Consider the following 70,503-nt stretch of genomic DNA (forward strand, 5'->3'; position numbering starts at 1 on the left):
TCCCCTGTAACCTACCAATGATCAAACTGGGGAGCAAGCACCTCAGATAAAGTGTAGGAAACAGTTCATGTGGGAATACTGCTCAGCCTTTGTAGGTCCTGCTACTGAATGCCCGCTTCCTGTCCAGGCTATAGGACTCCAGAGGTGGGAACAAAGCACTGTCAACTGAGTTAGCAACTCTAGTGGGAAGAAGAACATGTAAAGGAAAAGGCAAATGTACTTTGAAATCAAAGGTAGGATGGGTGCACGGAAAGAACAACAACCTACAGGGAACATTTGCTGACTAGCAGGAAAGCAGTGCCAAATGCAAGCAGAAGAAACACTGATAGTGCTGCCAAAGTTCACACCAGTGTTCACACAACACTCAGACAGACCACATTTCCCAAAAGCAGTTTACACAGCCTGTTTTTGGCCCTCCAGGTGAGTGTGGGAGCACAGCAAGTGCCAGCTGTGCTGGAACATGAGAATGGGAGAAGTTGACTTACCATCACAATCTTATGTTGCTCTTCATTGCATCTGTGAGGCAAAATGGGAACAATTGAAGGAGGGATGAAGATGCCATCCAAAGTATGAATAATACCATTTGAAGCCACAATGTCTCGCATATTTAAGGGGATCCCTGATTCATCCATCAGAATTCTTCCCTGATGCAGAAACACAATTTTAGCCCGTTAGACAGGATCAACTACATAAAGCCGGTGTGGAAACAGATGGCTCACAACATCAAGGGCAACCACACTAAGCCTCTTAGTGGAGTCACAGATTGGATAAGAAGCAAACTAATTAAATGGTCTCATTTAAGTCTAGTTTTTTAAGCAGAGGAGGAAGCAGAGACTGGCTGAAATCACATTGTCCAGAACTACATGCAGACCTTCTACCACAGAAGGGTTTGCCCTAAAGGGTTTTGATTCACACTTACGTCTGCACTAATGTTGATGGTAAGCATCTGGTTAGCCATTGTAACGATGTGTGGCATCATTATCAGTTTCTCTACAGTCACCTGAAATAAAACACAAGGTGGTGGTACCATGAAAAAGCAGGGTCATTTCAGTGCAGCCTACAGAATCCTTCCTGACTCCTGCCGCTTGAAAAACTTCTCAAGAGGACTTAACATTTACATTTCATGAAATACCTTAAAAACAAACAATGGGTCAGAGGGTAATCCAGGACTTTGTGTGAACTGTTTGCAGAAGCACAAACACAGCAGTGCTGGTGGCAGCTGCCTTGGTTTTCATTCCTTGTTTAGGTAACTATCCAGCACAGCTGAAATCAAGTCTCTCTAAGTGTCTCTTACTAACACAGCTGCAAGTAGGGTCAGACTAATAATGGTTTTTTCTAGGACATAGTCAATAAACAATGAAAGTTCAGCCAGAAGCAAAATAGAGAACATATTTTGACTAAAAAAATAAGCTTAAAGGCAGAAAAAAAAATTGTAAACTGCAGCTACTGTACTCAGAAACGTAATGATTTGAATAGACAGTTCTGAGAACCAGGACAAGTGTGATTTTTGTGTCCTGCAGCAAATTCTGCTGGACAATATTTTCATTGTAAAGGCCATCCAACTAGGGAGCACCAACACTCCAGAAAACTCAGAGTTTCTTGATGGAGAGCACAGCTGTCCCTTTTGGCAACTCCTTTCATGGCAAACATTTTGCCTCATCAGATCCCGAGTCTCATCTCTGCTTCTCCAGGGGAAATCCAAGAAGCAGCAACTGAAGTCATCAACACTGGGACCTCTATGCCAGACAAAAGAGTTGCTAAGGTGTTGGTCTGAAGGAGGTCTGGGGTTAGAGCTGCCTGCCTTACCGCTGCTGAAGTGTAGATGTGATGTTTCACCAGTTCCTGAAGCTTATTTATGCCCTAAGAAGAGAACAGGAGAATTAGATACCCCTTCAATGCTCAGCAGTAAGAGGAGGCAATTACATTTTCTTCTAATCAGTGGTTGATAATGCCAAAGCCTATATCAGTGAATTCACTTGGTGAATAAGTTCCTTCATTTTCCCCTGCCCAAAGCTGGGGTGAGGAATGAAAGCCAAAAACCAGATTTAAGCAATCTGGCTGACCATATTTCTCACTGAAAGTTCCCACTCTCAGCACCCACTTCTCTCCTAGAGCCTTACAGAAACAAAGACATGGTTTAGCCAGCCCCAGGAAGAACAACTTTCAGCAGTGACCAGATCCATTACACAAAGTCATTCCAGCCCAGCCCTGTGCAACTCAGCCAGCTCAGGATGTCTTACAGTACAATGGGCTCCCACCTCTGTGAAAAGATAAATGAGCCTTCCATCTCTCAGCTTATCCACACCATCATTGCTGGGTACAAAGACAGTGAAGGGGCCTGGTCCATCCAGTATTGCAGGCAGGCCACAGTTCTGCAAAAACAACAGAAGATTTCATCATGGATCTAACATGGGTTACTGAGGGGGCTCCACCAGGAAGTGAGAGGAAATATTAAACAACTCACTAAAGGCAGAGCTGTTGTAAAGCAAAATGTGCAAGAGGCAACTGGACACCAGGGGCAGGTGTGTGATATAACAGAAGTGAAACTGCCACAAAACCACAGCTGGGACAATGGAGCCACTGGTGGGAATGCAGCAAATATGAATAAGGGAGCCCTGGGCTAATGCTCCCTGCATGCTTTAAACACACAGAGACTAAACTGTGGTCAAGAACTAAACATGCTTTGGGGAACAACTCTCCAGGGACAAAGGGGAAGGGGACATGGGGAGGAAGATGGGAAAGAAGCATGTACCCTTGTTGCTTGTGCCAGATCCCCTAAAGATGTGAAAACTCCATTCTTTTCCATTGCATTTGCTTAGGTAAAGTAAGAAAATAAAAAGAAAAAATGACACAGAATAAAACATCCAGAAAGAAAGCCAAACCACTGAGATGTATTTAAATGCTATTCAAAATTGCACCCACATCAGCAGCAGGTTTTGTACAGCAGCAATTCCACAGCCTTCTGGGAAGACACAAACTTGCTTACCTCAAGTATAGTTTCAAACCTACTGAAGATCTCCATCGAAGCAAGGATCTCACCAATGGTTTTCTGCAAGAAGATACAAAAAGGAAAAGCATGGCTGGGGCTGAAGACATGCTTGAATGCCCAGCTTTGCATATAAAGATCTGCAGGAGACCATCATCCTCAAAGAGAGGGGCACAATCTAATGATTATTTATTCTCATTTAACATACAGACAATGTTTTGATTATAATTTCAAAATCCACTACAGATGGATTAAAGAAAATCTTCATCTGAATATTATGTGAAAAATGCTTTTCAATACTTGTCCTGTAACGTACATATTCTGTAAGATACAGCTGAAGAAGAGCTCATTTGCTATGATTTTATTAATGAAAGTAGAATTCTTTTCTCATCCAAGCTGTAAAAAGCATAATTGCAAGATTTTTATCTGGCTAATGCAGTACTATTAGCTACTTTTAAAGGTATTTTAATAATACCTAATAGGCCTTATCAGGGCTGAAAACAAAATAAATAGACTTTTCCCTTTAAAAAAAGCCTCACTGATTTGGAAGATTAATGATGAAAATAGTGTTTTATAAAATGTTTATTCTGCTGTCCCATAAGAAATATGAATGCTTCTGTACCTGTGGGTTTCTGAGGTTGTCAGTGCTGGTTTTTTTCCTGAGGCTGTTGACAATATGCATGATGCCATTGGCTGCTGGGAGATTTGATTGCAAGATGTTGTACAGTTCCCCTGGCAGGTCTTGATACCGGAAAGATTTGATGTATGTCTGAGTAATAATAATTATAATAAAAGGTTATTTCCTTGTTGTACATCTCTGTAACCATGATACAGCTATAAATCAGTCCTACCAAGGGGTAGGCACAGCCAGAGTTAGTCTTGAAAAAGTAAATGTAAGGGAGGGTGTGGGTGTAAGACAAGCACCCCATCCTACTTGAGTTTGGGTGATATTTTGATCCTGAGTGGTGTTTTTAAGCCTAAATTTGGAAAAGAAAAAAAGACCTCACCTGGGACACCCTGCCCCAGAATTAAGTTTCCTTGATCACAGCCCTGGATCACAAAAGGATGCCCTGGCCACCACACAGCTGATTTGGAGGCAATCCTGGAAATACATCTCTGACTGCAGCTTTTATTGACTCACTGTGCCTACTAGGAGTCTTCACAACAAAGCCAGAGGAGTCAGGCTCACTGAATTTCAAGGCATGTGTCTGGTCCTTCCACTTTGTATGGACCCATGCACTGAAGCCTGGTGTGTGAGGGTGTCCCAGGGTTAACCTACAAACTAAGCATCCAAGTCTTCGTGCTGCAGTCATGACTCAAATTCAGGGAAGCACAGCTTTCCTGTACTTTTCATTTTACCATGTGCATTTTTAATTGCTCCTCCCTGCCCTAAACTTCAGTTCACATCACTCCAGACTCTGAAACAAAGGAAGGGGAGAGCAGACTTCCCAGATCAAAAGGGCCCTGAGTAAACAAACAGGAAAGAATTTTAAAAGGAGCATTGACACACTCAGTTCGGATTCCCCTGCTCCCAGTGGTGCTTTGTCCTTTTGATGTATTATGACCTAGACCTCAAGGCCAAGGCTGGATTCTCAGAGAGGAAACACAGGGCTCTCCCCCTTGGCCACCTGTGAGCTTACATGCAGGAAAGGTGCAAGATGGAGAGAGAGAGAGCAGTGGATACCAGGAAATGTGAGTCAATTGGAAAAAAAGAGCCTTCCATATCAGAACACAACAATGAAAAATTCTTTGCTAGGAAGACTAAGGAAAATAAAATAGAAAGAGGGGAAAAGAGAAACTAGAAGAGGAAATATTCAGTGTGTGGCTGTGTCTGACCACACAAATTCCAAGGGAGCATTCAGTTTGAAGGGAGACTGTTGCCTCTTCCATGTCAGCCACATGAATATTGTAGCTGCTGACCGTGTAGGGTAAAGGTCTCTTCTCCAGACCATAGTGCATATAGAGCGCATGGAAAGACCATTCACATGTCAGATTCTTCGTTGCCTGTGAGACAGGAGACGTGGTTGCTTGGGGTGTCTGGTCTTAAATCACCTTGCTATAGACTGCACAAAGGAGCTCCTTGTTTTGATCACAGAAAAAGGTTTTCTGGTGAAGAAAGCCCACCAAGGAAACCATGCCCAAGCTCCAGCCTGTTCCTGTGTGAAAACAGGCCCAGGCCTTCGGGAGATTCCTTACTTGGCTAGTGAATGTCAGCTGATGTCCTGACAAGGTCCACATAGTCTTGGCTTTTATCATGTCTTCTATCATGTGCAGACCAGGAACAATGTGCATTCTGCACAACTGCTCAGCAGTGGTGTCCTTTGGGGAGGAAAGCCCACACAAAAAAGAAAAATGACACGTTTTTTCAAAAACTTCATTTACCACAACACCACCTTTCTCTCAGCTAACACACACATAGAAATTCTTAGCATACAAGACTGAGCTTTCCTCTTCTTTTTGATTCACTGGAGTGGCGCTCTGGCATAACCCTTCTGTTTGTGTACACATCCAAGAGGGAGACTGATTAATCTGCAAGTAACTTTAGAGAAATCCCCTAGACAGAAACCTATTGGACTTGGACAAATTAAAAATCATCCTTGCATGCTCCATATTATAAAATTTGCTGAAGCTCCTTGAGTGCAATCTTTGTCTATGATGGACAACATAGGTGATCTAATCTACTGAAATTACATTTAGTTTCTTCTTTTCTTCTCTGGGCTTACCATCAACGGTATTTTTTAGAACAATCTTCTGTCAACACTGATTTAGGTGGAACTGATCCTTGTGGGAACAGGTAGACTAGGTAACTTAGGGGCCTCTCCTGATACATTTTCTATGGATCCTGAAGTTACTATTTTTGACCAAAGGTTGAAATTCCAACACTTTGTAATACTTGGCCCCTCTTAAAAATCACACCCTCAGGAGGTAAAAAGCCACTCAATGTTCTAAGAATAGTCATACATAAGAGGTTTGAGTTTTGCAAGAAGAATGGCCAGAAAGTCTTATACTTCCTGACATTAAAAACAAAAAATGACCAAACTCTGTCAGTATTGAAGAAAGAAATAGAGGTTTTTAAAATAATGTGAGGGATGTAGCATCCTCTATAAGACTGCAACTTAACCAGACAATGAAAAGTATTCCCAAGAGATGATTTCTATAAATAGTGCACACCAAAGTTCCTCTCTTGTGTCAATCAGGCTGCAGAGCTGAAGCGGGAAAGAACCTTAAGAAAAAATTTGCTAAAACCAAGAACACTTACGTTGAATTCCATTCTATCAAGAATGGGAAGAAGGGATGGTACAAAGACTGTGAAGGGCCCATATTTAGTCAGCAATGTTGAGCACCCAGATGCTGTAAGAAGAGGATTAGGCAGTGACTGTTTAACTGCAGCAATAAATATTCTTGTTTACAGCACAATTCAATCTACACATTATCAGCCTGGTACAAGCAACAAATATTTATTTACAAAGAAGGAGAGGGAATTTGGCTACCCTGTCCCCAGCTTGCTCCATCCCCCCAGCAAAATAAAAAAGCATTTACCAAACATTTTCTTGGCGACGTTTAGCTTCCTAGTAAACCTTCCTCGCAAATTGTGCTGATTTATCTCACCCAAGAGATCTTTATAGCAACTTCTCCCATCTCCAATCTCCCCTTCTTTACACACACAGCTATGAGACAAGGATGAAACATAACAAACCATTATAAATCACTTTGCAACATATTCAACAATTGCCAAGTAGAACAACATGTCAGTATCTACACTTGAAAGGCCAATCTCAGCTCTAAGATCTTAGAACCATAAAATGGTTTGGGCTGGAAGGAACCTTAAAGATCACTTAGTTCAAAGCCCCCCTGCCATAGGCAGCGACACCTTCCCGTAGACCAGGTTGCTCAGGGCCCCACCAACCTGGCCTTGAACTCTTCCAGGGATGCAGGTAAGGGCTGAGTAACTTCTACCTAAACTGAGTGACAGGAGAAAAGATGCACATTTCTGCCAGGCAAGCCAAATTTTATCTACCCAAAGAGAATGGAGATGCTTTCTCAGATACAAACAGCATAAGGATTGTCTGCTCTAGAGTTCAGGATACAGATTGCCACAATATAATTATCGACACCTTTCTAATTAGATATTTAGTCAGTTGTAGTAATTTCAGCATCTGAAAATCTGAGGTAATGCATAAAACCCACAGGCTAAGTGACGATCTAGCAAACAACTCCTATGTGACTCCTTGGCTTCAGTGAGAAGCCAGCCCAAGCACATCAGCTAGCTACAGTTTGTCTGGAGCTCACTGAGCGGCCCAGACAGGTTAATGACTTTTCCAGAAAAGCTTATCTACATGTGAAAATCTCTGTCCTGGTTCACACGGATTTGTAGTCATCACTCAGAGACTACCAAAGACGTTTTTTCCCGTTTGGGCTTTGTCCAAGTATCAACTCTGCTCTTTCTGTTTCAGCCATGCAAAGACATGTGACACAGGGAGGAATTTGACATCTCTCCAGCCTCAGAGGGCTCAGTGCCAGCTGCTGGGGAACAGATCTGTAAGGTAGGGACTGCACTGAACACTGTGTTCCTGCACTGTGCTAGCAGATCTTCAGAAAGGGAAGCCACAGTGTTTCAGTCTTGGCCTGGAGCACACAGTGAGCAAGTGGATGCTAATAGTTTTAGCAGCATTGAAGAAGGAAGGATCGAGGAGATGGGATTGCTCTTTCCCTCCTCAGCGGATCAGAGAAGCTCAGGCTTTTCTTGAAAACACATAAAATTCTCAGTGAAGCTTTCTCTGGTGTTTGAGAGGCCATTATGCAAAAATGATCTTCTATTCACCATATTTCTCATCTAAGGGGTACAAACTTGAAGGTGTTTTGCGTCAGAGGGCTACATGAGGTTTGGTGTTTCTTCACTCAACTTTCCCTTTCTCTGTCACTCTGCAACTCTATTTATTGCTTACAGGCCTGCCTGGGAGAAGTGACAAAGTCTTATTCCTCAGAAGCAAATGTGCACTAATGTGAACAAGCAAGTCACCCATCTCCCTCTAAAGGATTGATTATTAACTTCTTCCACCCCTATCTTGGGGTGCTACACCTCCAGCTCACAACACAGAAGACTCTGTCATCCCAGATTTAAAGCATATTGTGACCACGTGCAATAATTTACAATGACTGATGTAGAACTCTACTTTCAATAGGTTTGTTACAAACAGGTCCTTCTCAAAGGGCGACTCTGGCCCCTACCTCTGAGATCACTCTCAGTTTCTTCAAAATTCGGCTCATCCAAAATCAAATTTCCATTCTAGCTGCAGAATAGGCTTCCTTATTTGCAGTTTTCAAACTGACTTACCTCGGAGTCCCCTGAGAGTTAATTTCACACGTGGCAGTCACGTCGCAGAGATACTGCTGGCAGCTGCTGGGAAATGCCAAACACTCAGATGAAGGAGTTCTCCTACTCGTCCCAGGCTTGCAAACACAAGTTGCCTAAGGGAAGGCAACACATTGATCACAGAGCTGCATTCACCGTCTTTTACCCTGTGAGTTACCCCACAGAAGAGATGTCTGGTTTCCCTTCGCAAAATCTGAGGTAAGGAGAGCTGATTTGACCAACACATCCATCAGTTCACATGAAGAACTTCTCCCCTGGCCATTTTTCAGACCTTGGCTGTTATTGCCCTACCTCTCCTGGACGTCTGTAAACACAAACTGTAGAGTTTTCTGGGCAGCCTCCATTGCTGTCAACACAAGGGTTGATGGGCTGGCAAATCTTTCCATCTCCTTGATATCCTTCTTTGCAGGTACATTCATATGTACGTGATCCAAGAACTTTACATGCAGCAAAGGGGGAACATGGAGAAGGAGCACAAGGATCCTGAGCTGCAATTAAAGAGATTAGAGGTGAGCGGAACCAAACTTTTGTTTTCAAAACAGCACTAAATGCAGCACAGCACTCTGCAAGGCATGGAAAGAATGGAGCATAAGGAATTAGTACTATTAAACTTCTAAAATTTCACAGGGAAATGAAATCATTCCAGACAGCAGACATTCAGGGGTTTTTATTCTGAGGAATTTGGATGACACATTTTCCATGTTACTTCAGTTACAGAAGTGTGAGTGACAGAGGATGCTTGGATTGACTCTGAATTTGCATCATATCTGAGGATACATGAAACTGCAGTTTGGTCAGCAAAACCTGTAAAGAGCCAGTGAAAACAGCTAGCTGATCACATGCATCTTATCAACTTTCTTTTAAGGAAACAAATTCAAAAACTTAAATTTGAAATCAGTGAAGAACTCCTTGGGCTTCACACCTTATTATTTAAACTGGTTCATACTCACCAACATCCTGCTGTCACTATTTAGCACATAATTATAAGTGAGTCCCGGATGGAACCTGCAACTCTAATTCACTTCCTGCTTTCTTGACCAAGTGAGAGGAGAGCCAAAAGCTTAGCCCTTAATCTTATGGGTATTCCTGAAAAAATGGATTTTAAACCTCTACAATGAAGTAGACACTGTGTTCACAGTAATCAAACTCCTCTGCAGATACCAGTGTGACAGGATTTTTTCTAAACAGAGCCATTTAGGGTCACAGAGAAGTTTCTCACCTTGGCAAGTGCTGCCCTGTTTTCTGTAGCCCAGCTTGCAGTCACACACAGCTGTCCCGTCCCTCACCACACACTCGCTGTTGGCCTCGCAGGTGATGCCTTTGCAAAGGGGGAGCTCTGCAGTCACACAGCAAAGAGTTTCCCTTTGAGCATGTAGGGCACTGGTAGAAGACACAATTCACTGTCCTGGTTCACCTAGTCACCCTAGGACATTCACTTTACAGAATAACTGGAAATAAAGGCAAGTATGGTTTCTGAGGACCCCAAACTGGCACAAAAGCCAGAGGATGCGAGCAGTGCAGGCAGATCTAAGTTCCTGGCAGCCTAGGTAGTCGGGTCCCCCAAAGCTGAAAGAAGGGATCTGGCTGGTATCCAGAGAAAGAACAGAGGCATACAGAGATAGTTTCTTAATATCATCTTAATAACATTTTAACCCCAGTAGACACCAGCTCCTCCCTCTATCTCAATCTCCAATGCTCAGATCATCTTTCCTCTACATTCCCAACCCACTGAGTGCCTCCCTGCCCGTTTAGGGACACCCAAGCCCATATCATAGGTCTGCTCTCCCAGCCCCCCTGCAGCTACCAGTGTGTTTACCTTGGTCACACCTGGGGCCTGTGTAGCCTGCATAGCATGTGCAGCTCCCATTCCCAGCGACGCCACTGTTGCATTCCCCATGCACACAGTCACACTCTGCAAGGGAAGCCCAGACAAAGCTTCAGCCCTTCAGCAGCCAGGAAATGCACAGGGCTCCAGGAACACAGTGGCCAGCTGCCATGGGACTTGGCATCCTGATTTCCCACCAATAATCCTCTAGCTCCTTTTAAAATTCGACTGTGCCAGTCAGAGCTTTGAGAGGGTAAATTGCGTGTCCTGGGTTCAAGAAGATGAGGTAAGAGCAGCCCTGAATGCAAGACCTAGACCAGCTTTTCAGGTGTGTGTTTTAACACATGAGCACAACCACCAAGGTCATACCTATCTCACCTGTGCGGACACAAGGAAGTAGGAGATAGACAAAAAGGGCTCCTCCAGGCTGCACTGCCCATAATTCACTTCCCAAAATGCCATACATGAGAGGTAGCACAGTGTCTAATTGTGCAATCATTTTTTTATAGAGGGCAGCAAGGAAGAAGCTGGAAGACAAGTGGAGCTCTCATAGGAGCCTGAGAAACAGTTGGGAAGGGAGTGTGGGTTGTTTCAGGGATGTAGGTAATGGCCTGGCTAGAAAGAGAGAGGAAAGTGGGATAGCCCTGGTAAGGAGGGAGAGAGAGATTTACAGTAGGAAAAAAATGGACTGTTTGAGTGAGAGACTGAGAATCATTTATTTAATAGGAGAGTGCAGAAGGGCACAAAGACAAAATGTCCAGACACCTGCGATTGAACACTGCCAGCTCTCTGCCACTTTTGCCCTCTCCAGCACCTTCCTCACTCAACCTCTTTCTACTCCTTCCTTGTTTTCTGTTATTTTTGTGGAGGTTTCGCTTGAATGACTTTTTCTTACCTGACTGACAGTCTGGGCCATAACGGTTTTGATCCCGGCAATTCTGGCAGCCATACCCACTGTATTGTTCCTAGAAGGGTCCCAAAATGTGCCAGATATTATTTTTCTGTATCTCTCTGTTGTTTTACACATCATTATACTTTAAAGTCTCTCCCCGTTTTTGATTTTCTGTGACATCTGAAGCAACACAGTGAAGAAAACTTATCTGTTCAGTGCTCCAGTACTAACCAGCCCCAATGGCAAAGGAGATGCCAGTGTAAGCTGACACAGAGAGGGCATGCAAATGCCAGAAAACTCTAGTGGGCACTGAGGAAATAATATCCTAATTAGAGAGAGACAGGAATGTTCCAGCTGGTTCCTGATATCTCTCTGAAAAAGGAATCTGGAATTCATTAATACCTGTGGGACTCCTTACATTGATTTTACAGGGTTCAGGGACCTTCAACATACATTTTAGTTGATATAAGGTGTCTTTGAGTTAAATCCAAAATCAGCTTTTCTCAAAAACGAGTCTAAGAGGTAGGATTTGAACTGATAATTAAGGATGGCGTAAAAATATACATTTCATCAGGGGAAGTTTCAAGTCTGACACTGATTCATTACCTTATACATTTTAGAAACAACACACTGTTCTATTCAAATGTGCAGGAATTGTTTGGTTGTAATACGTCTGGAGTGGTAAAGAAAAATGAAAAAAATATCTGCCCTAAATTCTCTTTCTCATCTCTCCTGCTTTTCCTGAGAGAGGGAGCCTCTGTCTACCTGGGTACAGCTCATTAGTGGCCAAGTGTCTCCGGGCTTCTTGCAGCCACAGACAGACACAATTATTTCAACTGACCAGCGGTTGAATTAATGCAATTCTTTCCTTATTTCAACCTTGAGATTCTCCCCAACTCCACACCATCTACAACAGTGTTTTAGTGCTATTGCCAACAACACCAGTGGTGCAGGAAAACCACAGACACTGATGCTGGGATGAAAGGAGCTGCAAAAGGCCTTCCAGGCAGTAGGGCAGCCTCCACCCACCTGCACCCACAGGCACCACACAAACAACTCCCTCTGATAAAGCACATCACCCTTAGAGGAAATCAATCACTGACCTGACAGATGCAGGTCCCATTTTGCTGTATACCATCCAAGCATGTCCCATGGCCATTGCAGGGATTTTCAGAGCCACCTGGGCACTCTAGCAGGTAAGAGAAAGGACAGATAAGATTAAATTGAACAACCAGCACCTTTCCATCTCCTCCTGCCCCAGGTATTCCAGCAGTACAAAACAAAGGCCTCTTAACCAGCAAATTATCCAGCAGGACTAACACTGGCCCAGAGGTGAAAGGTCTAAGGAAAAGTCCCAACAAGCCGTAACTAAATTTCAACAAAGACACTGAAACATCATTTAAGGTTGGGCCACTGCTGCCAGCAGCACTGAGAGGTGAGGGCAGTTCTGGAACTGGGAACAGACAGGAACCCGCTTTGCAAAGACACAATTTTCAGCTCCCCTGGACTTCATGAAGAGCTGGAAGTGTGCCCAGAAAAACAGGGTCCCCACATATTTAGAGTGGGGTACCTCCAAATTCTGAGGACTATTTCTGATAATTCTGAAATCTGTGATTTCTCTGATGAAACTAGTTGCTTATTCAAAGCCAGTATGAGAACAAGGCTTAAGCACTCAGTCTCTCATTTTCTGCAGAACTGGAGGGGGTCTCTCCATATTCCGTCAGACAAAAATGTGAGAAATGTTTAGCTTAGTAGACCTTGCTTTAGGATTTTTGAGACAAGACAAAACAAATCCTCATTACTTGGCATAAATCTGAGTGTGAGTTTTAGGATGGTTATTTTCACCTTGGGTTGGGATTGCTAAGTACTTTCTGTGTCTGAACGGCTGACTAACTCCAGACTACAGAGTAGCACACGTGGCACACGCGCTTGCAGACAACAGGGATAGCGGAAAGATCTTCCTCTTCCTTTGGAAACTTTTGTAAAGAGGAACAAAAACATCCCTTTCCAAAAGTTTATTTTTATAGAAGAGACAAAAGGAAGTTCCACCACAGGAGGTTATGTTATGTGTTAAATGTAAGGGATTCAACTCATCTGGAGCAGAGATTATGCGCTGAACAGACAGATATGCTCCCTGACAGATAATGGAGACCTTGTGAGTGTTCAAGGAATAATGAAAATTAATCACCACAATATATATTTAATGCCTCCTATTAAAACTGGTTTGACCCGTTCAGCTGCTGGAGGTTGTTGTAAAACCCCCAAAACTTACCATAGCACTCTGTACCCCAGAATCCTGGACAGCATTTTCTCTCCTCAATTTCCTTCTTACACATGTGATGGCACCCTGGCAGGGAAAGGGTATTTTCTCCTAACTTGACAGAGTATCTTAAAAAGAATAATCCAAGATTATGATTATACCACGAATCCAGCACAGGCCTGCTGGCGGGTTTCTAGGCAATCACACTGCAGCACCCTGAGCTCTGAAGGGAAGGAATGGCCCTCATCCCCTCTTCCATGCACACACACAAGAGGTTTCACTCCAGTTATGTCTTCTCTAAAGAGTCCCATTGATTTGAGCCTCAAAGATTGGTTAGAAGAAACCTGTCAGGGACTGGGCATGAGACAAGATCTTGCATCAGGATGGAAACCTTGGGTCCTGAAGGGTTAAACAGCACAGAAACAAAGTTAGGATTTCCAGGGTGACTCAGCATTCGACTTCATATCTAAAATAAGTCTGAAAGAACAAAAGCTCCTTTCAGGACTCATCCCTTTCTGTCTTTTACTAAAGATTCCAGATCAAAATGCTGTAAATTTGGATTTAATAGCCATATTATTCACAGATTCTCTATTAAATCTTGGACAAATCCCTCAAAGAAGCATCCCTTCCTTGCCTTAAATCCCTCAACGAAGCATCTTCTTTTCAACCCATCATCCCTCCCCTCTACACACAGGACAGTGAGTCCTCGGTGGCAGTGCCTCTTGTTCTGCACGTACACACTACAAAACTATTCTTGGGTCTGTCCAACAACCACCACAAGAGTAGATAACACACAGAAAAGCTGCATAGACTCACATTATTCTTACACTTCATTTTATTTTTGGCACCACATCCTTCCCAAAAGGAACTTGGAAATTGTCTCAATAGCATTGCTGCTTGGGCTTCCATCTGACTCCTGTGTGTGTGTGCAAAAACTGCTATAAACTGCAAAACTGCCACCACTATTTTTGAAGTATTTTGAGGGAATCAGACAAAGAGCAGACAATGGAGCTGTATATTAGCAGTTAACATTCACTGTTGAATGCACACGCAAACAATAATCTATAGTGTTTCATTTTACAAAAGCCTCCTAGTAAATTCAGTTTTCTTTCATCCTTTTCCTACCAGCCAAGCTCAACAGAGTATGAGCAAGGAACACATGAACAGGCAATTGTCATAAAATGAACTAGGAAGGTTAAAAGTTCAGAGGATTATTGCTGGAAGCTGGGAGGATATACAAGGAGAACTATCATTAAATTATTTTCCTAATAAGCCACTAAGGAATTCTGGGTCTGAAACAGGTTCCTATGCTAGACAGACCTCTGTTAAATTGCTACAGCAGGATTAGCAAACTCGGGTTTTTTAGGGCAAGTTAAGAGGTTATTGTCTTTTAGTTTGCTCTGTGTATATAGAACCTGCCCAGAAAAAGTCCGTGGGATTTGCAAGGAGACAAAAGCAGCAATCGTAGGAGCCATAAACCCATCTGAAAACAAAACCCGGTGGACCTTTACAGCTTTATGTGTGTGTTCTCCTGAAGACACACACTACTCCCTGCACAGGAGGGCTGCGCCAAAAGCATAACAGAGTTAGGAAACAGGCCTTACCTGCAGTCCCTCACCCCTGATCTTTGGGAGGTCTTTAACCAGCCTCTTGGACACAACATTTTAGGCACTGCAGCACAAGAAGTACATGCTGTATTCAAGGTGAACATCGTCTTGACATTGCATCGCATGGATTTTAACTTAAAAAGAAAAAACAGAATGGAAATAGCCCCAGATTAAATTGCTCTCCCAGGCACTTATCTTGCCAATCTCATAATATCTTTATCAAGTTGCACCATTCATTAGATATCACTGGGGAGGGCAGTGGCCATTGCAGCTTCTGGGAGGTGCCACACACTCCCATGGACTAAACCCCCCCACCATGGTGCTGCATGCTTGGATCCACCTGGATCTCAGCTAGAAGCAACAGGGCAGATCACAGCTATCTTATCCTTCCCCTATGACCCACAGGAAATATTCTAACCATTTCTAAAATAATCACAGCTCTGCACTGCTAATTTCAGCTGATCTTTTACAAACACGTGATAGTGGTGTGTGAGGACCAGCCCTAAATTAAAAACCCTTGCCAGAAGACACTGAATTAAAAGGCAACACAGCATTTATCTTTTCCATGCCACTGATAAAATCCAGTTCATTTCTCTTCCACGGGTCTGCAGAGCTGACTGTGTTAGTTCAGTCTATTTCCCAGAGTCAGGAGCTGCTCACAGAAATATTTCTTATGGCAATTGTCTGTGAGGAGGCACAGGGAGGTGGATGAAAAGGAAAGGTGCTCTGCACCTGTCTGAACACCTTGATGCTTTGACCCCAGGTGAGAGGGACTCCATAAACATTGGCATGAAGATCACTTGGATAAATCACATGGCTGGTGAATGTCAGCTAAGTCCTTCCACCCAACCAGAACTACTTTAGGGGTTTGGTTTTCCTCACAGGGCTTTCCTGCACCCCTGAACAACCTTGCTTCTCCAAGTGAAACACAGATGACAAAGTACAGCCTCAGAGTGAATGATCATCATCACCTGCCAAACTGTCATTAAAACTCGTGACTTTGCTTCAGAAGTGTTTCCGTGAATTTCTAAACTTCTGGAAACAAGCAACTGCACGGAAACCTCATTGGTAATTTTGAAAAAAAAAAAGACAGTATTTGCCACTGCTGATGACAGAGAAAAGTTGTGAGGCATGAGCTGTGTATGCCTCAGAAGGTCACTGACTGGAAAAAACCCACAGAGCTTATCCCAGCTGTGCCTCTACAGGTATTGTATTTTCTAAAAATAAAAACATTATATCAAATTTTGGGAGGAGGCCTTGATCTGGAATTTTTAAGCCAATCCTGAACAATGCTGATAATGCAGCAGCCCTCCTGTCCCCAGAACTCCTCATTTTGGATTCCCATCAGCAGTCTCAGCTTTGCTTCCTCTGAACTTAAGCCAAATACATACATTTGCCTCAAGGCAAGGGAGGAAGTTCCTATCAGTTATCAAGAGCTCAGGAAGGCCCTCCCAGATGACTGGCAGCAGACTCTGTCAGCAAAACCTCCTGAGAGATAACCCTCATGTCTCAAGTCCACAGGGACATGTCCCTGGAATATTTCGCAACTCCTTCCCTCTGACTGGAGTCGTTGAGATTTTCTCATATTTATGGATCCACCTTCTGCAGCCATACATGCAAGAATGCTGCCTCATGAAGGAAATTATTTCTGTGTCTGTGGTTGCCCTTCCCATGCATATTAACTTCTGGTTGTGCTTCTGAGGGTTTCCTACCATACAGCAACCCCTAGTTCCCTGGCAGCAGAATCCCTAAGGAACCTCTTACTTCAAGGACACCCTTGCATTATAAAGAGCTCTAAACCAATCTGAGATCCACCAAATCCACCTCTCCTGTGAGCACCAGCTTTACTGATATCATCCAGTAGAACAGAGATCAGGTTTGCTGTTCCGTACGCTTCCACCCACACAGAGCAGGCAGAGATATCCCGTTTTTCATGGAGAAAAACAGAGAAGACAAACGATATGGATGAATAGACAAGGTGCTGCCTCCAGAGTACTGTGCCTCTAAAGATCAGCAGTGCCATTGATGGGGTATGGAAGGAGTCCATCCAGCCATCTGATTGGATCTTAAATTAGGACTCCGGATTAAAGGTGGGCTTTTGAAAGGAGCCAGTTGAAGCCAGGCACATGGGTCTCACAGAACAGCACAGCTCCACCTTTTAGTTCCATCAAATCCCAGCGTTAGCCTTTCCTGAGACAATGCCTCAGAAAAAGGAATGGGAAGATGCCTGAGCAAGAAATACAGATGTGGACTCCTTCCTGTGAGTTAAAATTATGCCACAAACCTTCACCAGGTATCTGAGCCACGCTATCTTATCAAAAAGACCAATAAACAGTAGAGCACAAAACACTACATTAAAATTCTCCAACCTTCTATTTCATCTGTACTTTCAGGCACCAGACACAGTTAGGCCATTAAATGTATTCTCTGTCATGGTGGTGGAGGAAGACACCATTATTCATACATTATTCTATTTTCCTTCTCTTTCCTTCATCAATGAGGCTCCATTTCTCAGTGGAAATGAAGAGTGGGAGAGGTGGATGTCTGTCATTCCTCCCTGTTGGCATGTTTAATTACTTGCAGACCTCTAAGACAAGACAGTTATTGTGGAATCCCCCTGTACCCTACTGGGACACTTGATAAGCTTTAGGCAGCTTTCCAGTAAGACCTTCCCCTTTTTCATAAGGAAATATGCTTGTGTCAGCAGCAACAGGCAGGAGGAAAGAGGAAGAAAACAGCTGAATGGAAAAGTATATATATATAAAAAATCCCTTCTAATTTGAGTGACAGAACTGATGAAGCAGTCATTTTCTGGAGAGTTGTGCTTCTTAAGAAAGCAGAAGAGTGAATCAAGGGACATAAATGCAAGAGTCTGGATACTCAAATTCTGGAGAGGATGAAAGACAGACAGAAGTTTGAGTCAGAAGTGGCTCCTGGGCCACAGCCTCATGGAAAACAATGATGCAGTGCTCTCTTGGACTCATCTTTGACTCCTGTTTCTAAGTGCAAAGCCACTGGAAAGGAAGCAGCAAGAGGGAATGTCTGTCCCTGTGATGCAGCAGTGCTGCCTGGTGACAGCCAGTGTTCTGAACAGGTGATGTTGTGAGCCTGGACTGGGTCACAGTTTGTGTACAAAGGAACAAGAAAGGAGGACTGATGCTCTCAAATATCTCCAAAATGAAAATTTTTTAAAGCAGAAGACAACCAGCTGTAGCCAGCAGAAGTTAAGAGCCAGGGTGCCTCTGTCTTCCAGGCTGCACTGTGCTCTCTCCCTGCACTCAAATGCTTGTGCAAGAGCAACCACTGCTCTCTGCACTCAGCTGAGACACATCAAAGCTTCTGGATGCTGCAGTGTTTCCTTCCCTCCTCTCTGAACAGATGTCCCTCACTTCTCAAGTGCTTGTTTCTCGTATTCCACCTCAAGAGAATAAGCTGGGAAGTATTTCGTAAGGGCTAGTTTCATTCTCCTCATTTTCACTCTTTATCTTTTCCTCCCAAACCATAACACAAATCCTTCTGCACGGTAAAAATCTCAAGGAAGAAAGGAAAACATATTTGGACGTCAGTGTTCGGCTCCAACAATCCTGGGAGCCAGTTCTGTAAACAGCCATTATCTAATGAATCACCAAGTTTCCAGTGCATTTGTCCTTTACAAAACAGAGCTGTAGACACATGCTTGAGTCATTATAGCCATGTACCTTCCCAAATAGTTCTCAATAACTCTTGAGCTGAAAAGAGAAGCAGCTCCTGGACACACAGACTCTTCACACTTGTTCAAGGAAGACACTTTGTAGCATGAGATCTGCTGTTGCCCTGTGTGTTTCCCAGCATCTCAGCTGCAGAGCACTGGAAACATGGGGATGCTGAGACCACTCTCCTCATTTCCCACCTGCCTCCATTCCTCCTACAGCACACTCTGGGACTGGCCTCCTCCCAGCAGGAAAACTTCCATGGTTCTCACATCTGCAGATCTTCCCCAGCCCTCAGCAAGAGGTATAAAAAACCAAATCAGACTAACAAAGTCGCTGTCATGTTTGAACCATTAAAGCTGAGCCCTGAGGTAACAGCACTGAAAAGCAGGTAGCACACAATCTCTCTTTTCTCTTAATGGTCCCTGTGAGCCAAGAAAACCCTCCTGTGGAATTACAGCACTTTTATTCCAATCAGATCCAATGGGTTTTCTAAACTGCCAGAGAAGGCTTCATTAAAACCTTACTTTTCCTTATCTCCCATTATAACCGTTCAAATCTTTCTTCTCTTTCTCCATAAAGAGGGAATTTTTGACGAAAAACTCTAAAAGGGAGTTATTCCTGCTTTAAATAAACTGCTCCAGTGGTGATTCAAAACATTTAACTTCTCTGTGAGTACTCAGTACCTGATAATGTAACTGTTCCATGCCAAGCCAGACTCCTCAGTACTTACAGAGATCAACAGTGTCTCCAAGTAGAGAGACCTGCATTTGCACTTCCATCAGCTGAAGACATGAGCCCATGTCTCTGAACACAATCTGAAGCTCATCTGCCTAGAACCCACATCTCCAGACAGATGAAATCCACCCCTAGAGACACTTCACGTTTGTGCTCAAGTCACTGTAATGATCCTACAAGCCTTCCTAGTATTCATTTATGGCCCTTTCATGCAAGAATCTATACAGAAGCTTCCATGCAAAGGTCTGACACTGAAGCATCTTTCCAGTCCTCTGGCTTTTTCTAAATCAAGTCCTTAAGACTCACAGGTCTGTTCACTCCCCACAAGGCCCTGCTGTGTCATTCAAGACAAGACAACCCTCCACAGGGTGTTTCCCTTCCCAAGGGAATTTCCAAATTCCCCCCACAACTCCAGGATTAGCAGACCAGTTCATTCTTCCAACAGCAGAACACAAGGAAGGGGATGGCGAAGACAATATAACATGAATTAGTGTGAATTCCAGCCCACAGGAACTGGGCTGCCTCACCATGGAGTCCAGATTACAGAGCTACAAAGGTATCACACATTCTCCTAGCTGCTGCTGCTGCTAAACACAAGAACAGGGATGAAGGAATCAAAAGAAAATCAACAAAACTGAAATAAAATGGAAAGTATTCAACAATCTTTACTGAGGAGCTTTTGGGAAATATACTTGAATCAAATTGTTGCAAAGGAACAAATTGATGAGACTTAAATTTTTTTTTTAGAGTAAAATTCTCCTGGGAAACTTATGGATCTGTCCTGACGAATACAAAGTTCCCATCCCACATACTGAAACTAGCAGAAGATGCTGAGTATTTCCCTCTGGTGTTGTTTCTTTCAAGTTCAATGCCAAACATAGACACAAATTTAATCTGATCTAAAACTCAAGCAGCTCCTTTCAACCTTATATTTAGTTCTTCAGTTTGGACTACAGAGAAGACACCTTACAGCCCTACAGTTCTTACTGATTTTATTCTGCACCTAACTAAATGTAGATGAAACAACGTGTTGTTTGCTACCATCCAAATACGAAGAACTGCTCAATGAACATTTAAACAAAGACCCGCAGACTTACCTTCTGACTCTGGCAGTCAGCTGTGGGAGTGAAGCATGCTGCTAAGAAGAAAAACAGCAATCCAGGAGGATGCATTTTCAGGCTTTTACAGGCAGGACCCTTTACACAAAAGGGGTGGCGAGGGAGGCTGCAATTTCTGTAAGATAACACCGCCTACTAAGAGTCAGATCCAAGACAAACCAGAGGTTAAAAGTAAACAGGGAGAAGGCATTTTTGCACTGTGCTTTTTGGCTGCAAAACCTTCAGAAATGGATCTGCTACTTCTAGCGTTATTCTGAATCAACATAACCTTTTTCTTTCCATTCTTTTTTTTAAATGCACAAGCAGAACTCCTTAGTAAAAGGTTTACCCAAAACAGGAACATCTACGGATTTCCTCTTACATATCAGTTCAAAACAGAAGGAAGGAAATCCTTAGTTTTCAACTAATTGGAATGAAAAGAGGTTAACTGTATGCTTAACAGAAGGCAAATCCAATGGGCAAACTTAAATACCATAAATTTGTGAAGGGTACGTTAATTTCCTTTTGCCACTGATGTGAATATGTCCATAATGTCTCAAAGTGAAGTTCGAGCTGAGCACTGCCTATCCCAAAGTATGCAAGAACAAAGCAATGCGAGTGACAGGCTGTGCTTCAGAGCAGGAATGGAGCACATTGCATCAATCAATCAAGCGAGAACTTTGGGCAGGCTTTGATATTTTTTAAAAATAGCTGACTTTCTCAGCAAGAAAAGCTGATGCTATGGCAGCAATAGCAAAATGTATAATTTTCCAAACACTCTGCTGACAGCTTGATGAATCCAAGGAGCACTTCCACAACACCCAGAACAGGAAAGTTCCGAAACAGGATCTAAAACAATATACACTAACCTGAGGTACAGTCTGCAATTCATATTTTCCTTTTGAACATTACAAAGAATTGATTATTGACAGATTTTCCATGGCCTTTGTCTCCCTGCACTCCCAAGAGAGCCCACTATCCTGAGCAGTCTAAGGACTGCTTCTGTTAGCAACAAATCTCACCAAGAAATGAGGCACCTTCATATGTTCAAGCCATTAATAGTATATGAAGGTGTCTAAATGAAACCAGGACAGGGAGCTATTCTTGTGTTTACATAAATTATGAGAGTATTAATACTTTTTTGTCCCTGCATCCCCACAAAGACACACATGCTGTAACATATGAGGTGTAATAGGAAGCGCTGTACTTACTGGTGCTGTTAGCCGTGCTTTACTTCTGCCTTCATCCTACAGGGAAAGGCAGCATGATGAACAGCCAGCCCGGCTATATATCCTGCACTAACAGGAAGCAGATAAGGCACACAACCATCCACTGCAACCCATGTGAGTAGCACCAGCCCACAGCTCAACCTGACAGCTCAGCCCACTTGTCCTGCCACAGGACAACTGCAGCCCTGGGACGGTCACTGCCCAGCTGGTGCCACAAGGTCAGAGGGCTCACACTGCTCTGGGAACCATTTGGTACCCTGAAGGTCTTCAAAATGAGGCAGAGGCATCATGGCTCAAGTCAGCTCTGGTGGGATTGGAAAGTGACAAATGGACAGTGGGAACACTCTTGTAGAGACTGGAAGCTGTATAGTGCTTTCTTGGCCTGCAGTCATGGCCCTGAGCTGGCCATGGAAACAAAAGAATGAGACTGCTCCTCTGCTCCATGCTGCCCCAGAAGGATGGTGAAGATTGTTGGTGGGTTTTTCAAGAGCTGGCTGTATGACACAGGGATTAAGTTGTCAGTGTCCACACATAACTGATAAGATTTTAAGGTGAAAATAGCTCACCCTGGGGCACTTGAAAATGCATTGGCTTCTAAATGGCTCAGCACTGAAAATGGCACAGGGCAAGAAAAGACACAAAAAGACTAATTCCAGGGCTTTTCACTGTGCTTATCATCACTGTATCTTACCTACAGCAGGGTAACCAGGAAAGGAGAGAAATTCTTGGTAAAATTCCTGTCTGAATTAAATAAATCAGATTCACAGCAACATCAAAAGGTTCACAGTCAGCTTCCTTATCTGACCTCACCTCAATTAAGGGCTAGCAATACAACAGCAATATACAGGATAAAAATGCAAACAGTGAGTACAGCAGCAGAGCATAAACTGAAAAATCAAAAGGTGTATCTGTCATTAGACACTGCTTTCCTGATCAAGCAGCATAAGCAGTGTGTGTTTCCGCCAGTGCCTACGACCTGCTCTGAGATAATGAAAATTTTGCTGACCACTGCTGCTGGATCTGGAACACCAAAATCTGCAACAACTTTGGATCTTCAGGGTTCTGGAAATTAGTAAGAAGGTGAAGCGCCAACCACCTTTAAATTAATAGGTGGCCAAGAGCCGTTAATAAAGTTCAGTGCACAGAAGCCAAGGTGCTCTCAGCAGCAGTTCAGTTGGCAGTGTCATCAAAGACAGCAATGCCAGCAGAGAAAACAGCCCAGGACGCCAAAATGAGCCAAACAAACCCAAATTACTGCTCCACTCACAGTTGCTGTTCTCTTCTGATGGATAGATTTCTCCTGGGCAGACAAATGTGTTTTCTCATGGATGACATCTATAAAGACTTTATGCCTTAGAGGCAAAATGCATTGGATCGATTTTTTGATTCCACTGTTTTGTCCAATACACTTCAAAACTGTCAACAAATACAAACGCCAGTTTCCTCGCTCATTTCAACATTAGACCTGCTCATGCACAGAGGCATCTCTACAAAGTATTTCAAACCCCCAAAATCTCACAAAGCAAGATCCTGAGATCGGCCAGAGAGCCTTGATCAAAAAGGAAAATCTAGGCAAGACTTGTAAAGATCTGATGACAGAACACACAAACAGCCCTGTGCAGGCAGGGTAGGAGGGGTTTCTTCACATTCTAGTTAACGTTTGTTTGAAATAGGACTGTGCAAATCTAGTTTTAAAACATACAGTAGGAGTTGTCAACGGTCTGCCCATGTGCTTATCTGTGAGGCTTCACACATGGACTTTTGTCCGTTTTGGAAATCATGGAGATTGACTTATCTGTCAAGTGTCTCTTGCCCACATAACAGAAGGTGGCTGGTTTAGCAGGAAAAAGTCACAGATGTGGGTCTCAGAAACATCTTCAAACTCTGACCCTGACTTCTTCGAGACAGCTTCTACAAAACACTTAAAAATTACTTTGCGGGCTCAGTCTTCCGCATCAACAGGAACACTCAGGACATCAGCAGCAGGCAGCAGGAACACTCAGGATTTTTCCCTCTTGGGAAATTCTCTCTTTTTCCTTGCATCAATGACAAGCTGTGTCCTCTAAAGCAACTTATCTAAGACCTGGCATTTTTATTGTGTACACATTAACATTTAAAGTTGAGAAGCTGCTGGCAAAATTACTCAACCTGTTTCACAGGAAAAGAAATCAAATCCCCACCTGGATAAAGGCAAAGGATAAGGCTATAAACCCTCCCAGAATCTCTGCCTGTGCCACACACTGTGGTTTAAAATGCTGGGTCACCAGCTCTGCTATGTGAAGTGTGTGCAGCTCTGACTAGATTGGGCAACTTCCTGCTACTGAAATCTTTAGTTTAGAAACTACAGAGCCAAAGCCAGTCATTTGCTATCCAGTCCACCCTGTGACAGCTTCTCTGGGAACTGCCCATTTGGTTATATCCACAGAGAGAAAAGGACTCTTGTTCTGCACTTCTGGCAAAGCTGGGAAAGGACATTAAGTCCTTTGCTCTGAATTGTAAGGGTGTAAGAAGGCTGTAAGTTTGGAAAGGATTAAGCAGCCAAGCCAATAGTGCTTGTGTGTAGGAGGAAGGGGGCCAGCTGAACCATACTTACCCAAATATTCTCAGGGTCCTGGTGAAGATGCAAGGGTATAGTCCTAATTTTCCTTTCCTCTTGGCAAGTTGGAAGAAACAGGAATTTTAAGGTTTGCTCAAAAGAGCAAAAGTACCTGGAAGGATTGCACAGAGAATAGGAGTCTGTTTATCCTTCCCTTTCTCAGACACAGTAGTCCAATTCCAAGCAGACAGGTATGACTGCCTGGGCACAAAGTTGTCACACAATTCAGAAAGAAATTGTCGTGGTTGCTCACATCCTGTTACTCCAAAACCTTTATGGGCAGCAGTGCCAACATCAGTGAATAAATGCTTTGTCTGGCCTATCATTTTCTCTTGACTCAGATTCTTTACATGTTCTGCTGCAGTGAAAACCAGAGACGTTTTCCTGTCTTTCGGTTTTAGTTTTGTACCTTTCCAATTAATTAAGCGGCACTCTGGGATTGTACTGGAAAGTCAGTCTCTAAATACCCCACAGATATCCAGTAGTAATTGGAATTCTGGGTAAAACTCTTCATTTCAATAGCTGAGCTATTGAAACTCAGTACCTGCTGACAGGAACATGATGGCAGAGGAGGTGAGCTCTCCCGTGAAGTGCTGCTGATTCTTCAGGTCTTGTTGTCTATTAAGGGATAGAAAGGGGCTACAATGTGCTTGACTCAAGCTGCAGCCAACAGTTTGCCAAGGATAGCACTGAATGTCTGCCTGAGAACAGATGGAGATGAGAGTCAGATTCCTGCTAGCGCTGCCTTTTCAGCAACTTCAGAGATGCTAAGAGTTCTTGTCAACCCCTCTCGGAGACCCTGAAGACTGAAGTGCAAGGGTTTGGTGCCCACCTTATCACCTCTGGTTACTGCTCTCCATGCACCTATTCAGGAAGTTTTTTCCAGTGTTGGCCAGTCTTTTTTTAGTGCTTTATGGATCTAATGAGTTTCACATCCTCCCTTTTTGCACATCAATTTTTAGCTTTCCAAGTTACTAAATGCCCTTAATTATCAGGTGGACATCAAGAAACAGAAGCTTGTAGTCTGTTCTGAGCCACAACTTCCCACTTTTCCTCATATTGCTGCTTTTCTGCCTCAGATTTGGTATTTTTGAAGATTAGTACTGCAGAAGTAAACTTTCTGATCAGAATGCAAGTAAGATGCGGCAGCACTTTGTGTTACATCAATTAAAAAAACCCCACTTCATTATCAAGGCTGATAAGAACAAGAAGGCAAACCAGAGGGGCTCATGGAATACATGACTGTGCAGTGCATCCACAGCCAGGCAGATCAGAGTTCTGTAAAGCAGCACAGGAATGGACACAGGACAGACAGGATGCAGGTCTCACTCTTATTTCTTCTTGCAGAGAAAACAGCGTAGCCCAGGTCAGCACCTTATTTACTTTCCTTCCTGATGAGGTTCATTTACAATTTTTAAATTGTAATACAAGGGAAGTTTTAAAACCTTTGGGGAGATCCTTGGCAGAAGACACTGAACAAAAATAATTTTCTGGGTCTTCCAAGGGTGGCAAAAATCTACATCAGCTGCAAAGCCAAGAACACAGAAGTTTGAGAGTTCAGGACATACTTTCCTGACAAAGCTTCCCCTACCTGTCTCTGTGTGTTTCTGGTCATAACTTCAGCTACTCAGATATCATCTTAATGTTGAACAGGAGTTGGAAGCTGGAAAGAATGTGAGGACAAAGGGTTGCTAAAGAGAAATATGCCCGCAGGGCTTTTTAGTGCTCTTGCAAAAAGAGAGGAAGAAATCAAGACTGTTCTATGTGACCTCAGCTGTTGACAGTGACTTCATTCTGCAGTTTTCTGTAGAAACCAAATGTGCAAAGTTCTGGAAAATCTTCATGAACTGAAGCAATCAGTTTAGTTTCAAGATGAATGATTGTACACGTTCAAGAAAACATCACTTAAATCCCTGTATTTAAGAACAAAAGATTACATTAAAATTAGACAATAAAGACAACAGGTTGGCACTGAAGAATGACAGTTTATAAAAATTTTCAGCCTCATACTGCACTTAAATTAAAAGAAATGCACACCCACAAAGCACTGACTCCAGCAGGTTCTAACACAGAACATCTCTCCTCTGGAGACTGGCTGGGAGAATTTGAGCTGTTCAGGCTGGAAAAAAAAAAGCAGGCACAGGGAGACCTCACTGAAGCCATATCACCATTTAATGGTTTTTTTTTAATGAGGGACTTTTTACCTCAGCAGATGGTGATACAGCCATGGGGAATGTCTTTTAATTAAAAAGAAGAGATTTAGATTAGATGTTAGGAAGAAGTTCTTTTTTCAGAAGCTCTGGTACAGGGTACAGGGCTAGGGATGCTGTGGATGTTCCAATCCCTGGAAGTGTCCAAGGCCAAACTGGATAGAGCCTGCAGAAAATTGATCAAGTGGGTGGCATCACTGCCCGTGGAAGGGGGATTGGAATGAGATTATCTTGGAAGTCCATTGCAACACAAATCACTCTGTGATTCTATGAAAGCAGCAAGGGATTAGATATCTGGTAGCAGGAGAGAAGGGGATTTCTTGTTTGGGGTTTGGTTGGGTTGTCATTTCTGATTTTTTTTCCAGGTAAAAATGGAAAAAGAGGTGAAGTATCAGGGGAAAAGCTTTATCTAGCCCATGCTCTACTTAGGAGAGAATACAAGATGATTTTTTGAAAAAATGCCCTGTAAATAAACAATTCTGATGGCACCACAGTTAAGATAGTTAATGGAAGAATCAAAACATACTGCAGTATGTACTGAACATTTCATTAATCTTAAACTGTGATCAAAGCTTACCAAGAGAACAAGGAGGAATTACAGCTGTTTCCTGGATTAATAATATGATCCAAAGGGACAGATTCTATGTTTTAAACAGCTGTGAACTCAAGTTTAACAAACTCAATAGATAGGTTTTTGCTGCAATAAAATTTGAAAAAGAGGCCTTACCTGCTCAAAGTATATAACAAACAGGGCCTTAGCCCTCTTACTCTAAGATTCTCTGATACCCACTACTGTAATAAAATACCTTTAAACAGTTGGGTTTTACAGAAGATGCTTAAAACGGAACTCATGTCTGTCTCAAGCACAGGGCACACCCCAGAACAGCACTTATTTTTAAGATGGAAGCAGGGCTGACTTATCCAGGAGCAGTGACAAGTAAAACCCTCATATGAGAGACAGATCTGTCCATGTTGGCTCAAATCCCAGGCAGTTCCAGAGGACTCCTTACAGATTCCCTTTGTACTCATTTATAAATCCACTTGTAAATTATCTGGTGATCTGGTATGTTCTCAAATGCTTCTGAAAATCAGACTGTTTAAGTTGTCACAGGGTCCTCAAGTGTTGCCTTGGACAATTATTAATAAGTGATTAACAGAGCTACTTCAGAACTAGTGAAGACGTAAGATTTCTTTTAATTACTTTATTTCTAGAATGCTTAATTTAGAAATTAACTTTTTCTATCCAATTGTAATTAAGCTTAAATAAACAAGAAACCTTGAGATTTCAGAGAAGAGAAGAGCTCCAAAGTACAGGAAAATTTAGTTTTGTCCGAGAGCATGCAGAACCTACCTTAACTATTCAGTTCAGTCTGAAGTTAAGGAGTTAGGCTTCCTCTGCCAAACTGGGAGCAGAGCTGCACTCCAGTTATGCTCATCTCCCCTTGCTTAGGGAGCTCCACTGCATCCTGCAATACAATTTGACTTTGGCTGCCTCTGTCCTTGTCATCCTTGCACTGACTGCAACATTCCTGGCTTCTGAAATCCAAAAAGCGCAGCCAAGCTCTGCAACAGCATGCAAAAATACTCCGTGAAACCACCAAATTCCCAAGACCACTGTGGACTCGCCATTCTTGGAGAAAACTCGTAACTTGTTTGGACCTGAGCAATCTGTTTGAAGGTTGCCCTGTTTATAAAGTTTGACTGTTGGATCTCCAGAGGTCTCTTCCAACCCAGATTTCTCTACGTGTTTAAGCGGTATCAGTTTTAAGCAGCATCAGCTGCCACATAAATATCAAAACTGTTCTTCCCCTCTTAATCCCATTGGATATAGAACATTCTTTTTTAAAGTCTCAATATCTGTCTTCATAATAGTGACAGGGGATTTTACTGTCATGGGGGAGACTAAAAACTTCTTGGGCACAGTAACTACCGAGTTAAAAAAGACATCTTAGAAAGAAAATCCCTAATATCTAATAGATAAGCAAAAGTACTTGAAATAAATCCTCAAGTTGTTTTTAGAGGCAGCAGATCCTCAGTTTCCATGACTCAGCTGTATTTCTGGACTAACAATCTTGTTATAGTAGAATGAACTATTTTCTTCTTTCATCTTGCTGCACATTTTATATTTTACAATGCACTCTAGGAACAGAATGTGTGCTGCTGAACTGCCATATGGTATCCTGGAAACACAAGATATAAACTTGAATAAAGACAAGGCCAAAAGAAAACTGTCAAATTACACTTTATTTGTATTGACAAGATAGGCAAAAGAAAGACTTTGTGTTCAGAGATACAAATCCATTATTTGCTGACAAAATGCTGATATACCCACATTGGGTATTTGCACTTTCAAGACAATACTGAGAGGCTCTTTACCAAGCTACTCTTTTATCCTTGGATAAGGAAAATTAATGCCTGTGAAAATAGTTTCATATGAAAATTTGTTACCTGCTTGTGCCTCAAATTTTACTGTTAAGTTCATGATTGGCAGCAAATAATTACACTTGGCCTCAAAGAAAAACCTATGTAAAACTGTAAGATCATTAAATAATAAGCATTAGCAGCATACCCAAAATACTTCTTGTACAAAGAACATTGCACTTGAACATACACAAGCATTTACCCTTATTTACACATTAGAATTTGTATAGAACATCAAGACTGATATATACAGAAAAATAGTGGAAACCTTAACAGCCCCAGACGACAGAATATCTAGTGTTGACTCCTTCAGTTTTCCATACAGTTTCCCAGGATGTCTCATGGTTTGTTTTTTTCACTATATACTATTGCATAAAAAATAGACTGTACAAGAAGGTCAGTCCCCAGTTAACACTTCAGAATATTTCTATGTATTATTACACGTTCACTGCACCAGGGAGCAAGAGAGTCCAGGTCAGCTCCTCCTGACAACAAAGAGAACTTGACTGGTGCCATCTACTTAAACACTGTGCTTTACCTTGTAATACACGCTGAAATCACTTGGCTGTGCAGTAACTAGCCAGTGAGTTCCAGAGGCAATTCCCTTCCACACAGGATCTCCCACTGTCTTGCAAGCAATGAAATTAATTTCTCCCTGCTTTCTGCACTTGGGATAAAAACGTACCACTGGATCTCTCTGCTCCTGCTGCCCTCTTGTTTGGAATTTCTCTTTGGGACACTATCAGTTTCTCCAAAGTGATCCAGTGTTAAATTCTGCATCAGGTCCTGATTCTGAACATCATCAAACACAAATGTAAGGGCCTGTGGATATGTCTGATAGCCCATGAGTACTCTGTCTAAATCCCGGATACGTCTTCCATCAGCAAGCTGATACTTGTCTCTCTTTGGTGGCTCCTTAGCAAATTCAGGTAGTGGGTAACTGATATAGTCTTCATCAAAGAGGAACAAATCAGAGCTGGTCAATATCAGTGTTTTAGGTTGAAGTGAACTAGTGTTCTGAGCAGATCCTTCAAAGTGATTTACTTGAAATGCCAACACATACAGAAGGATGTTGAGGGATGGAAGATTGGTCAAACCATCCATCTTCTCTGCCACTAGAAAAGCAAGGTCCCCAATTTCCTCTTCATTTGGATAAATAAATTTTACTCTGCTAGAGTGAATCAGTTCATAATTCTCCATTTTTCCTGCAAGAAACATACATCATTATATCTCTATTTAGTGCTATACAATACTTTCTTAACGTACTAGAATAAACAACAACCCTTGACAGCTGGATGCAGCTGGAAGAATTTAAGTTTTGTATCTATTAATACATGTTTTTGCTTATAAACAATATAGTAATAATTTTATTCAGATTGTAGGTCTCTGCTGGAGTCCTCCTTGCATTACCAACATACTTTTCTGCAAATTTCTAACCATGTAAGTCCAGGGTGAATGCAAGAAGCCATCACTAACTTCACTTGTGCAGTACTCTTACGTACATTTAATAATTCTGCTCACATAAGGCACATCTAAGATAATTAAAGTCAAGGAGTTTAGCTGAAGTATCAAATAGGAAATGACTGATGCACAAATGTCTCTCAAAAGTGTTTTTAATCAGCACAGTTTAGGTGAAGCCTTAGGTATGATGCCTAACCATGTCATGACATGTAGAAAAGACCACTCACCTGTGTTTCTACTCCCAAATTCAGAGTAGAAGTCCTTATCTACTGGTTCAGGTGAAGGAGTGCGTGCTAGCAGTGACAGGACTGCCATAAGCTGCTGTATGAAGGTGTGAGTGTTGTAACTGTCTCTTGTCAGGCAGGTGACAATGTGATCTGCAGAATGTCCTGAGAAGAACACAGAACATAATTCACTCACTGATCTGTATGTGGCATTACCATTTCTTGGACCAACATGCAACTGTCATCAGAAAAGATTTTTTTAAGGATCATTTCTCTTGAAAACAGACATAATTATTCAGAAATCTTTCAAATTCTTGAAAACAGCAATGGAATCTTTACAAATACTTCAAAAACGACATAATTTCTCTTCACTTAAAATACAACCTATACTTATTATTCAAATAGGCTCTAGGGATTCAAGAAAAAGAAGCAACAGAAAACCTCTCTTCCATCTCCCTAATAAAGACAGGGATCCATCTAAAAAAGGCTAGAAGAAAATAGAACAGGAAAAACTTAAAGCACAAGATATATTCACCAGTAATTCGGAAGTATTGGTCGAACAGGCCAACATTAACTGACTGCAGGTCATTAAGCTTCAGCACAAAGCAGCAAGAGAGATGGAAAGAACTGTTTTCACAGTCTGAGTTTTCTTTGTTCCAAAAATCTGTTGAAGGATATATGATAAAAAGGTCAAAAGAAAAAGATTGCTGTGTCCATAAGTATAATTTTTATATTACAACCTAATACATATCTCACACTGGAAGAAAGAAATTTAGAAAAAAACTGGGTACAGTGGCTAAAAATTTCTTGAGCAAAATCCAAGCAAATTTTATTAGCAGCATTTTTTTTAACATTTCTCACACACCAGATTTAAATCAGCACATGTATTAATAACACATTTTAACCAAATGCCCACCATGAGGTTCACTACCCTTCACTTTCCATTTTCATTATGAAAGGAACTATGAAATGACATGAGAGAAAGGCATGGATCCATTGGCAGCTAAAAGGGTCTCTCTGAGAAGCAGACATGACTCAAGACCCTGTTTTCTGAACATAAAAGCCTTATGCAAATACTGACCCCTTCAACTAGGGGCTCTAATTAAGAATATTGACAAAAACTGGTACTTAGACTGAGGACAAACACACAGAGAGAGATCAAGTTGGTAATGTGATTAAAGGATAGAAGTAACTGTTTTACCTGACTGCTGCTCATCTGCATGAATGAAAGAATCATCCAACAGAAAGTAAATAGCTTTTGTTGAGAGAAGCACGCAAGCCATCACTTCCACACTGGGAGTCTTGTAAAACAGAACTGACGACCACATCAGGTGTCTCAACTCTTCATTTTCCACCTAAGATGTAAATTTTATTTCATAAACACATAAACTTTGATATCTGAGATAATTTCATCACCTTAGAGGCAACTTTAGACCCCCAGAGAAACAGCTTCAAAATCTTAAGCATCTGAATATGCTCTGGTCAAAGACAGGTAGTTCACTTCAAAGCTGCTAAATGAGGCCACAAGGCAGCCATTGAAAATATCTTGTGTTGATATAAAAGAAAATTATTTTTCTGTTATAATCAAACTATTCCTTGTTTTCTGACCAAAATTAGAAAAAAACAGAAAAACACCTCATTTAGAAGAAAGACTTTTTGGGGCTGACACTGCAGACAAAACTTTAACCACCAGCTGAGCAGCAGCTTCCCAAACCCCAAGTCTGCTGAGCCTTCAGGTGATCCTGAGGGTTGGATTCAAAGACCCTGGAGAGAGGACAGGAGCACAACCTGCCACCACAGCTGCTGTTCCACCTCAGCATCTTCCCAGCCTCTAACTTGATGGGCTTACTGTGAACCCTTAAATGAGTCACCCGCTTTTCTGATCAGTTTCTCCTGGTACAAAAAGAGAACCACAGCTTGTAACTGTGCTTGCTTAAAACATTTGGAAGAGAGGTAAAGGAATAAGAAAAATGCATCCCTTTCTCAAGCTTTTCAATTGACATTTGTACTCAGATCACAGTGATTTATCACTCAATAAGCCACATCACAAATTTTGGGTAATATTTGTACTTTTTGATTTGATGTTCCCCAGACAGACTTTAATGATTTTCAGAAATCAGCTTTATCTGTTCATGTTTCTGGAGTACCTGCAGCCAGGCACATTTGTTGTAGTCATGTCCAGTACAACCAAAATGAGTCAGAACACTTATTTATTGATTTAGCTAAGAACCATCCCAAAATTATTTCATTCCTGTTATTTTCTTTCCTTTTGCCACTTTAAAGAAAAAAGAGGAACATTCCCGGAGGAAACACATCTTCAAGACATACACTAGTGTACTCTCCTGCTCAGCACCTCAGATCCTGAAGGCAAAATATGCCTTGCAGGATCCCAATTGCTGTAGCAGGGAACCCAAAATGGAGTAACACACCAATTCTTGATCAAAATGCTTCCAGGTTTCCCAGAGCCTAATTCTTGTGGTTAAATTTGATCAGGAAAGTTTTTATAGATACTGTGAAGTACAGAAAGGTCACAAAGCATGTTCTTGTACGCTTGGTATAGACACGATACCTCTGCAATGTTGCTATGGAAAAATTCAACCAGAGCTCTTCCCTTCAGCCCAGCTACATACTGCAGAGACACAGAAACATGAAGGTGAACAGGAATCTGGTTGTCTTCTGTTATCTTCTGCATAAGAAACTCAGATGGGTATAAGGATGACAGTGTCAGATGAGGCTTGCATAAACTAGAAGAGATCCAGAACACAAATTATCAAAATGTAAAGATCTACACAGCTTTTCCCCTACAAGAATATCTGTATTTCATTCAAAAATTAAAATGAAGTAACTTCCATTTTTAATAGTTTAAATCATCTATCATGAGCATAGCTGTCAATCTGCCATGACCTCAGCCTGCAGGCACATGAAATAGGAAGTTTCCTTCTATCAGAAATTATACTTTACACTGCAGCAACAAAACAGGAAAAAAAAAAAAGGTAGACTGCTACAGTCCAGGCTTACCATTCACACTTACTTCAGACTAGCACAACACAGAAGTACTTCATCAATACTACAGAGTCCAAACTCAATCACAATAACAGCAGCAAAGACATGGGTCAGGCCACATCAAGCACTGTGCAAGAGACCTTTCACAGAAATCATTACCTGGCTGCCTGACCGTGTCCGTTTGCCTCCACGACATGATTCCTTACACCATCCGATTTGCTTGAAGCTTTGAAAATAACAATAGTCTTAACATCCTGCAGGAGTGTCCTTAAAAGGCTGTAGATTCTTAGGAAGTGGAATTTCTCATGAGGTAGAACAAACACTGCAGTAACAAATCTGTAACCAACAAGCAACTCCAGCACGTGTCCATCCAAAAACGAACCCTTCTGCTGGGTGGCACCATGAGTTGGATGCAGCACAAGTGATGCAAGCGGAATTCTATTCAGCTTAAATACACTTCCCAACTCTTCTGTGCCTACCCATTTATCTGGCAGTAAACTGAAATCCACCTTTACTATGTACAAATGCTGGGGTGTTAGAAATATCCAACATGGATGGACCACACAGGGACTCTGGTCAGAAGATTTATATACTGAAGAATAAAGTGCAGAACACAAAACATTCTTTGACCATTCCTTGTTATTGCTAGCTGACTCTGGTTGATGCGAGGCTTTCTGAACATTTGTTTTATTCCCATTAACAAGATATGTTGGGAAACAACCTTTTATTTCAACATCTTCTGCTGAAATACAGTTCAATTCCATAAGCTGACAGAGAAATTCTTGGAGGTTTGCTTTTCTACAGTACCACCTGGAGCTTGGTAACACTGATGTGTAGTGTTGAGAGTAACATGTTTGTAAACAGGAATAAAAGTCTTGAAGATTCTGGGAGTCTGAAACAATAAACAAGCAGTGGTCATTGTTTTTCAGCTTCAGAGTTAAACAAATTTCTGGCAAGAGAAAGCCAAATTCTATTAGATCAGTGTAGGGAAAACACAGTGTTAATTTCAAGGCAGAAGGGATGTGCTGGCAATTTCCTCTCAACTCGTGATGAGGAATCTCAAACACAGCTAGCATCTCATCAGTCAAAACCAAACAGGAAGCAAACTGTCTGAGTCCTTTATGAATGTGAACTGAAAAGCTCCAGAGAATTTTGACTATGTCAACACTCTCCACCACTACATTGTCGGATGATTGAGTATCTGAAGTAGTGCTGAACTCAAAAGTTTGATCTCCTTCATGAAGTCCCATTTCAAAATACCCATCTTCTTTGTCTGTGGTTGTGGAATTACCCACAGGGCTTCCTTTATTCTCTGTGAGGGAGGGGGCAGATTTCTGCACAGCCTGCACTATCAAGGCAGAAAGGTGCTGGATAAAGTCTTGGTTGGTGGCAGTGTAGGACATACAATTAAAAGGCAAGATGACGGTGTTACTGGGGTCAGGCACTGCACAGTGTTCTTCCTCTGAACCCTCCAAACTTCAAAAGAGAGAAGAAGCCACAGTAAGTACAAACCTGAGTTTCAAAACAGTTATGGCTATCTACAATTCATGGTGCTGCTTCTCAGAACTTTGATATTTGCTCTTGTTAATACAGTTACATCAGTGTAATTTTGTAGAACATCTTTGTACTACACAGCCATTGATTTTAAAGGCTGGTAGTGTGTAATCCTATAATTAGAAATTAGAATAAGAAAGTAAAAACTAAAATGTTTTACTCCTCTTTCCTTTCCCATCCCCAGTAAGCACAATCTCATGAGCTAAAGGACTAGACAATACAGCTATTGCTGGTTTTGAAACCGCCAACTGCATTCCAGGGTTCAAAGGTTAAAAACACTACACACCATATTTTGATTCAAAAAACCAGAGGCAGAATACAATGGAAGAGACTGTTTTGCCTTAAAGGCTGGGTTTAAGAAAACAGTATCCACTGTTATTACCCAAAAGCTAACAAGGATTTAAACCAGAATTTATTTATATAGCTTACCACACATGATGACTACCACCATACTCTTTGCATGAAGCCAATAAAGAGGCAGGTGCCTAAGGAGAAGAAAGTAACATCAGGAAGCTGTAAACTACCTAAGAGCTCAGCACACATGAGAAGCAAAGTCAGTGCTGGCTCATGCTTTTTAAAGCTGGCCAAGTCCTGCTGTACTCACAGACAGCTTAACAGCCATCCTTTGAGGACCCACAAACACTGTTTGCTTTAGGTTGGGCGTTCAACTAAGGCAGAAGAAGAATGAACTCTGCTGCTGACCTGAGAACAGATCCAAGCTGTGACCCAGGCATTTCAGCACTCTACAAACATTTACTGAATTAGTGTAACATGAAGCAAAACGGTAAAGGATCCTGACAAAGACCAACAACACTGGTAGCAAAGGAAGAGACACCCCCAAGTCTTGCTGTCTTATTCCTGAAGCCACGCATATGAAGTGTGCTTCCAATACCACAAATGAAATCACAAACCAGAAGTTATCAGATAGGAGGAGAGTGAAGAAGACAAATTAAAGCCATTGCCTATTGATAGAGAGAAGGTTCTTCCACTCTACCAGCAAGAGAATCGCCTTTCAAAAACTGATACTGTAATATGATAAGACACAGTACTTACACTCAGCAGCTAAATGGCTATTAAATGATGTTATACTAGTACTTTACTAGTACTGGGTAAACACCTCAAAGCCATGGTGGCAACAGTTCTCTGCAACTCTGGCAAATCTGGATTCTGCATTTAAATTATAAGCTGGACCAAACCCCCTTGAATCAAATTTGGGGCTGCCATTAAAATAGCTCTGAGAAGCAAAAAACACCCTTTGCTATGGACTACTATGATAATCTAAATTTAACATCAGAAACTTTGCAAAAGCTTTTTAAAATACTGTAATACAAACAGAAGCGTGGCAATTACCTGAATTTTATATTTGGAGTCTGGTATTTCAAAGCATTTCTGGGGAACTGTATGGTCTGTAGGAGTCGAACCACTGGATTGCAAAAAACTGCTGGCTAGGACTGTTTCTTCACAAATTATTTCTAGAACAGATACAAGTAGCTCTTTAAATTACTCAAGTAAAACAAAAATAAATATCTAATAGTATCTGCCAATCAAGTGGAATTATAACTTTATAATCAAGATCTAATCATAAATTATTAAAGCTAAAGGATATCATCACACAATAGCCAGGACAAAAAAGCAAGCAGAATTTTAGTTTAATTAAAGTAGTAACTGAAAGTTTCATTAAAGACTGCTACAGCTTCTTTCTCAAACTAACAATTTATTTGAATCTCAAATTCTCATGTAAGAAATCTTTGCACAATTTAGTTTTAACAGCAGTAGACAGCTGCTACGCTGGCAGAGTCTTCTTCATGAACTTTGTAGCATACCCCCAAATTTCTGCAAGCTTCAAGTGAAAATCTGCAATATCTGTGTACAAACTTCAACCAGACTGAGAAGATCTGGTCTCTCAAACGCCATTTAAGATATTATCTCACCTTATTTGGAACCTTTTTCAAGGATTCAAAGCTGAATCATCAGTAAGAACTTATCAGAAGTGAATACAAGGCAAAATTCTCAGGGATGTTTGACTTTTTGCCAGTTTTGATATTCACAGCATTGAACTGACACAACAGAGCAAATCAATTTTCAGTACTGCCACTGAGCCAGCCAGATCAAGTATTTAAATATGCAAATAACCAACAAAATTACAGTGTGGACATGCTTCTGGCTTGAGCATTAAAAACTGTATGTATCTTTCTGGATTGATGCTAAAGTTCAGGAGATTGCACCAAGACATCTCATGGTCAGAGGAAACACAAGAGGTATTTATTACTTGAACAAAATACTGTGTTAGCAAGAAGGAAACTCAAATTGACAGGAAAACCAGATCATGACAGCATTATTTTTGATTTTCTGTTTCCTATATAAATATTTCATCTTTTTCCATAAGCCATTTCCCAAGGACATTTAGAATGAATAATATGTTACGGAAACAGATGGTGTCTAGAAAATGCAGAGAAAACAATTCATAGAAATAGCATATCAGGAAATTAATTCCATCATTCACGACTTAAGGTCTAACAGTGAAACTTATTGCTTAGCCTATTTCCATCTTTAAAAAATAGATTTCTCAAAGCTGGTATTTTGAAAACAACCCTTAATAGTTAGATATGTAGTAAATAAGCAATTTTTATTGTTGAAGCTGAGAAACAGCCTGCACAGTCCTCATTTTTGCCATTATTTATAAAAGTCTTCTCCAAAATTCTGTGGAAGGAATCTTATGGAAAAGGACTACAGTAAATAAACCTTGAATCTTATACCACTCTATAGAACTCCTAAGTCCTTTAGAAAGATCTATACTTTCTTTTCACCCAAGATTCTTTAGCTCCTGAACATTTACTGTAGTAGAAAAAATGTACTGATAACTAATTTAAACAGTCCCAGGGGTTGCTGACATGCATTTTTTACAGCAAGTCCTGCATAAAACTGCAGGTTATTACATAGTTAAAGGACTGAGACAGTTTGTCAAGTGCTCAATATTTTAAAGCAAGTATTGTCTTGATTTTGGAAAATCTGGCATTTTTTTCTGCACATTAAAAATTATCTAGAAAGGCTACAAAGGAGAAGGACATAAATAGCAACTAAACCTGTATCAAGGTGTCTGCCCCTTAATCAAATGCTGTCAGAACAGTTTCATTTTCTGGAGTGAACTAAGAAACCTCTGCTGATTCTGCAGAAGTCACAGCAATGGAGTTTTTCCAAAGATCAAACTCCTCAGGGATGTTTCTCTCCCTTACCCACCAATCCACTGATTAATGGTAAGAGGAAGCTGTGCCACTCCAAGAAATTGAGAAGACAAACCCTGCTCTTTTAAATGGGTAGAAAGTCTTCTCTCACTACGCATTTTCTACTGCACTTTTCAATCAGACAATAGCCAAAACCAGAAAGTATTTTTATTTCTTTTTCTCAGTCACAAGTGAATATTCACATAAGTGAGTCCTTTGGGCTAAAGAGGAAAGTTAAGTCATTCTTCCAAGTTCCTAATGCAACAGGCACATTCATTTGAAACACAGAGTAAAACAACTTGAGGTGAGGTCAGCAGATACTGTAGAGCACAAGAGATGTGCTGAAATCACCAACTCAGCCAGAACACGAATCTCACAGGTGTCTTTTACTCATCTCTTTCCTCCATCTTCCCCCTGGTGTGACAGAAATGCAGCTCTTGCAAAAAGCACTAATGGAACATACGCTTCTTGAGCTCACATTTTGCAGACCAAGAATGGGTAGAGAAGGAATTTTAAAATATGTCTCTGTATGCCACAGTTCTCTATTAAGGCAAGACTCTAAACCTGGAAAAGCATCTAGTCCTGTGCAGGATGACGCAGTAAGAAGTCCTGTACCCAAACTCTCACTCCAGGTATGGGAACCACAGGTCAGTTTTGCTGAGTCACATTCCATACAACTTTCACTTTCAAAGCCAATCCTACCAGGTCTTTGTGTTTGTCTTTCAAGCCCTAAATCCATGCACATAATATTCATGTATATCAATGCAGCTTCGAAAAGCAGAACCAAGAGGCTCAGCCCAGCAGCACGATACATACATGATTACCTTGGCTGGAGCTGACAGGACGAGGCAGAGAGGGAGAGGAAGGACGAACAGTAAGAGAAGAACAGTTTGATTTGGAGCTGGCAGCAGTGAGCCTGGAGTCCTCACTGATCTAATAAAGAAAGTATGCAGCAATTAAAGAAAAAACCTAAATACACAGGACACAAGAGATCCTGAACTAAAATGAGTCTACACAAGCTTTTTCATTTTGAGTAAAAGGAAAGTTAGTGCCAGCTTTTTTCCTTCTTTTTTTTTTTTTTTTTTTTTTTTTTTTGGTGGAGGGGTGGTGGGGGTAGTCACCTACTCTAAGTCTCAATTTTCACACTAGGTAGAATTCCACTAAGAATTCTTTTAGAGAAGTCATTCAGATCACTGACTAATCACTGTACTGACAAAATTGGCAGTTTCACAAGTCAAAAGAATGAAAACAGGATTTCTACATTATAGGGACAGAACCTCTGTCCCTAAGTTGATTTTCAAACCAAGACTAACCAACTACACAGCACACAGCCAGGTATGAGGGAAGGCAAGGAGAATTCAGATTTCTGATTCTCCTACTGCTGATTACCCACAGGAAGAGAGTTTGGGGAAGTAATTTCAATACTTGGCAATGCAAGAAGTAAAATCACAGCTCTGCAATACTTGTATAAGGTGCAAAATATGGCTGTTAAGGTCGACTGTGAATTCACTGTGTACACCATTAAGTCATTTTATCTTTTCCTCCCACTTCCTCTCTCCCAAGCCAGCCCAAAAAGGAAGGTCAGGTAACTGCCAAAACTGCATTGAAAACTTAATAGGAAAAAGAGGCAACATTAAAGCTCATAACACATTAAAATACAAAATATAAAAAGTTTAATGCTAAGGAAAATCTAATGTATTCTGCTTACATCTAACTTGTAGAAGTAATTTTGTAAACTTTTGTATGCTGCCCATTCTACTTTTCTCACAGCACCAGACTCACCTTTTTATCAGAGTTGCTGAGTTTGTATTTCACTTCCTTTGCTTTTTGAATAGCTTTTAGCACTTCCACTGTGTCTAGTTCCTTTTCAGTAGTAACAATGTTATCCAAACAAACCTAAAAAAAAAACCGTTAAAACATCTAGAAGTACTGACAACAAGGCATTCTGCAACTGTTATTAATGGAAAAATCAAAAATTACCATAGCTCAATGCAAACTAAGTGCATCTTTGTAACCATTTACACAGAAACAAATACCACATTAGAACTTGAGCTAACATCAATTTAAGGCAAACTCAACAAGGTTTGGCCAGTTTAACACCTTTCCAGCACAACAGTGTTTCAATATTAACAGACTGTTACCCAATGAGGGCAGGCTAAAATGTCATTTAGCTCCAGGAGCACAACTGGGTAACATTAATAAGGTTTCATCCTCCAAACACCTTCTCCCACTTACACTAAAAACTCCTCAGGTTTTTAGAACATTTGCAGCACTCTCCTCACCAGGCTGAAAAGAGGATTAGAAGAGCAGCCCTGGGGCTCACCTCTGAGGCTCTGTCTCCAAACTGAGCGAGCACTTTGGTCCGGTAGTCAGGGATGATGCTCAGTGGGTTGCTGGATAACATCACCTTTTCCAAGCACGGGAGGTTGCCAACGTTTTTCACTTCATCAATCTGAAAGTATTTGAATAAAAGCATGAATACAGACTAGCAAAATGAAAATGAGCACATAGACTGAGCATTTCTTGCATAGATTTCATACATACAACAACCAGGAAAAACCACGGCAAGCAACTTCTATTTATTTGCAGTTTGATCCACTAGAAGAAACGGCTCATGATCTAACACATATTTTGACACCAAAAGTCAGCAGTTACCTGTTCTATTTTGTTGTTGCTCAGATCCAAGTTGACTAATGAGTACAGTTTGTTAAGACCACACAGCCTTTCCAGCTGATTTCCTGCTAAATTCAGAGTTTTGATGTTTCCCAGTTTTGTGTGAACACCTTCTAGTGATGTAAGTTTGTTGTAGGATAAGTCCAGGTGAACGAGGTTGTACAGATGCTACAACAGCACAGAAAATCCATGTCATACACCAGGTAAAACTGAACAAAGATGCTATATTATGACTGGCTCATTTTATTGTGCAACAGTGTTTTTTATGCTGGACACTACATAGCATGAAAGACATGGCATGAAACTGTTCACTGCAAAGGTTAAAGCTTGCAGAAATGGATTTTCCTCCACTGCATTTTTACCAACCCACACATACAGCTAGCAGAGAATGAATTTAGTTAAGAACTAAATGCTGTATGTCAATATTGGCAAAGAAATTAAAATATCCAGGAGCAGCGAAGAAATACACCATTAAAAAAATCCTTGATGTTACAAAAAAGAAGCTATTTGGGCTAAACTATTCTCTATGAAGATAGCAACAGAATTCTGAAGCATGAAAATCTGTGTTCTTGGGCAATTGGGTAAAAAAAAAAATCACCTTCAAATGCATCACTCACCTGTAGATTTTCTACCAGAGACACTTCATTGTGACTTAAATCCAGGAACTCGATCTTTGGAATTAATTTCTAGAAGGGAAGAAAAAAAATACACGTGTTAAATGCACTTTAGTTTTAAGTCAGGCCACACTTCCTTCAGTATCTGATGATCAACAAAAGCAATGGAAAGACGTCATCCAATGCAGTCTCTCTCCCCAGCTTTTGGCATTAGGAAAACATTCTGTGTGACTTGGTGAAAAAAAGAGCTGACTCCTGCTCTAAAGAAAACCAGGTTACTCTGAGGGGCACTGTTAAGTTTTAATCCGAAACCTGGTTTCTTACTGAAGACAAATGATTTATCCTAGTTTGTCCCCACTAACTATAGATGAAACTCACTAATGCTACTTTGGTCTTACCAAAGAGATAAACCAGGGGATTTATGCTACACACAAACCCGGATAGAGACAGCAGTACTAAAACCCAGAGTAAGTAAGTAATCCATTACTGATTACACCAGCCAAGAACTACAAGGTCACACAAACTCGTAGAAAATGAATTTTAACTCAGAATTCCTTTTATTTTTGGAGGTTTCAAACCCTGAACTTGATGCTGAATTCTGACATAAGTGTTTTGCATCTGCTTTATTTTGGTTGTAATCTCAGCACTGTTTTCCCTTATAGTTAAGACCTGGACACAGACCTGAAGCATCTTGAATCTACATCACAAAAAAATCATGAACAAGATAATTATGCTCCAAGTCCGTGATGTGAGCTACACAGGTAATGATTTCCTGCTTCACAAGAGTAGCTCAAGTAAAATCTATGTTCATATTTTACCATGTTCTTGGGATGTATGTGATTTCTTTTTCTTAATATCTGATTTACAAAACAAAATTCTAAAGTACTGGCAAAATATTCCAATTTTTTTTTTACACTCTTCATATTGTTTTGATGTCAAGAAAGCTGCCAGCAAGTCACAGGTTTTTAAATATGCAGGATGTTTCAGCCTTGATAACAACCCCAAAGTTGAGCCATGAGGTGTTTTTTCATAAAAAAACAAAAAAATTTATTGGCCCCTTCAGGCAAGGCAAACAGTAAAAGTATGCTTCAGAAAGTGAGAATTCATGGAGATGTTGCCTACAGAACACAAAATGACTCTCAAAACTACTCTCCTTTAGCAAAGGAAATAAAGTTCTTATAGAACAAATCTCCTAAGTATTAGCTTGGGAAGATAACCAACATAAAGTGCAACTGAAAATTCTCCAGAAAAAGCAATAGAGCAAATCCAAAACCCTTGCTGTGCCACAGATAAGTCATACTTTTTTTCCACAAATTAAAAATATTTCTTACCACTGAATCATCAATTTCAGAGATGCTGTTGTGACTCATATCCAAAGTTGTTAAAGTTCTCCAGGTTGGGATAATTGCTGTCACTGGACAACTTGAATTGTCCAGTGCATCCTCTGGCTCCCACTGATCAAACTCAGAGGCCTCAGGCACCAGGATTTCCTATTGAAGAGAAGGACACCAATATTTGGATTACATCTCCAGGGAAAGCTAATGGGTTTTGGAAACTATCCCAAAAATCTCATGTAGGCAAACATCAAAAATGTCCCTGTGAAGGGACACATCCAAACACTTCCTTCACTGAAACTTAGGATTCTGTAAGGTTAGAAAACCCTTAGAGTTCCATGGTTTTAAAAATCAAACCTGCAAAAGGCAGTACAGAAAACTCCATGGACTCCAAATGGATATTTATTTCCCCATGATGCATGTTGGTTTTGCATGTGCTTTGAACACTCACCAGAAGTAGGAACTTGCTCTTACCTTCATTGATGTTGCTGAAAACCGAACACTCATTGTGGCCAGAGCATGTTTTGATGAAGTCAACCCCTTGATAAGCTTTCCCCCACAATGACTGATCTGTTTAAAAAAATCACATTACAAAGTCAGAAATGTTAGGACAGGCAAATGAGACACAAAAGAGGCAGCTAAAGGCTTCAAGAGCAGATTCTACAGCAATCTGCAAAGTAGTTATAGCACTCCCTTAAAATCTCCTGCTACTGCCCACATCCTTCTCTGTATACAGTCACACACACTGTGCAACCATGAGAGCTGGCACCATTTGCTGGTGTATCAGGGAAACCACAGTGAATTGACAGAGCTCCTCCCATTCTTGAAAAAATTCTTCCCAGATTATCACTGTTAATTTTTGGACAGTGTTTACTTTGGAATTAGAGTGTTCATCTAGTGCCAGTCAATCCCAAACTTTTCATGAACACACAATTTCAAAAGTCTTCAAGATCTAAAATCTTTTTTTCCCCCTCATTCATGCTCACAGAAAAGGGGAAATTTGATACAATTCTGCAATATCCTCTCTGCTGTGTTAGACTCTCTCACTCTACAGCCCATTGTAGTTTCTTTCCCACACGAGAATGACAATAAATCATTGACTTCAAAGATCAGCTCTCAACCAACAACTGCCTCATATCAATGAGACAATAGTATTACAAATGAAACAGTCCTCCTGAACTCCGCATTCCCCAATTCCAGCAGTAAATCAAAGCAGAGAACCATGATTTCTGAGATATATACAGCAGGCCTGGCATTTGCAGAGCACCTATGAATTTATGAGCAGTATCTCAGCCCTTACCTCTATTTGATGAAGTGATTTGAAAATAGACAGATCAAAAGGCAAGTGATGCTCCTGAATGTTACTGGTTCCACAAAGTCCCCCTGTTCCAGTGACCTGGCATTTAAGAACTGAGTGAGTGCACACAATTCAACATGTTCACATTCCAGTCTTAGACAGGCAATGGCCCAAGGGCAGTGGCTTGGAAAGACAGCCAAAGTCTCAACGAATTTTTCAAATATGGAATGATTCATGACATTTGCAGGTTAACCCTTCAGGAAAACAAATACTAGTTGCTCCAGCTAAGTGCACTGAACTACAAGTGCCACCTTGTGCTTGCATCCTGTAGCACATGGGGCATGCAAAGAGCAGTACCATAAGCAAGGCTGACCATAGCTACATTCTCAGCTGAAAATCAGTTACATCCACTGAAAACAACTTCCTTGAAACCTGTGAACCCTCCAAGTCAGCACTGTCTTTAATTCCACCACAAGGGATGAAGTTCAAGGGATTGACAAGCTGTGTTTGAAGTAAACCAGCACTACACTGATTCACATCAATAAAAATGCATCTGGTATTTCCATATGGCCATAGGATTCTGGCCTCAGAGCATGTCAGCAGCATAAAAAGCAGGTGGTTTCATTTATGTTTGCTGTGAATAGAATTTTGAGTGAAAACTCTAAGGTTTTTCTCTGGTTTTATGCGTCTTACAAGCTCTGAATGTGCCCACTCACAAGCATTCAGAAGGGCTAGAAATTCTTCAGATGGCATTCTTTCTAAACAATAAACTCTTCTCCAGCCAGAAAATCCTCCCTTTAGAGGATTCTATACAGACACAGGATGACAAAGGCGACTGAGGAGCCCCAGGAACACCAGCACAGCTGTGGCTTTGCTTTCCCTGCTCCACCATTTGATTTCAGCTTTGAACACACAACACAGTTGAAAGGCAGCTTCTCATAATAGCAATAAAGGGGCTAAAATGAGTTTTTGAGTCATAGCAAGCAGTGTTAAAAACATTACTCAGGTAAAGTCTAATTCACTTATTTGGTAGAAAAAAAAAAGCCGAATTGTCTCCTGACAAAAACTATCTGTTCAGAGACCATTTTACATCTATTCTGTAATGGCATTTTAGCTAGAAATTCAGGGCCATCTGTGAAACTGAGGTGCTTTTTAGGGTTTTATTTTTAACTTTCAGATGCAGTCAGACAGTGAGAAAGCGGGCAAGATTCACACAGATGCACATGTACTCATAAACACTGGCTTACCCATTGTGCCCGCAAAGAAAAGAAGGTTGAAGAGGTCATTATTTATTTCTTTACTCATCCCTACTGGCACCCAGCAAGATTCTGTGTCTGCACCTATACAGAGGGCACTGCTGAAAAGACCACATCACACAGCCAACACCTTAGCTAGAGGACAATGTGGATTGAAGGCTGGCAGCACAAACACCAATTTAACACTGAGCTCACCTTTAGATATTTGAGTCTACAAGTGAAATCCAGAATATGCCCTAGATCTGTTTTGGCATCTCCATTAGCACAGGTAGGTTTGCCCTGCAGCAGCTGCTGAGTGACAGCGTACAACTGCAAGGGCCTGATGGTGAAGACTTCTCCAGCCATTAAGAGCTGCTCTCCTGAAAAACAGAGCAGCTTAGGATAAAACACAATGCTGCAAGTATTACACAGGAAAAAATGGTACATGGAAAATGTAATGATACACGTTTGGCATTTATACTCTAAGATGAAAATTGAGGTAGCAAAATACATTTTTTTTTTAAAGCCAAAATAATTCAAGTGGGCATTCATCATACAGGCCCCAAGTTCCTAATGCAACTAATGGCAAATTTCCCCCAGTCTTAACAGGACTGGAATCAACGTTCCTTTACGTAACATAACTTCTTCTGAGATATCTCTAAGTTTATAGCAGTTAAGTTTTTTTCCATTCAGAAAACACAGCATCTGCTATCCAAAATACAGATCTCAGATCTTTTGCTATGCTGCCTGAATGCAGATGCAATGTACTAAATGTGTTTTTCAAAAAAGATAGGGATCTTCTGCATGCTAGTACCAAAGCAAATGCCCAGAACAGAAAATGCCTTATCTAATTATAATTTTACAATCCAATTTAGCAGTAGGAACAGCAGGAAGCCGCATACAAAAGCCTCTCTGAAGGCACCATAACCTCGACAAAGGGTACAGCAGCTGGAACACACACATGGAACAAACATCTTTCCTTTCTTCCCTTTAGGGACACCACTTTGACTCCATGAACAAGAAAGCAACAGCTTTTGTGATAAACAGAGTTCTCAGAAATGCTCTGAGGAGTAAAATTCCCTTCAGCTTCAGTGGAAGCAAGTCCAAGAGTCCAGCTGCACATACATTACTGGAAGATTACACTAATACAGAACAGGCAGTGACACACAACAATTCTCATATCAGAGAGACTGTAGGCACTAGAAAGCCAGCAAAGATTTCTTCACAAGCTTCCTTAACATATTCCAAACTTTGCTGAGGTGGCTTCACCTAAAGGTAACTTTCTGCCAGAAGAATCGGAAATGGCACTGCTGAAACATGCTTCACCTATCATGCCTACCACACTTTAGCCAACTGGCATTATACAGTAGCATCCTGCATGTCCTTCAAAACAAAAATAGCAGGGATTAATTCTTTCACAGGCCTCATGCTGTCAATGGAGCAGCTAGGGCTGTTGTAGGTACAGTAAGAGCATTTCATTCTCATCTGCCAGCCTCAGAAAAGCACACCCTTGAATTAACTGACCAGAAGGTCTCCTGTTTCCTGAATTCTGGAAGAATAATATTTAGATATGTAAAGTGATCTCTTGCATCTAATACACTATCAGGACTCACTGACACAAACCAAGCTTCCTTACAGGTTATACTAAAAACACATTGAGACAAAAGCTCCTGATCACCACTGCCACGTCCTTTAAGGATACAGCCTAGGAGGCCCTTTACAAAACATAAATTCACCAATTTCTTGTTTCCAACAGTGGCTGCAAGACTGTTGCAGCTCCTCACAAAATGCAGCTTGAATTAAAGTACAAGCAGCAACAAAAAGACAAAAAGAAAGAAGGGGGGAGAAAAAGTATCAGTCAGATATGGAAGATCAGATCCCTCATTGTCTGGAGGTAAAATATGAAACGTGCATGAACACAGAGGAAAACATTCCTAGATAAATACTGCAACTTCCTTACCTTTGTGAAAGAGCTCTTCAGCCAATGCAGCAGTGATCCCATTGATCTCCTGCAAACAACAAACCATTGTAATCGACTGTTATTCACATACTTACAATTCCAGTTTTTAGATTAGTACCTTTAGTGAAGCATGCTTTTTTGGCTGTGGTAGAGGACTGATTTAAAAAAAAAAACAAACTGAAATCAGGGTGACTGTTCTACAGATTTCTCTGTAACTTGAAAAGGCTTCATAAAAATTACTTGAAAATGTCTAATTTCATATGATTTTCATCTCCAAGATGAAAGACAGTGAACTACATTTAAATAATCCCATTCTGCACAGATTAGAAAAGGGCAGCAGCAACTAGAGCAAATTACTATTAGCCATCATTAGCCCAACTTGGAAGACAGTTCTGTTTTGAAGAAAATACTACAAGTGTAGTGTTCTTCAAATTTTAATATTAAGACTATTCTAATGCCTCAAGCACTCAACATTTCCTCAGAATATCACTAACACAGAGAGAGCTTTAGATTAACAGGTCTACAGAAGAAAAAGAGATATGAAAAGTATGTAGTCTTCTGGACTTCAACTCTACTATGTTTGCTGCAAAGTAGTGCAAACCAAACCCCTCCTTTCCTCATCATCCTTCTTTTCCTCCTGGACCCGCCCAGCTGCCCAACTTCCATTCCTGGCACTGACAGATCCAGCATGAAAGGCTGAAAACTCCCAGTGCTGGGATTTGCACTTTCTAAATCTGCAGGTGCACAAAGATCAGTGCAAGTATTTCCCATCTGGGCACACCTCTCTCCCCAAAAAGCAAATGCTCTGTGCAAGTCCAGAAATAGTTCTGAGCACTTCCAACAGCTCCCTTTCAAAGGCCCACGAAAAGAACAAAATAAAACTCTTTGTGAGGGTGAAGCTTCCCCTAGACAAACATCTCATTTTAAGGTAGCTGCAAAGCACAAACAGATATTATGGATCATCACCAAATGAATATTTCATGAGCTTACTTTGCTGACAAATACCTCATGATTCATAACAAGGGAATACATCCACAGGACATCTGCAGCAGACAGCTCAGCTCATTTGATGAAGCAAGGATTTGAGAACATCACATTCTCAGTGCAACTGAAACCCCATTCACTGAGGACGGACAAAGCCTCCACGCCACAGTTTTGAGAACAACAAGCTCAAAGCTGTATTCCAAACAAAAATAAACAATTCTGATTCGCATTTGATTAAGCCAATTACACTCATCTGGCAGGCACAGACTTAATTGAAAACTCTACTCTGTATCTCTTTTGTCATCTGGGACACAGAGCCAATTTTTTTTTTTTTTACATTTATAATTGGAACAAGATTATGACTTAGACTGTTCAGTGACTAGCAGGCAAAAAAAAAAAAAAAAAGGCACTCTATTCCTCTGTCAGATCTACAACAGACCTCTGTCTTAGCTGCAATTACTAAAATGCATCACACCCACAGAGGTCCATTGTTTGCAGGTGTCTCTGACAGCAGTTTGTGGGTACTCAATGCTTTTCTTCCAAACCTTCTATACGTAATTTAACAAACCCAACCTTCTAAGATGACAAAGACTGTGCAACAAAATAAGCATCCCCATACCACTGCAGAAATCCTTTGACATGTCAAAGTAACCACAGATTTCTACACTGCTGTCACATGCAACTGTTTCTCTTTGCTAGGCTGTACCCAAGAACAACTAAAGGCCTCAAAGCGAGTTTAATGTATCTATGGCTGGTATTTCTACTCCATTTAGTTCTAATAACCCAGGAAATAAAATTAAGTAATTCTTACTGGTAAAACTACAAAAAAGAATAGACAAAAATATTGTAGCCTTACTACATACATTAATGACGCAATATCAGGGATTATAATGGCTCCAGTATGTACATGGGTTGTCTGGTAATGAAGATATTTTAAAGGATCAAAGTTCTGCAGAATAACTGTGGTAAATATTTAGCTTTTCTACTGAATAATTAACACTTTTTTGTAAATATTTAAAAGTATTCTAAAGTTCCAAGCAAAAACCAAATGAGTTTACAGTTAAGCCAGATCCCCCCCAAAGCAAAGAAATGCAGATTAAGCAACAACTTTGCTCTTAATATCCAAGAGCAGTTTAGAAACAGGGAAGTATTCATATCCAAATACTGCTAGCTCTTTGGAAAAGCAGAAAAAGATTACATTACAATAGGAAAAAATAAGTCTTTCTGAGAAATAAGTCAGGAGCTAGGAAGAACTTCTGCCTGCATAAAAGCCATGTGGAAGTTACAACACTGAAACTTTAATGAAACAGACGTCATTTACAAGACAGAGTAGAAAACAAAAATTATGCAATTTGCTGGTGATTGCAGGAATTTTGGTCTATTTGAATAGAATTTTCCCTACATTGTCAGACATCTTTAATAAATTTAAAACCTCCGATCCATTTCAGAGGGCTTGATAGCTACAAATCTGTGCTTCTCTCTCAAGTCTGCAAGGCAATAGCAACACTGTGGAATAAACTTCCTACTGTTTTCATCTAAGAGACTCTGAAGTCTCACCAGGATAATTATGTTCATGTAACATAACCTTTGTTGCTAAAACTTAATTAACACCTAATGGATCACTTGTGACTAATTTCTGAAGCTTTTCTATGAAACCATGAAGGGCCTCCTCAAAACATCCCACCCCAAAGCAGTTACTGCTCCTTCTTTCCATGCAGTTCTCCAGTGCTTTTTCCTCTTTATGAAACTCATTCTCGCCCTTACAACACGATGCCATATTGCAAAAAAAAGCCTAATTCTACACAAGAGATGAACAAATTGCAATGTGAACATGAAATCAAGTAATTGCTTCTTGCTTCAAGTATCCTTTACAGTAACATTGTGTCTGCTGGAGTTATTTCTCCAAAGGCCACTCCATCATTGAGCCACCACAGAGAAGCATCATTTTTCTCCATCTGGGCTACTGGAAACTGTTTCAGTGTGAACCACAGCTCCAAGCATTAGCCACGAAGCAGAGGGGTGTGGATCCATTATGCAATGTTCATGTGAGAGCCAGCACTTTTGACTTCAGCCTAACCAATTGAGACTCACATTTATTCACAGCTTCCAATTCCCCTGCCAGCATTTATTTTCTCTTCTTAGAGTCCCTGCCCACACTACTTCCCAGCACAGTGTCTACTGCAATAAAAAGTGGTGTCAAAAAATCTTAAAAATATGCTGCTATATTGTGCAAAATGTTGAAAAAGAACCATTTCAGCAAATTAATGAAGATTTCACAGAATTCTCTCCAAGTCACAGAACTAGAGAAAGACACTCAGGCCTCTGTTCAGACACTAAAAACATAACTTACATATAAATGAAAGTGTAGGAAGTGTGACAAAACTTTTGGTGCAGTAACAGGGAACTTGAGCAGCAGAGTTTGCAGATAGATCTCCAGTTCCTTTTGTCTTTTCTCCACAAGGCTTTTGGAATTTTTTCCAATGATCTTCTTCGGAGGTAACAGATTTTTATCTATTTTCTTCTCTGAAACAAGCTGAAAGACAAAGATCAGAGTTAATACCCGATACAAAACTCACACAAAAGATGCAGTGGAACACATTAAGTGCATGTTGCCTCATCCTGAGAAGATCCAAAAATAAAATTACTTCAGTAAATTTAGCTACTGCCTTCAAAGTATTAGGTATTTTCTGAAAGAACATTTTGTCATGGAATGATCAGAGTTTAATAACAGTGTCTGCTCAAAGAATCACACGCAGTACCAGGGCAAAATGTAACAAATGTCATAAAACAAAAAAATAACAAATGTCATAAAACAACAAAATAACCAGTGCACTTCTGAGAAAGCAGAACACTTGAATAAAGTAGACTTTTCCTCATTTTTATTTGCTCTTTAGCAGGACTGGTTTGTAACTATCCCATGCTACTTTAAGGACATTTTTATCATCCACCCCAATGAAACTTTGAGACTTTGGACACCATATCAGCTGATCATAAACATCCTTCATAGCAAAAAGTTCAATGACTCCAGCCTGAACTCTCCTCTCTGACACAGCTTCCATCCAGGGCTAAAGTTATCCAGGCCAATGTACCCCAATTCAAGAGGGGAGTGTAACAGGGGCAAGTAATAATGTTCTCTCAAAAAGGACTTAGTCTGCAGTTCAGACAGCATATGGCACATATTCTCTCTCTTCACTGAAGAAAGAAATTATGTAAACCATTCTGTAAAACAGAACAACAAGAACTGTACAAAGTTTTGTAAGAGATCAAGGTGACAGTTTGAACATTCTTACCTTTTCATGCAGGTCATGGAAATCACTGTAACGATGTTTGACTGTCCACTGATGATTGCCAACACTAACCTGAATAATGTACACCTGAAAGGATGAAATTCAAGTAAGGACACTGCAAAACATTTGCCTTAAAGAGCAGCTGACTGTGAGAGCTGCTGGCTGATGGAGCACTGTAAGGTGGGTCTATATTCTCAGGAAATGCTAACCCCAGCTCTGAGGTGATTTTGCTGCTGTGGGATGCCTGATCTCACTCACCAGGGCGCTCCACAAGAAGAGTGTGCAGATGCCTCAGTGTAAAGCAATGGCTTTTCATTTTTGCAACCCAAAGGTTAACAGCCAAGGGCTCTAAGGCACGTCTTTTTCTGAAACTTTCTTCCAGCTGAAGTTGGTATTCATAGCTACCCACAAGGCTGAGATGGCAGCATCCCTTCTTCCATCTACCAAGTTCCACAATGGGCAGAGGAACTTGGCAAATATCCTGCTGTCACTTCAGTTAAGCAGAAATCTGGAGCTTAACCCTTGAGAAAACCGAACAAACCATTTGGCTGTGTGGATGCTATTTTATTCCTTTTAGGGTGAAGCACACAAGACATCTTCCTGAAGAGTTACAGTGCCCAAAGAATCACTACAGTTATCTAAAGCAACCCAACATCTCCTAATACGCATAAAAATTAAGTATTTTTAGCCATGCATGTACCAAACAAAGATTTTCATTCTAGGCGACTTTCTGGATTGGACAGTACTGGTTTTGCAGGAAACTCAGCCTACCTTTAGATATGCCAGAAACAAGCCATCCCAAAGACATTTTAAAGGTACAGATAAAACACAAGCAGAAAACAAACAAGGCTCTGCAAAACCAGTTCCACAACTACTTGAATACAACAAATTAAATAAACTATATCATCCAATGCAACCATACTCTTTGGGGAAAACACCAACTTGTAATCAAATCTTGAAAGCATTTAATAGAGTTGAGAACTTGCTTACTACCACAGATCACCCAGAGCTGACTCATAGCTGCCATGAGGATGATACACATCTAGTTGCTAAACCCACTTGAGAAAACAAAAAGCATCAACAGTTTCAATCTGTTACATAAAAGACCAGTCTTCACTTACTGCAAGTACAGAGCAGCACAATGTCAAACATTAAATAGAATACCACCTGCATTTTAGAAGGTAACTATAGTTCATGCCAGGTTTATTTTTGTGATCATCTGACAGTGGCACCCTGAACAAAACCCAAGCCTTACAGAGAACCAAACCAAGGAGTCTGACTAGTGCACGCAGTGAGTGACACATCAGTGCTGGGATGAGCATTGGAAACACAGAATGATGCCCACACAGAATTATGGACTCAATTAAGGCCTGTGCCTGCTTTCCTGTCATGTTGGATTGGGAAACAGCAGATCAGGATTAATCATTCCGCGCTGGTGAGAAACCGGAACAGGAATAACAACATTATTCGAAAGCACCTCATAACCCTGAGAAAAGCAAGGAGAGACTCAAAGAAACTAAACTTAGAAGTAAAGAAGTACTAACTTTATAAACCATAATAAAAATACCAGTTCTTTTGAAAAGCTGACTGTTAAATTATGGCAGAGAAAGCAGCATATCTAAATGCAATGCACATGGAGTACACAAGGCATGAAACCTCAGACTAGACACTGGAAACTTCACATGTCCCAATTGACAACTCACGAGCAAGGAAACCCCTCTTCTCTGTATAAAATACAGAGTAAATCTGTAAAAAAGGCCGTTTTGCTGAAATGGCAAGCACTGACCACTTCTAGAAAAACAGCACTTATTGAAGTGGACAGTTCTGGCTGGGAAAGTACCTGTTAAAGTGTTTGCATGCACTGATGCAATTCCTTAAGTTAAGTCTTTAAAAAGCTGCAGCATTTCCTATCTAGAAGGCAGCCAGAGCAGGCAGTACATATTCATCCCCCAAACAGCATCAGTATGAAGAGACAGCAACTGATTTTACATTAATCCACGAGCTGTCACTATCTTGAAGAATAAATATATAAATGTAATATGATGATGTGTGTATTAGCAGTTACCTTAAAACAGAAACAAATAATTTTAAAGCAAAAAATCCCCATTGATATCTCACTGTTTTAGGAGCTTAAGTTCATCATCAACTAATTTTGACTGCACTAATAGGACAAGGCTGACAGCTTAAGGTTCTCCAAGGGCTGCCTGTCACACCAAGTGCTAAAGGAATGCTCGGGTAGATGATGACATCCTCACACTGCACCTTCTTGCAGACGTAAAGTAATACACCGTGTGAAATCCCCACCCACCCTTACACCACAAACTGCACACTTGTGTTCAACTAAAACACAACACCCTTTACCTTCACAGGACTTTCTTCTCCACCTGTCTCTACCAAACCCTTCTGTATAAAAAGTTTTGTCCCTCTTTCTGTAAGAGGGACAAAAATGTTGGCTACATTCTACTTTGTAAAGTGTTTGGCATATTTGCAGTGTTGTATATTTTCTTTATTTTATAGCAAGCCACTGCAAATTCTTTGCAGTTAAGAGCCCACATCACCAAATAACATCCCTTCATCTTCCTAAGTACTGAGGGGTGAAAGACCTACAAAACCTTTTTAAACCAGCTATTAAATGAACAGCAGTGATTCCAGACTGCTTTTTGTTCGCTTCCTATGCACAGCACCAAAACCTGCCCACCCTGCTTTACATGGAGAACTTACATTTCTACGGTGTGTCTCATCCCACTGCACACTCTTCAGTACTGTAAAAAAACCCCCAAACAACAACCCAACACTTCAATGACAGAGCTCTCTGCAGGAAGCCTGGGACACAGGTGTGACTACAGCCAGTAGTTCCCAAATTCCAGAGCAGTGAAGCAGCCACATCTCCTCCTCCCGGCCTCATCAAGTAGTCAGACAGTTTACACCCATTCAAGGAAGCAACAGTATTTTCCTTAAATATCGAAGGTAGTATTTATGTTAAAAACAGCTGCAAAAAACAGGAAAAGCAGGAAGGCAATTTTAGGCCAAACAAATGCATAGCAGGAAACAAACAAAGCACTGACAACCTTGAGGCCTCCTACTTAAAACCAGTCTCCAGTCGGCATCAGCTGGACCAGCACTCCCAGGAGAAACACCCTGTAGAAAGGCTCATACCTCACTAACCCAACAGAAAACACATCAACCAGTGCAGGGTTTTTTCCTGCTGGATTCACCCATACCTTGCCTTTCATGCTAAAAACTCCAACAAGAATCACGTTTCTGAAAGTACCTTCAACATTATACAGAACTGTGGGCCTTCCTGAGATAGTCTACAGGATCTAATATCGCAGCTGTCAAATGGATGTCATTACAGTCCCCTTCTATCCAGACTGAGCTCTGAGATACAGGGTACAACAGGAAGCTCATACACCACAACAGACACAGTTAACTGTTTTAAAAACAAAGATGTACATAGGATCACTGCCACCTGACCACAGGGTAATGGATGAAGATGCAGGTTGCTATAGCTGTATTTCCTTTCTTACCTTTACCAAATTTGACTGACTTTTACACCAATTAACAATCTCTGTCCTGGTGCAGGTCTTTGTCATGTCCTTAAGCACCACTCAACTAATTATGAATACTAAACACATGCTATGTTTTTCAAAAACTTTTCATCCTGTGATGAATTTTGTAAAACTTCTGCTTTCATTTAAAGATCTATTCCTACATTTCTTATGGCTTAGGCCTGTCTCATAAAAGCTGACAACAGCCTTGGAGTCCTGCTAACAAACACCTTCAAGAGGTTTACACACAGGCAAGCTTAGTGCCAACGTGCCTTCAAAAATGCAGCAAGAGAAACAAAGTAGGACCAAATGCTGGTAAATCCTGTCTTTCCTGCACTGTACTTTTAAAGCTCCCAAGAAAAATGGCATTAAAGTAGCATGGTATTTCCAGAACCACTACAGAAAGAAATCTGGTCTTGAAAAAGTAAGCTCCCTTGAGCTTAGCTACAGCAGGTTAAAGTGTTATCCTCAACTATCAGCTGATCAGATGAACACTGCCTGCAGAGTTACCCACCTGAACTCCAGCTCAATCTAGAACATTATTTGTATCACCAAAGGGTGGCCCTACCACAGCACCTGTCTGCAGGCGGAACCACCAAAGGAGCTCCTGTTTCACCTCCTGCACCATAACTTCCGGAAGGATAAGGGGGCAGATGACACTGACATTCTGTCAACTGAATGCACTCGATTTTCTCGTTCACTGGTATTGCACAATACTGATGGAAATTCTCAGCACCAGCACTGCTGAGTCTTGGTTCACACCTGACATGGAAGGTTCCAGTCCCCAAGCCACAGATCTCACTGTGCCTCTCAGCTGACTGAGGGATGAACCACATCCTAACACAGCCCCAGTAACACCCCGACAGCAGTGGTACCATTTCTGAGAATACACATCACACAACTGAGAGAACCAGCTCAGGCACTTCTCGAAAATTCATTTCAAGCTTGTAGCCAACTCCTTCACTGAATGCTCCACAGGCCTGTAAATATGGCAACTCAGCACCTGAAAGTCATCCCCACAATCGTGTTCCAAGGGAAGGAGTTGGGCTCCTCATGTACCACAGCTGTGTAAAGCTCTGTCCTATTAACAGCTCAGAAACCACTCTCCTGTTACTCTCTTTTCCCTGGATACCTTTACAGGGACAGGAGCACAAAATATTACTTGAATCCATCACACAACTTTCCAAACACTGCCTTCCTAAACCCTTTCCTTTTTCTTTCCCACAGCAGAAAGCCCGACGTAACCCATGTGCATTCTACCGAAAGAAAGGTCTTTCAAATCACACTAAAATAAGGCAGAAGGGAGAAAACATTTTTTAGTTATATAACTGAAGGGTGGTGTGCGCGAGGCATTTTCTGTCTGCAATTATACTGAGGTTTGTTTAAGGATGAGCTTCTTCCTGAAAAACAAACTAATTAACCAATTTTACCTGGTAGAATGCGACCAGACCAAAAAAAAAAAGTTATATATCAAAAGCTTCATTCCCTCCCCAAATGAAAACACTGCTGGCAATTTCTTCTTCTTTTTTTTTTTTTTTTTTTTTTTTTTTTTTTTTTTTTTGGTGGGGATCTATGTCTGTCCTAAATCATCTGATTTCCTCTGGAAATAAGATCAGAGGGGTTTTTTTAATGATACTTCCACGTAAAGAAAAGATTTCCTGCTTTGTTTAGTCCAGCTTTGAAAGCTATGTTTACTGGACAGCGATCTTCCATAAACATACGCACATACACATAGACACATAGGGGCAAGAACATGACATCTGCCCACGGAGCCTCCGCCTCTCCCGAAGGACCAAGGCACCCCGGAGCCCGAGGCCGCTTTTCCCGGCTGAGCCCCGCTCCCACGCAGCTCCTTTCCCCGAAGCCCCTCGGAAACTTGTGCCAAATACCCCGCTCCGTCCTCAGCGTGGGCACAGCTCCGCCCGGGCGCTGCTGCCGGAGACAGCCCGGCACGTAGCCCGGCCTCCCCCGCTGGCCCGGCCCCGCTGCCCCGGCGGCCCCGCTGCCCCATCCCCGCACGTCCCGCACGGCCTCCCCGCTCCGCACCGTGTACGTCTCCACCAGCTCGGAGCCCAGGACTCGGGCCTCCCGCGGGGGCTCCTCGCCGTCCTCGCCTCCCGCCGCCGCCTCCATGTCGCCGGGAGAAGCGCCGGGGCGCAGCCGCTCAGGCCGCCACGGCTCCCCCGCGGCCGCCGCCGCCGCCCGCACCCGCCGCCCGCCCGGCCCGCACTGCCGCCGCCGCCATCTTGGCCCGACGCCCTCAGGGCGCGGCGTGCCCCGCCCGCGCCGCTTTATGGGCACCTGGGGGCGGGGCTTGGACGGGGCGGAGCTCAATGCAGGGCCGGGGTGGGGCTATGGCCCACGGGGGCGGGGTTGGACCGCCTGGATGCGCATGCGCACTCGTTGAGTCCGGGGCGGAGGGTCTTGCGGGGTACTGTGCAGGGCAATCCAGTGGCATTTAATGGAATATAGTACGATCCAATGGAATCTGATGGAATAGAATCCAATCCAGTGCAGTCCAATAAAATTCAGTGGACTAGAATCCAGTCCAATGCAATCCGATGGAATCCAAGGGAATAGAATCGAGTCCAATGCAACCCAATCGAATCCAATGGAATAAAATCCAATCCAATGCAATCCAATGGAATCCAATGAAATAGAATCCAGTCCAATGCAGTCCAGTTCAATACAGTGCAATGCAATGCAATCCAGTACAATCCTATGCAACCCAGTGAATCCAAGCTGGCCCAATCCAGTGCAATCTAGTGGGATGCAATCGCTGCAGTGTGGAGCTGCCGAGGGCTGAGCCCCCTCCCAGCGCGGTGGCTGTGACACTGCCCCAGCTGCTGGCAGCTCTTGGGGCACATCTCTGCCCACCAAGGGCTGCTGGAGGCTTGGACAGTGTCATGCTGGGCTGAGGTGCCACCACAGTGGTTCTGTGACTGAGCTGCCTGGTGCTACCCAAAAACAGAGCTGAGGAGCTGGGCTTGTGGGCCAGACTTCAGGAAAGTGCCCAGACTGAACTTCAGGCATTGTTTGGGGTGATTTACTGGCAGCATGGATTCTACTTTCACTGTCCCACTGAGCATGGAGAAGTGTTTTAAGCCTGTGCACACTAAAGGATCTTGCCAGGAATTTGTAACAGAAGTGAGGAATCAAGCAAACCCTCCTCAGCCTTTTCCCCTGTGCTGAACCTGAGTTGCCCTGAGGGGGATCATACTATGACAGCCTTTCTGACAGGCTCAGTGTGCACCCCAGGAACAGAAAATCGCAGGAGGGAGGATGTAATTAGTTTCTTTAGGAGTATCTGAGTGTATTAAAATTGAGAGGTTATCTAGAAAGATTATGTTTTGGCAGAAGGGTGCATCAAGCATCCATCTAGACTTTGAAATATACTCTGTGCTACATTACACACAGAGGAGAGGGATTATGTTTTGGACTGTCAGGTCAAGAAGATTTTGTTCAAAAGTACCTTCCAGCAAAATGAAAGTAATATCTATCTGCCCTTCCTTATGCTACCTAAGAGAGGATGCAATTAGCCCAGTATGGTGTAATTAATTACAACAGAAGTGTAAATGCCCTGGCTGGACGTATGGAGCTGTAGGGGCAATGCTGGTGTGTCGCAGATGCCACCAGGACTGTGGTGGCAAATGAGCAAAGGCACCTCTGCAAAAAGAACTGGAAAAACTAATTCTGGTTTTTTTTTTTCTTTTTTTTAAACGGAAAATGTTTTCCCTTGGTCAGGATGTAGCCGAAGGGTGATGTGTACGAGGACAAAACACAGGGAGTACAGGCAGCCCAACAGGGATTTTCTAATGCTGTCCCAGCATCAGGAACTGCTGCTGAGCTCAGCCTCTTCATGAGATAGTAAGTCGGTTTGAAGAGCAACTTTAATTAAGTTTCCTCTGAATGTCCCGTTTCCTTAATTAAATAAAAATTTGCAGCCCTGGCGCGGCTGTCGTGTTTGATCAGTGCCAGTCTCCTGTCTCCTCCTCCTAAAGCAGTTTCTGCCTGCAGGCACAGTGGTGGTTCCTGGTGTGACAGGCCTGTCCTGGCTCACAGAGAAGAGGAAATGACAGGAGCAATGTGGCTGGAGAAGGGGGAAAATGGGTCCTCCCTCAGCTAAAACGTTCCGAGTAGGGTTTAGGAAGTAATAAATTAAAGAATTTTGCTCTTGCTGGGTCTGGACTCTCTCAGGGCCAGGTGCCCAGGGCAGGGAAGGGGGATGCTGGAGCATTTTGCTACATTTTGGAGCCATGACACAGCCAAAGGAGCCCTGGAAACATCCCTGGTCTCAAATAAAATTGCAACTTAGTTGGGCTTCTGCCTTTTATTTCCTTATATTTGACCTCAAGAATGCCTCTGCTGGTTTTGCAATGGGTTACAGCTGCTTGGAAATGAGAACCTGAAACGAAGTTTTGGAGGAAAAAAAGCTCAGTAAAGCTTCCCACTTGCCTTGGTAGCTTGGAGTGACTAACAAGTGGGACAGCATGTCAGGATGCAGCTGGAGCCAACAGGCTGTACCTGACCCCAGTGACAGCCGGTGTGTCACCAAGCCAGCCGTGCCCAGATTAAGGGCCCTTGTGCTGGCAGCCCTCTTCAGACTATAGATAGCCACATTCCCTCTGCCGTGGGACTCCCGTGAGGAGGCAAAGGAAGCAGCTTGGGATGAGGAGAGGGTGGCTTTCCCTCAGAACACCCCATCCCTGCAGTAGCCACGCCCAGTGCTTTGCATGGCAGAAGCTTTGGGTTTCCCTTCAAAACCCCAATTCCCAATTCTTTTGTAAGCAAACAACTTAGGAGAGCCAGGGGATGCTGGAAGCTTTGTCTCCAGGCAGCCGGTGGGGAGGCCGGGGTTGGCATGATGCCACTCGCCTGCACCTCTTCCCCGGGAGGAACATCACCTCCTGCTGCCAGATGGGATTTCATCCTTTCCTCTGGGCTCAGCTCTGGTTTGTAAGTTTCTGCTCGCATCAGATGTTCGCAGAACTGCAGCTTTCCCATGCCAGTGTGTAGGGTGGCAGTAGCCCAGATTTCCCCTCTCTAAGCACACAGAGACCCTTCCTCCACATCCCAACTTGAATTTCATCCCAGCTCTCTCCAGCAGACCTTTTAAAGGCAATGTTAGAGCCCCCCCTCCAGCGCTACATTTACCCTAAATATATTCTGATGCATCCCAGGGGCTGTTTTCAGGGTGACTCAGAGTCGTCATTTCCTAGGATGGAGGGATAGGGCCAGGTGTGATTCCTCAGTCCCTGCCCTGGTGCCTGGCCGTGCCCAGAGCTGGCATCTGCCACCCCACTGTCTCTGCACTGAATCCCAAGGGGGAAGAAGCAGCCAGGGCCTGAGGCTTGCCTTGGGACAGCACTTCCTTTGGAAGATCTCTCTGGGGTTACCCAGGAGGTTTTGGGTGATTGTTTGGTTGTGGGGGCAGCAGGGACAGCATCCCTGCCAGTGCCCTCACCTAAGAACAGGGTTCAATGCCCTTTAACAAAATAGCTGCTTCCCTCTGCCACTTTTTCTGACTTTCGTGTGTTAAAGGCAACCAAAATATTAAATACATTCAAATTAGGAAGACTAACTGCTTCAAAAATCGATTCCTTAAATGTAACATTTTTCCTTTTTATTTTCCATCTGCTACCCCTATGCTGAGCAGAGGCAGGGCTGGGCTGAAGCCTGGGCAAATCAAGGCCAGCAGGTGCCCACAGGGCCACAGTTCCTATCAGGCTCTGCAGTGAGTTAATCTTTCAGGACACAAAACCTGGGAGGATGTGATGTGGGGATTGCTTTGTGCTCACCTGCATCCCTACTTTTTGCTGGCACCACCTGGCTCCCTGGTTAATGCTGCTTGGGCTTGGACATTCCATAGAGACTGCAGCATGATTCCTCTTAAGCGGGGGAGGGGGGAATTTTAGAAAAGATGAAAACTAACAGTTGCACTAATTGCATTTTCAGTTTTGCAAACTAATTCTTAAATAAAGCAGCTGGAGGTGAGACTTTTCCACCCTGAAGTGTCAGAGCCCTCTGGACACAAGAGGGAGTCCTGAATCATTAAAAAGAGAGATTTGTCTTTGGTTGCTGTGGATTAAAACACTCTTCACTGCACTGAGAAAACTGCTTATCACTTGGAGGCCTTCGGTGTGTTTTGCTCTCCACCATGGCGGGGTAAATCTGTGGTAAATCCGCAGTAAATCCAGGAGTGTGGATTTTGCCCATTTGCAGTGGGGACAGGGCAACTTGCTGGCTGGGTGAAGTGAGCCATGATTTCCTAAAGGACCGGCAATTATCTCTGGGATCAGAGTTGATCCCCCCATTTTGATAGCTGATCCCCACATTTTGCAGCCCCAGCTGAAAACAGAAGGCTGGGGCAAAGCGCCATCTGCCTCCACACTTCTCTCCGTGTCACAGGGACCGCACATTCCCCCCTGCTCCGTGCCTGTCCGCGCACGGCATCGGCTCCCCCGAGGGCATCGGCCCCAGTCGCAATTCCCCACGGATTTGGGGACACCCAGCACGAGGGGCCCTCACACCCCCTGTTCCCACCGCCCCGGGGGACATTTGCTGCTGGACAGGGATATTTTGGGACATGTGCCTTTCCTGTAATTCCCAATTCTACTGGGCACAGTATAATCTTCCTAACGCAGCTCCCGGGGGAACGCTGTGGAGGTGGAGGTGACATGGTGGCACGGGTCCAGTCCGGACAGCCACGAGCCGCAATATATCAGCAATTTCGGCAGGTCCTGCTGAAAAGTGGTGGCTCGATCCCACAACAAAGTCACGAGGAGACCTCCAGCTGCCGCGGAGCGGGGCCGGGGCCGGGGCCGGGGCCGGCTCCGGACGTGCCAGCGCCAGGCTCGGCAGTGTCCCCATCCCAAGGCACGCAGGCGAGGCATTCCTGGGGGGCTGGACATGCGGGGCTGCCGTGGGCTGGTCCCAGCCCCCGGGGCCCGCACCCCCCTATATCAGCCGTGCCCGCGGGGCAGCGCCGGCACAGTGACCGCCGCAGCCCCCGGCCCCTCGCCCGCCTGCTCCAGCCATGGATGACATCTATAAGGCAGCGGTGAGTGTCGCCCCTTGCGCTGTGGGTTGGGGACGGGGGCTCTGAAATGGCTCTAGATTTTTGTTGTTGTTGTTGTTGTTGTTGTTGTTGTTGTAGGTTCCCCCAAAGCTGTGACAGCAGTAATTCAGTGGAAAAATGGAAAAGAGAAATAATTATAGGGCAGCAACTTTTAGTCAGCATCCTCATCCAGGACACAGACCCTTCCCTCTCACGGCTCTGGAAGTTTCACACTCCTCTTACAAGTGCGGAACTCTCAACCTGCTGTTAAATTATTTACAATTAATAATTGGTTCCTCATTGTAAAGCAGGGAGATGGCTCCTAGATGAAGTTATAAATCTCAATAAAACCGGCGTGGCGTTAGAGATGACTCTTGCTTTTAGCCCAGACAAAGCAGAGGAGGATATCCCAGGAAGCAAACATTGTTTGTATGGGTTAAAACTCACCCTCTCCTTTCTGGTGCTATACAACTCTGCCATTGCTATGTTCCCCCCCTCCTTAGCTGAATATTTTTCAAGGAGATTTTAAAAAACCCTTGCTTTTTCTCACTTATTTCCAAACCTCCTCCTCTGCTTTGCTGCTCCTGCTTTGTACTGTACAGAATACAGAATGTGAGCTATGCCCTGGGGAACGTGGAGCATCCTTAGGCTATTTTAACTTCCACAGCTGCACGCTGCGCTCACTGTGTAAACCCAAAGTATTTGGTCTGTAATAAGAACACTGCATTATTCTGTAATGTAGACAGACAGAGATATGTGAGTGGAATAAGGATGAAAATAGATTCTGGCTTGTGTGGATTGCTATTGCATCGGTAACTGGATTTACAGTAAGAGGTTTTGGTGCTTTTCCCCCCTTAAATATACAGCTGATCAAGTTTGATTTTAAGCAAGAGCACAAAAAATACATCATACAAGTTTTATTATTACTCCAAGGTTTTTAGCGGGAAGCAATGTAGTCCTTGGTAGGTAGTTGAAGGAAAAAACCCCCCCAATGCTCACACATCCCCTGTCCCTTGGTCAGCCTTGAACCTAATGAAATGGAACCCCTGTAGTGATCCTGATAGTGTGAAAAGGTTCAGGAAAGGCTGAATCCCCCAGCCGACACTTTCAAATGGGAGAAAAATGGAACCTGTAATATCAAAGAAAATCCAGGCCTTTCTAATTAAGGTTTTTTATTAAATATGTTCTCTGTGACTCAAGACACAGGCTCTTTCCTCATTGTATAGGGACCATGTGCCCATTAATTAGGTAAAGGTAGGGTTTGAGTCCTGGGCATGAACTCCCAACACCTTTGCAGAGGCAAAACAAGTCCAAGCCAGGCACAGCTGAGACAAACAGCTCTTTTGTCTATTTCCCACAATTTAGACTGTAAGAAAACATTTACCTGTGGAAAAAAAAATTAAGAACTTCAGCTTCCCCTGTCTGACTTCAAAGGGAACCATGGTATGGAGAGAAGAGCTGATAAAAGCAAATACAGCAGATTGCCATTACCATGGCTGCTGCAGTGCTGTGAGCTTTGAGCTTGCCTTCCCACGCTGCAGTCAGAAAAACCTGTTCCTGGGATGTTGTGGAGGGAGAAAGAGGAATAAGGCAGCAAACAGCACCCATGTCCAGAGTGAACTATGAGCAGTTCAAGAGACATCTCTGTGACAAAAATGTCACTCTATAGCAACACTGCATTTAATTTATATACACCACATCTATCACTTCAGTACTCAAGGAGGCTTCAGAAGTGAATAGTTGTGTATTTTCTGCATGCTGGTGGCATATATTAATATTACATTTATGCCAAATCCCCTAAGTGCAGCCAGAGAACCCAATGAATGTTCGTCTTACCCACTCATGCCTAGATAAGGGTGTGCAGACACAAAGCTATTTGGGGAATATTTTTAGGCTCTGTTAAGCGGTGCCTAGAACAGTGCCAGGGACAAGTGTCCAGATAAAGGACTGCAAGGATAAATACCAAAGCCTGGGAACAATTGGGCAGCTCATCTTTATCTCCAGCACCTCTCTCACCCAGGCTTATAAATAGCGACTGCGACAGGAGTGTTACAGAGCAGGACGTGGCTGTGGCCATCGTGGTGGTGACTGCCCTTGCTCTGCCCAGACAATGTCTACAGAGGGCCAGCAGCTGCCTGCCTGCCTTCAGCAGCACCAGAAACTCACTGGGCTTGGGTTTCCTGCAGCAGTGGAGAAAAATTCTGCCACCATCCTTAGTGCTTTCTGACAAGTCCTCACCTCCTGGAGCAAGGGGAGTGAGATAAAATGCTCTGCCTGCTTTCCACAGGCTCTGTCCCACTAAGGAAAAGTACTTTCTCTGCTTCTTGCTGCAAGCAGGAAGAACCAGCTGGATTTTGCAAAACCATTACCCTTTGGGGCAAAAGAATCAGCTTTTGCTCAAAGACAGTGCCACAACCCTGGGTTGTGGGGTTCTGCCCCAAACAAAGCATGGCAGGGATGGGTGTTGGGGGCCACTTGCATGGGGGTGGCAGCAAGGAGACTTCAGTGAGGTCAGACAGGGCAGGCATGGGCTCCTGCCTGGCTGGATCTAGCAGCCTACCTGGCTGTTGACCAGCATAGGAAGGAAAAGTTGATGTTTTCATGGATGCTACCAAAGGGGCAGTTGGACGTAGTGGTGAGGGCAGCAAGTTCAGCTAAGCAGTACCTGGAATGAAGCCAGAGAGTAATGCACTTAAAACAGGCATGGCACAGAGCTGATTGATTCCCCTTTGCTCTCCTTATTGATTATTTTCATTAATTCATGCTATCTAATAAGCTCCCACGGGTGGTCTGTGGGGATTGAATAAGGGCAGAGCTTGGGAACAATCTGCCAGCCCATGTCAGCTAATGCCACAGGTCATTTCTTCAGAGAGATTCCCAACACAGGCTAGAGGGAATAGCAGCTCCCTTCAGAGGCAGAGACCTTTGTAATAGCACTGTCTCAGATGGAAGCAGAGCAGTTAAGCTCTGGATAGGGCAGGAGTTTCCTGAATCTAGGGCTGAAAAACAACTCCCAGGGACAGTCTTGTCTACCTCTCCCTCCCCAGCGAACTCTCAAGCACGTCTCATCTCTGGTCTGGCATTGGCCTACATGCAACCAGCCCTCAGCAGTACAGCCATCCTGCAATGAAACCTGCCAGCAACAAGAAATTATCTCCAAATGGTTGACAGAGGCATATTCTTTTCCCAGTGGGCTTTCCCTGCTTGTACAAAGGCTATTTCTGCCATGTATTAGCATCTATTACTCTAGAGAAATTATGTTTGCTTCAAAGGAGATGTGATTATTTTTTTTAAGGGGAAGAATATCAGACTACAAAAACTTGTGGTGTCAAAACCCCCCTGGCTGTACATTCCCTGCTCCACAAAGTCGCCTCTTGTGAGGTTTGGTTGACCCTGGCAAAGGTTGTTGAATGAATAACGTGTCCTTTTAGCAATTAGTGATGCTGACAAAATTAAAATGACTTGGTGTCTGTGTTTTCCTTACAGGTTGAGCAGCTGACAGAAGAGCAAAAAAATGGTAGGTGCATCTTCAACCTGACACCACAGCCTAAAGTCGAACTCCCCAGCCAGCAGCCCTGCCTGCCTCAGCAATAACACTCTGGAAAATGCTTTGGCCAGACTGGCCAAGGCAGGGCATGACCCAGGGATTTTGATCCACCAGCATTTCCAGCAAGGTAGTTCCTGTGGTGTGCCTGGGTGTCCCACAACGCCGTGCCTGGGCTCTCCTGGGGTGCACAGTCAGGGGAAGCTGTGCCTGGGTGAACCCCCTGCCTGCAGGATCGAGGTGCAGGGCAGGACCCCCTCACATCTCCTCTCCCCTCTCTCTCCAGAGTTCAAGGCTGCCTTTGACATCTTCGTGCTGGGGGCAGAGGATGGATGCATCAGCACCAAGGAGCTGGGGAAGGTGATGAGGATGCTGGGGCAGAACCCCACCCCTGAGGAGCTGCAGGAGATGATAGATGAGGTGGATGAAGATGGTGAGAAGTTTGGGTTTCTTCCACTCTCCCAAGCACCATCCCCACACCTGGGGGTGTGGGGGCCATCTATGCAGTGCTGGCAGGATCCATGCTGGGGATGGTCACAGCTGTGGGGTGCAATCTATGTGAATTCAAAGGACACTAAGCACCCACCAAACCTCAGCATGGTTCCTTTAGGCAATTTCCAGGCAAAGGGAAACTGTAGAATTTTTTACTCCTACAATGATCAGGCTGCTTGAACTGATTTTGGGGGCCACTGTGAAATTGTACAGATCCTTTTAAAAAACAAAATAGAGGCTGAATGGAGGGATTTCCATTTCAGAAATGCCATTTAGAGGATGCATCAGGAAAGTCTCTCACTGCTCAAGTGTGCACACCCCCACATAACTAACTGTCAATACTGGTTAAATCAGTGTGCTGATGATCACACATAACAAAATCCACTCTGGGCCTTTGGGCAGAAATACCATACTAAGTGACTGGAAAATAAAAAATCAGTTAAAAATCAGGCAGAAAAGAAAAGCATCTGAGTCTTTGAAAACCACACTACTATACTGCAGGTACAAAACACACTGCATGAATACCTGCCTTCTAGAGCTTTTAATATTAATACCTAAAGAAAAGCATCTGAGTCTTTGAAAACAACACTACTATACTGCAGGTACAAAAACACACTGCATGAATACCTGCCTTCTAGAGCTTTTAATATTAATACCTAAATGAGATGGATAGGTATCTCCATGACAGGAATTCCCATTCTTTGGTGCTTCCAGAAGGACTTTTGCCAAGGCAAAATGACTGTGAAAGGTAAAAATTCACTTACAAGGTCAGAGAAGGGCCTCAGTCACTTATTCCAGCATCCTGAGAGCTGACTTTTGCTGCAGGGCTGCTCTCCTGAGTTTTGGTCCTTGGCTGCTGAAGGGAAGTGTGATCCATCATTGGCATTGCTCATCCACCCCTCCCATCTCCAGCTGATGGCTCCAGCTGGGCTCCCCTTTCCTCCAGCTGCATTCCTCGAGCCCAGTATGAGAAGAGACTGAGGCATCAGACCTTGTATATTCTTCCAGTTTGACTTGTGTAGACGCTGTCTGATGGCAGTCTTAGTTTTTAACTTTAACAGTAATGGGTTTAACACCACCTCTTGAGGTTTTGGGGTTCAGAATTAACGTGGCTGTGCAGGGAAGCTGGGTGGGCCAGTCTGGTGGAGCTGCTCATGGAGAAGTGTGGAGCTCAGTCAGGCTCCTGGTGCTGACCAGCTGGCCCCAGACAGTCCATTCTTCCCACAGGCAGTGGCACCGTGGACTTCGATGAGTTCCTGGTTATGATGGTCCGGTGTATGAAAGATGACAGCAAAGGAAAAACCGAGGAGGAACTCTCAGACCTCTTCAGGATGTTTGATAAGTAAGAGCCATGAGCACAGCGTGGTGGGGTGGTGGGAGGGGTGCAGCCAGCCCAGCTCCCCGCCCCAACAGCTCTGTCTGGTCCTGAGCTCTTCTGTCCTGGCACAGAAACGCTGATGGCTACATTGACCTCGAGGAGCTGAAGATCATGCTGCAGGCCACAGGAGAGACCATCACCGAGGATGACATAGAAGAGCTGATGAAAGATGGGGATAAAAACAATGATGGCAGGATTGACTATGACGGTAGGAGTCTTTCTTGCATGTGGTTTGGTCACAAGCCCTTGGTCACCCGCCGGGGCAGTTCCCATGGCCTTGGTTGCCTTCTCAGATGGGCATGAGCTCATGCAGGCAGTGCTGGGCAATACATCTGACATGTGTGCACAGGGATGGGGAGGTTCTTACGCGTGTGAAATGGGAGAAAGGACCTGGGGCTGCCTTAACTGTCCCCTCGCTGCACTGAAGCACTGCCACTTTTCACCAGTCCCCTCCTGCCCCCTTAACACAAACCCCATTTCTAAGGGGCGCTATCTTTTAATGTCATGCTGACAAAATGATCCCCAGGCCATTTCTGAGCTGAGTCAGAGACCGTGTCCCCTCCTGGCATCACCTCCAGTGTTTTGGTGGCAGCTGAGGGTGATGCTGGGCTCCAGTGACATTTCCAGCAGGAGTCACGAGGAGTCCTCCCCAGGGGAACAGTAGCCATCCCCCCCTTGGCCTCTTGCATATCCTGAGGGTGGAAGAGGAGACAGGGCTGGGAAAAGCTGCCAGGAGCACACTTGGCAGCTGTGAGGGCACTTCAGTCTCACCTCACACCTCTTGTCTCCAATGTCTTCCCCTTGGCAGAGTTCCTGGAGTTTATGAAGGGGGTTGAATAAATCTGAGGCCAGATGGACAGCCTGAATCTTCTAAACCCTCCAGCTCTGCATCTCATCTCCTTGACTAAGTCCCCTGGCTACTGGCATGAAGACTGAGTGCTGAGAAGGGTGGCCTGGGGGAAATAAAACCTGTTAATACCCAGTGCCTCAGCTGGTCATTCCTTGGAGGTTCAGTGACAGCTTCACCCCTGTTGTGTGCTTGTGATTAATGAAACCACTGCTGGGGGCTACTCCTGGTAAGGTGACATCACAGCTGGAGCTTTAAGCCTCCGAGGAAGTATTTTGCTGCCAGCCCAGTGACAAAGTCCATCCCACGGGGCCATGGGTGCTCATGTTCCATCTCCTCACCCCGCCGTGGTGAGCAGGCTCGGGAGCTGGCAATGGTGCCTGCTGGTTTAACTGGAGCATTGGCAGCATTTTAGCAATGAAATATGAATGAAAACCCACTTCAGTCATCACTGAAATCCATGTGCCAGGGACAGTCCCTCTCCTTCCTACTCTCACCCTGGCTATCCCAAGGGTACCACCCCCTCCTCCTCCCCACCAGCCTGGCTGGCACCCTGTGATGCCAAAAGAAGACCTCAATTTGCTTTGGAAACATGAATAAAAGCCATCCCCGAGCTGGACTGGATGCTCCTTCCTGTCTCTCCCAGCCTGGTGGGAGGCAGGCACTGGCCCCTCATAGTCCTTCTGCAGCCCTGGGGGCCTCACTACAAAACCCGAGACACCCAGCTTTCCCTGAGAAATCACACCGCTTTGGGCCCCTGAGAAATGCACCAGCCCGGTGGAGTCTCAGCTCCCAGGCCCAGGGTGACAGCAGGGCCAAGGAGCAGCGCTGTCCCCAGGGGCCCTGAGCACCGTCTCCTCTCATCCCAAGGAAGCGCAGAATTCCTGTGGCATTAGCAGCTCCCCCTGCACATAGCTGCCTCCTCCCATCGAATTACAGCCCCAGCACAACTCGCACATTGCAGTCGTGTTGCTAAAGCCAATCGTTTACCCAAGCAAAATAAACATTGGCAGGGCAAGGCCCGGGCCCGTGTTGGCGCAAGCCGCGGCCATGCTGCCCTCAGCCTCGCACGGCCACGCTGCTGGGCCAGTGCCCCATGTCTGCTGGCTTCTCCTTCTGCCTTTCCTCCCCAAACCAGACTTTATTCCCCCCTCCACTTCTGTGGAAATAACACCCTAAAGCAGCTGTGACACAATCTCATTTACAGCAATAACGAAATATTGCAATCTCATTTATAGCAATAATGAAACATTGCAGTTCAGGGCAAACAGGCCTGAGGTGAAACAGGGATGAGAGAGGTGGTTGATTGTTTGGAAGGACGTGGCTGTGTCTTTCCCCTAGATAAGCAGCACTAAATATTTTGCTCAGCCAAGGCTATAACAACAGAAAAACCAAGAAAATGAACCTGTCAGCTAGGAACCTAGGGTATTTGGGAAACAGCTCTAACTCAAACATTTGTTTGACCCACTCAAAGGTGTCTCCCCATGGGTTCCAAGCCCTTGATGCCATAGCAGATCAGCAGGGCTACAGGTGCACCAGAAGGCAATGGAAACATGGGTCTAAGAGCCCTGTGACAGGAAATGTTCCCAGGTGTTAACAGATTCTGTTTCCAACTAATCTGTAGCCTAGAGCTGAAAAAAACATTTTCTGCGTCCGCAGTAGCAGCAGCAGTTTTTTCCCACTGAAACTTGTGAGGACACAGCATGTCCTCATGTTTTACCCCAGGCCTGGGAACCTCCAGAGTTGCCAATAGATGGGTTTCAGCCAGGAGCTGAGGTGATGGCAGCTGTCCCCACACCCACGGCCACCCAGCCCACGGGCAACCCACCCCTGCACTCACATCACAGCAGGCATCACTGACAGCCC

At 43.0% G+C, this 70,503-nt stretch overlaps 3 protein-coding genes across 7 annotated transcripts in view; 1 reads left to right on the forward strand and 2 right to left on the reverse strand.

Annotated features, from left to right (window-relative positions):
• Nucleotides 1-21,719, reverse strand: part of STAB1 (stabilin 1) — a 52,743-nt gene extending 31,024 nt beyond the window's left edge. Inside the window, exons 1-19 of one of the 2 annotated variants that reach the window (XM_066195735.1) lie at nucleotides 21,680-21,719; nucleotides 20,469-20,604; nucleotides 14,942-15,078; nucleotides 13,350-13,465; nucleotides 12,181-12,266; nucleotides 11,081-11,150; nucleotides 10,177-10,272; nucleotides 9,580-9,696; nucleotides 8,652-8,848; nucleotides 8,322-8,455; nucleotides 6,527-6,654; nucleotides 6,246-6,337; nucleotides 5,183-5,305; nucleotides 3,609-3,755; nucleotides 2,987-3,049; nucleotides 2,259-2,372; nucleotides 1,807-1,860; nucleotides 920-1,000; nucleotides 486-644 (exon numbers count right to left, since the gene is read on the reverse strand). In XM_066195735.1, coding sequence (XP_066051832.1) covers nucleotides 486-644; nucleotides 920-1,000; nucleotides 1,807-1,860; nucleotides 2,259-2,372; nucleotides 2,987-3,049; nucleotides 3,609-3,755; nucleotides 5,183-5,305; nucleotides 6,246-6,337; nucleotides 6,527-6,654; nucleotides 8,322-8,455; nucleotides 8,652-8,848; nucleotides 9,580-9,696; nucleotides 10,177-10,272; nucleotides 11,081-11,150; nucleotides 12,181-12,266; nucleotides 13,350-13,465; nucleotides 14,942-15,078; nucleotides 20,469-20,543 — 1,989 coding nt within the window. In that variant the 5' untranslated portion in view covers nucleotides 20,544-20,604; nucleotides 21,680-21,719. Of the gene's footprint in view, nucleotides 1-485; nucleotides 645-919; nucleotides 1,001-1,806; nucleotides 1,861-2,258; nucleotides 2,373-2,986; nucleotides 3,050-3,608; nucleotides 3,756-5,182; nucleotides 5,306-6,245; nucleotides 6,338-6,526; nucleotides 6,655-8,321; nucleotides 8,456-8,651; nucleotides 8,849-9,579; nucleotides 9,697-10,176; nucleotides 10,273-11,080; nucleotides 11,151-12,180; nucleotides 12,267-13,349; nucleotides 13,466-14,941; nucleotides 15,079-20,468; nucleotides 20,775-21,679 lie in introns of those variants that run through there. The other variant, XM_066195736.1, reaches the window with a different exon arrangement.
• Nucleotides 21,720-28,729: 7,010 nt separating this feature from the next.
• Nucleotides 28,730-57,565, reverse strand: NISCH (nischarin). 4 transcript variants are annotated; one of them, XM_066195863.1, is made up of 21 exons: nucleotides 57,366-57,565; nucleotides 51,775-51,858; nucleotides 50,835-51,017; nucleotides 47,501-47,549; nucleotides 45,757-45,920; nucleotides 44,309-44,404; nucleotides 43,483-43,578; nucleotides 43,006-43,164; nucleotides 41,678-41,746; nucleotides 41,043-41,228; nucleotides 40,711-40,839; nucleotides 40,170-40,283; nucleotides 39,212-39,320; nucleotides 36,517-36,638; nucleotides 35,596-35,651; nucleotides 33,772-35,088; nucleotides 33,179-33,353; nucleotides 31,811-31,964; nucleotides 31,145-31,273; nucleotides 30,613-30,774; nucleotides 28,730-30,129 (listed from the first exon to the last, which is right to left on the reverse strand). In XM_066195863.1, the coding sequence occupies exons 1-21, from the start codon at nucleotides 57,450-57,452 to the stop codon at nucleotides 29,501-29,503; spliced, it is 4,269 nt and encodes a 1,422-aa protein (XP_066051960.1). In that variant the 5' UTR covers nucleotides 57,453-57,565; the 3' UTR covers nucleotides 28,730-29,500. The 4 variants fall into 4 exon arrangements, with proteins under 4 accessions (XP_066051960.1, XP_066051961.1, XP_066051963.1 ...); XM_066195864.1 differs by lacking the exons at nucleotides 28,730-30,129; nucleotides 30,613-30,774; nucleotides 31,145-31,273; ... (2 more) ...; nucleotides 33,772-35,088; nucleotides 35,596-35,651 and having other exon boundaries at nucleotides 36,548-36,638; nucleotides 39,204-39,320; XM_066195866.1 differs by lacking the exons at nucleotides 28,730-30,129; nucleotides 30,613-30,774; nucleotides 31,145-31,273; ... (3 more) ...; nucleotides 35,596-35,651; nucleotides 39,212-39,320 and having other exon boundaries at nucleotides 36,552-36,638.
• A 4,723-nt stretch (nucleotides 57,566-62,288) lies between these two features.
• TNNC1 (troponin C1, slow skeletal and cardiac type) lies at nucleotides 62,289-68,775 on the forward strand. Its single transcript, XM_066195581.1, has 6 exons — nucleotides 62,289-62,379; nucleotides 65,863-65,893; nucleotides 66,207-66,353; nucleotides 67,640-67,754; nucleotides 67,862-67,998; nucleotides 68,599-68,775. Exons 1-6 carry the CDS (start codon nucleotides 62,356-62,358, stop codon nucleotides 68,628-68,630), a joined length of 486 nt encoding a protein of 161 aa, XP_066051678.1. The 5' UTR covers nucleotides 62,289-62,355; the 3' UTR covers nucleotides 68,631-68,775.
• The last annotated feature ends 1,728 nt before the right edge of the window (nucleotides 68,776-70,503 follow it).

The sequence above is a fragment of the Chamaea fasciata genome, unplaced genomic scaffold (assembly GCF_029207755.1).
Source record: "Chamaea fasciata isolate MVZ Bird 193981 ecotype frontalis unplaced genomic scaffold, bChaFas1.0.hap1 SCAF_13, whole genome shotgun sequence".
Classification (NCBI taxonomy): Eukaryota; Metazoa; Chordata; class Aves; order Passeriformes; family Sylviidae; genus Chamaea; species Chamaea fasciata.

Coding starts and splice junctions, on each gene's coding strand:
- NISCH (XM_066195863.1), bottom strand. CDS start 57,452: ATGGAGGCGGCGGCGGGAGGCGAGGACGGCGAGGAGCCCCCGCGGGAG. Junction 39,321..40,169: donor TCAGCAACTCTGATAAAAAG/GTGAGTCTGGTG, acceptor TTTCTTTATTAG/ATCAGTGAGGACTCCAGGCT. Junction 30,775..31,144: donor CCAATACTTCCGAATTACTG/GTGAATATATCT, acceptor TGTTCTTCTCAG/GACATTCTGCAGATCACATT.
- TNNC1 (XM_066195581.1), top strand. CDS start 62,356: ATGGATGACATCTATAAGGCAGCG. Junction 67,755..67,861: donor CTCTTCAGGATGTTTGATAA/GTAAGAGCCATG, acceptor GTCCTGGCACAG/AAACGCTGATGGCTACATTG. Junction 67,999..68,598: donor TGGCAGGATTGACTATGACG/GTAGGAGTCTTT, acceptor TCCCCTTGGCAG/AGTTCCTGGAGTTTATGAAG.